The 70918-nt window shown below is 39.7% G+C and overlaps 9 protein-coding genes across 18 annotated transcripts in view; 8 read left to right on the forward strand and 1 right to left on the reverse strand.

Annotated features, from left to right (window-relative positions):
• Window positions 1-4691, reverse strand: part of LOC129770468 (fat-like cadherin-related tumor suppressor homolog) — a 576674-nt gene extending 571983 nt beyond the window's left edge. For 6 of the 10 annotated variants that reach the window (XM_055773318.1, XM_055773317.1, XM_055773316.1 and 3 more), the window contains exon 1: window positions 4225-4691. The gene's annotated coding sequence lies outside the window, so the exon portion shown is untranslated. Of the gene's footprint in view, window positions 1-3871 lie in introns of all 10 variants that reach the window. The other 4 variants (XM_055773312.1, XM_055773310.1, XM_055773311.1 and 1 more) reach the window with 4 other exon arrangements.
• A 4575-nt stretch (window positions 4692-9266) lies between these two features.
• On the forward strand, window positions 9267-10553 carry LOC129771855 (uncharacterized). The gene is made up of 2 exons (XM_055775948.1): window positions 9267-9380; window positions 9436-10553. Exons 1-2 carry the CDS (start codon window positions 9267-9269, stop codon window positions 9979-9981), a joined length of 660 nt encoding a protein of 219 aa, XP_055631923.1. The 3' UTR covers window positions 9982-10553.
• Window positions 10554-16351: 5798 nt separating this feature from the next.
• LOC129766147 (uncharacterized) lies at window positions 16352-17638 on the forward strand. Its single transcript, XM_055766612.1, has 2 exons — window positions 16352-16465; window positions 16521-17638. Exons 1-2 carry the CDS (start codon window positions 16352-16354, stop codon window positions 17064-17066), a joined length of 660 nt encoding a protein of 219 aa, XP_055622587.1. The 3' UTR covers window positions 17067-17638.
• A 5862-nt stretch (window positions 17639-23500) lies between these two features.
• Window positions 23501-24787, forward strand: LOC129771844 (uncharacterized). The gene is made up of 2 exons (XM_055775933.1): window positions 23501-23614; window positions 23670-24787. Exons 1-2 carry the CDS (start codon window positions 23501-23503, stop codon window positions 24213-24215), a joined length of 660 nt encoding a protein of 219 aa, XP_055631908.1. The 3' UTR covers window positions 24216-24787.
• A 5859-nt stretch (window positions 24788-30646) lies between these two features.
• LOC129764366 (uncharacterized) lies at window positions 30647-31489 on the forward strand. The gene is made up of 2 exons (XM_055763359.1): window positions 30647-30760; window positions 30816-31489. Exons 1-2 carry the CDS (start codon window positions 30647-30649, stop codon window positions 31359-31361), a joined length of 660 nt encoding a protein of 219 aa, XP_055619334.1. The 3' UTR covers window positions 31362-31489.
• A 6306-nt stretch (window positions 31490-37795) lies between these two features.
• Window positions 37796-38638, forward strand: LOC129764359 (uncharacterized). The gene is made up of 2 exons (XM_055763352.1): window positions 37796-37909; window positions 37965-38638. Exons 1-2 carry the CDS (start codon window positions 37796-37798, stop codon window positions 38508-38510), a joined length of 660 nt encoding a protein of 219 aa, XP_055619327.1. The 3' UTR covers window positions 38511-38638.
• Window positions 38639-44944: 6306 nt separating this feature from the next.
• On the forward strand, window positions 44945-45787 carry LOC129764345 (uncharacterized). The gene is made up of 2 exons (XM_055763327.1): window positions 44945-45058; window positions 45114-45787. The coding sequence occupies exons 1-2, from the start codon at window positions 44945-44947 to the stop codon at window positions 45657-45659; spliced, it is 660 nt and encodes a 219-aa protein (XP_055619302.1). The 3' UTR covers window positions 45660-45787.
• Window positions 45788-52092: 6305 nt separating this feature from the next.
• On the forward strand, window positions 52093-53463 carry LOC129771906 (uncharacterized). The gene is made up of 2 exons (XM_055776031.1): window positions 52093-52206; window positions 52262-53463. The coding sequence occupies exons 1-2, from the start codon at window positions 52093-52095 to the stop codon at window positions 52889-52891; spliced, it is 744 nt and encodes a 247-aa protein (XP_055632006.1). The 3' UTR covers window positions 52892-53463.
• A 15105-nt stretch (window positions 53464-68568) lies between these two features.
• Window positions 68569-69397, forward strand: LOC129767728 (uncharacterized). The gene is made up of 2 exons (XM_055768884.1): window positions 68569-68682; window positions 68738-69397. The coding sequence occupies exons 1-2, from the start codon at window positions 68569-68571 to the stop codon at window positions 69281-69283; spliced, it is 660 nt and encodes a 219-aa protein (XP_055624859.1). The 3' UTR covers window positions 69284-69397.
• The last annotated feature ends 1521 nt before the right edge of the window (window positions 69398-70918 follow it).

Raw genomic sequence — 70918 nt, forward strand, 5'->3', positions numbered from 1 at the left:
AAGAAGTGTTTGAGTGAGTGTTTGCAACTGAGCATGACTTTGATTTTTTCCTACAGATAGAGTCATAGTGTGGGAATCTATAGCTAAATCCGACGTTGGAGAACTTGAGCGCATTGATGGAATCATGAGCAAGAAGGTTTATTTGGACATTTGGACATAAAGCGAAAACTACCAGCGTCGGCACAAAAGCTAAAGTTGAGGCGCAGATATACGTTCCAACAAGACGGAGATGCGAAGCACAGTTCATAGCTGCGCTGGTTTAAGGAAAAGCGTATCAATATTTTGGAGAGGCTAGCACAGTCTCCCAACCTGAATCCCATCGAGCATCTCTGGTCAATTTTGAAAATTGACCTCCAGGAGCAAAAACCAACAAGCATCCAGCAATTGCGGCAGGTGATCTCAACTGAATGGGACAAAATCACCCCGGAAACAACTGCTAAGTTTGTTGGGTCGATGCCACGATGATGCCGAGCAGTTATTGAAGCCAAAGGGTGTCACAGGTGCTGCTAAAACTATGTGAGCCGAAGGGGTGGACATATTTTTTGCGTTACTTTTCAACTTTTTTTAACATCATGTCTCAAATGCAAGAGAATCGTTTTTTAAATTTTGAACTCGCATGGATTAGCGTTGTTTTTAGACAGACAGATAATAATAATAAACTGAACAACCATTGACCGTGTTTTAATTTTCTGGTGTTTTTTTTTGGAAGAAGTCTAATTTTTTACTGGGGGTGGATAAACTTTTATTGCATACTGTGTACGAAGACAGTTTAGTCACAATTCTGCCCGGATATAGCAATGAGATAGCTATGTTCGAAGTGGGTCTGCTTCATCGAAGGGTCAACATTCAAAGCGATATTTGGATCTTTTTCAGCACAAAATTATCCTTCTCCAATACAATGCAATGCATGACATATAACTCCACCACATCTCTTCAGAGTCAAATCGGTTTTCATCTGAGTGAGAAATGTCGCAAATGGCAACTGGCTATGTTTGGTCCCTATATTCTACGATGAGTCATCGATTGTCTTGAGAATTTTTTTTTATCGATTTGTCTTGTCTTGTCTTGTTATCGATTTGTATAAAAAAATTGCAGAATTTCACGAATCGTACCTTGTATCGCTTTTTTTACTGAATTAAGCTCACAGCGATTAGATTCATTGAAGAAGAGACTGCCGGATCTGAAGATATGTTGGAGTCAAATATAAATCATTATATCGCCATAAAAATGTTCTAAAATGCTTCAATTACACGCTGGTACCATTGCAGAGTCGAAATTAGATCATACTTCGAAACATTATGATCATCTATCATTTGCATGGCAACTTCATTATGATCATCTATCATTTGCATGGCAACTTCAACTAATTAAAAATAATAAGTGTGTTATATCTGTGATTTAACCACAAGGTAGACGTAGGACTACCGTTGGCTCGGTAATCATTTATTTGAAATTGCACCTGAATCAATTCTTAATGAATGAATGAATGAATATCTTGAAGAATTGCTGAAAGTTTTTCTTGTTACTGTGTGTGTGTGGATGAGTATAAGTGTGGAATTGTTATTAACATAAAATTCAACTCTTTCGAACTTGTTGGTGGTCCCGAAACGAACCGATGGAATTTGAGTGGCCTTGTAACTGAACTGAAGATGTTTGATACATGATTTATTTTTGTTTTTGTGAGAATAACACGAGATTTTTCATGATCATTCCATGCGCAGAATAGAAACTGAGGGCCCCATTTCACGATGAAAACGAAATAAAGTCTATACAACCTTGCATAAAGCTCATTTCGTTTTTATTGTGATGTGGAAATTTTTCATGACTGTTTCATGCGAAAGCAGAAAAGAAACTGATGCTATTGGATTGCATGACGAGAACACCAAGTCGAATGCGTAAATGAGTACGAACATTCGTTCGCTCGGACGCATTCACACGCAAACAATTTTTCATGACTGTTCCATGCCAAGGCAGAACAGAAACTGATGCGAGTAAAAGTACTCACGCCTTGCATGTGTCCGCTATGGTTTTCCAAACACTAATGCAAGCGAGCAAAAGAAATCACAGCTTGCATGTATTCGCTATGACGGTTTCTCCAGGTGCCTAGATTTTGCGTCCGTGTTCGGGAACACATTGCGATCACCGATCATCAACTATGAGCTAGGTTGTTATGATTGCAAAAGCTGGCTTTCGAAGCAATTTTAAGCTATTGAAACGATTTTTGGGCCAATAAGTGACAATCTCATAACTCGTTGACATTTTATCTTTCGGATGAAGTGATTATTATACCACCCCATTCAGTCGGTAAAGAGGTGCAAACGTTCAAAACCTTGCAGTCCAGCGTCACTCTCTCGTTTTCAAAACATTGAACTTACACCCCGGTACAGAAATGAAAGACGTAGTCCTACGTCAAAAGAAGAATCAGTGGGATTCAGCTCATGTCATAATCCATCGATTTGTATGAATTCAATCGGCCATTAATTCCATGTTTACGTCATGCCATTTTTGATCGCTTAAAACACGTGTTATAAATTTCAAGACATTTCCACTATCCACGTATCCGATTGCATATTTTTCATATTATATGTACGAGTTTTTAACTGCTCTAGAATTATATTCCAGATAGCCGTTCGAGAGAGCTGTTGCTCATCATCCAAACAACCGGAGTTCGAATCCCATCGGAAAAAAAACCCTCACTCATTTTGAATATTTATACTCCCCTCCCACTAAAATTCAATTGTATAATTCCTATTTCCTAGTTTTTTTTTTGTTTGACCGTAGTCTACACGTATGACAATAGTCGATCTAGATGCATCTATGATGCGTATATTCATCCAAACTAATTCGCAACCAATTGCCATGTATGCATATCACCTCCACTTTTGCATGTATATGGCAGTTAGGCGCATCGTAAACGTCCCAAAATATGGGATAACAAACAATATCATTTTAACACTCTCGTAACAAATGCAATTATAATCCAATGTAGTGAAATGTTGTCCAATTAGAGTTTGTTTCGTAAGTATTGCTCCTTCAGGAAGCTCTCCATAGTCTATAGTTCGGTCACTATTCCGGGTGTTCTCTCGAAAGTTGCTCCTTGAAATACCAAAAATCGTTGAAAAATGATCAATATCTCCGCGTATGACCTTCGTTGCAGTGGATGTTTCACATGGTTGGATATCACTGTTCACAAACTATATTACACATTATTCCACGGAGATCTTCATTCGATTAGGCTTAGAACTTTCTTCATTAATAAACCATCATCATTTCCACTGTTTCAATCGCTCAGAGAGCCACAAAACTAATAAAAATTTCAGCACCAATTCCCGTCCTATTTCCATAGTGTACGGCTTAGATCCTCAGACACAGTTTCTAGGATACGTTCGTATTCACTGAAGAGGCACCTCTGCAAATTAGATTGAAAAACTTTCCTCGCCTTGCCGACACTAACACAGCTTTCCAGCTCACCTGGGGCGCTTCAACCCGCTTCACATCCTTGCTCCACAATGCATTTCACTATTATCCTCGTTAGCCGGGAATTTTCTAATAAGAATTCATACCCAATTAGCTTCCACTTTGTGAAAATAGCAATGTTGACAGGACGAAAATTAGTTCCAACTTTTGCTCGATATATACGTATTTGTCGGGTATTATAAACACCATCACCAGACTCTGCCACAAACGCAAAAAGGATTATTTACTAAGTGGCAACATTTTATGCTCGAGTCCGAAGCTGAAATTAGCACTATCGCATCTCGTTCCACAGAGACGGAATTATTGAATTAAAAGTTATCCCACCAACTTCGGTCGTACATTTCAGGTTTCTCCACAAATGAGCGCACAATCCCCATGAATCAATTCTTCCTACCAAGTGAATACGGTCGGCTCCTCTCTGCACACGATGTATATAAACAGGAAATGCTCAAACCGGCAGCAAATTGCGCCAGGCTTCATCGAAGTTTGCACAGCACAATTTTGATACACACTCTACTCCTCTTTTAACTTTCATTCAGAGCGAATCGAATTCCGCCACACATTTCACTCCTTCTCGATGAACATTGCACTATTGGAGCCACTATCGAATAGGATTTCGTTCGAATCCTTTCGTGATGTGATTGGTTTGGGATGAACAAACTCGTCTTCGTGGCAACCATCTGTCCGGGACGGAATGATGGTTTAATTCACGATTTAATCAATTATTCAACTATATGTGAACATTACCCACACACACGCTGTGGTGCAGACCGCCTTCGTCTTCTTTCTTCAAGCTACACTGTGAATGCAAAACTCCATTTTTGTTTAATCTGCTGCTGCAGCGGAACGCCACCGTAGCAATAACACGGCGCGCACACACGTGAGAGGCGGTAACGACGACTACGACAAGCGGCAAGCAATGATGACGATGATGACGCGGCTGCGAAAGGCGTGATCGCAGGAGTACGCGAGGGATGTGGCGATGGCAAACGATGGAAACGCAGAAATAATAAAATACCAAGGGCCTGGTGGTGTATTAATGGCACACTGAAGCCTCGTCACTTCGCAAACACACACGCTGCCCTACACTACACTTCTTCTACACAACTGCTCTGTGGGGCCCACGACACCAACTCTTCGCGGTCCATCAATGTTTCCAACAAGTGCAGGGAAAATGTCACGGCACGAAATCACGACACTGTCAATCGGACGAAAGCACGCGGCGAACTAAACGAACAGCCGTAGCAGCATAGCATCGCACTCGCACCGAGCGCAACATTGGCGCACACGAAGAGCGACACTCAACTCGTGACCTGGGGAGTGACTGTGACTCTCAACAAAATACATACACCACTTTTCACAGTGTTCATCGTCGTTCTGGCCCGGTCCATTGAATTACACCGTCACCTGAATGAAACGGTGAAGTCATTGAGCGGAGTTCTTGGTCGCATGAATGGACATTGCGTGGGTCGACCTTTAACCTAGTTTCTGATTGTCAGATGGTAATGAGATCAACATTCGTGCTCATAGAGACAATTTCCACGAATCAATCACAATGTCATACTACATTGATTCTCCCGCAGCTCTGTCATGAATAAAGCCTTCTATACGTAAGATAACACGCGCCTGAAGAGATAACAGTTTGACGTTACCGAACATTCTCTAGAATTAATACACAAACACATGTATATACCCTATCTCAAATGTAGCGCGTGAACATAAACAAAGCGTACGAAGAGAGTGATACATCCAATGCGAGTGGTTACTGAGTGCCGCAACATTTTGCGTGAGAAGTGAGATATGAAAGATTTCCAATTGGAATATTCATTCATCCGGCGTGAGGCACCAGTTGATTGTGTGGAGTGAATGTAGGGTAAAGTGATCTATTGCAATTAAACTAGAATTTTAAAGTTGCTTGAATTGTTTTCCGTTTACCGGGTTATCGAAAAAACTTCACCAAAAATTAGTTTAATGAATATAGATTTTTTTGACGTAGGATTACGTCTTTCTAAAACATATTGGGGTACAAATTGAAAATCGAAAATCGAGCACACCATGAAAATTGTCCAATTTCAAAAGCTTATTGCTCAGTCATTTCATGATGGATTGATGATATTTTTGCGTCGATCGATTTCGGCACTTCATAACAATTTTTTATATTGGAGAAAATAATATATGTCATGAAACTAACTATCGAACAATTGAAAAATCTCAACCCCTATCTTAACGGAAATACCCACTTCTGATTGGTCGAAATTGACGACACTTCCGCCGGTCCCTAACAGAGACATCAACACCAAGCTGCCTGGGAGAAATCGGCATTGCAAATACATGAAAGTAGGGAGAACTTTTGTTCCTACCAAAATGTATTTCCTAACAGAACCAAGCTGCCTGGGGGGAATTGCAAATATATGTAAGTCGGGGGCATTTTTGTATTTCAAGTAAAGTACGTAATACGATTAATTCTAGCAAATAAAAATTTGGAACTTAGATGTTGGTTGCTTCTTGAAATTGCATATCAATGACCGATTGTGTATTGTGAAAAATTTAGCACAAGTGTAAGTGTAAAATTGTATATGGTAGCAGTTGTGTTAAAAATGACGATATATGAAACGATTTATTTCAATTTTCATAAATAAATACCAAGGTATGTTTTCGCTCTAGAATGGGTCGTTTGGTTTGAGCTGTCTGTTTTGTTGTGTTCATTTTCACTCAAGGAAAGTTTATATGGCGAGAAAAATTGGAAAAGTGAAGAAATAGTGATTTCTCATATGCTCTACATATAGTATTAGGTGTTGTTAGTCCAATTAAAATTCGCATTGTGTTGAATAAACACTCAGAAAGTAAAAATTATAAAAGAGACCTTTTCCATTCCAAATATGTTTTCTCTATATTAAAGTAATGATTTTACTGATGAGAAATCATCTCGTCTGGGATCACAGAGGGCGGTTTTCATCATATTTCGTTCCACTTCGGTGTCTTTTATCTGATACGCACCAACCAACGACTGTTCACCATCCTTCTGTCATCATCACTCGGTAAACGCTGGTGGAGTGAACAAACAATACCCAAAAATCAAACAAAACGGCCCTTTTTCAGGGCCACCAAATTATTATCAAAGAGTTTAACGATGTAATTCTTCAAACATATCCAAAATCAACAGATAGCTTAACGGAATCCTACGTCAACTATGCGGTCGTGTCTCGGACACAACCCTCCTGTGACTTTTTTACATTTCATATAATTTCATTCATTTATTTACTTATGTATTTGTTTATTTATTTATTTATTGACTAGCTGACCCGGTAAACTTCGTCCCGCCCAAAATTTGTTTTTTGTTATCGATGCCTTCAAACATTCACATTTTCTTACTATGAGTAAGTTTATGGGTCCAATCGCAGAACTGTTCATTGACTGATCTTCTATTCGACCCCGTTGAATTTACATTTTACTATAACATACCTAGTATTACTAACAAAACTCATCATTATAATATCAGATTATTTCCAGACACAATTCTCGTTCAAGATTTTTCAACCACTTGCAAATAACATGATTCTCCGTAACATGAAATAAATGTTTTGTACAGAAAATACGATAGAATAAAGACAGCCCTAAATCGGACAATTCCTTCCTCGATGACTGCTCTTATCAACACATCCGGGGATCCTTTTTTTTGGTATAGATAGAAGAAGATATAGGAGTGCGTTTCATCTCATTAAAATCCATTTCCAGTTTCGAACAAAGATCAATTTCGCTAGCGCAAACATCAAATGGACTAACATCACTTGTCACTATGTAATTGTAGAACATATGGGAATTTCATTTTCCGAATTTTCCCCTTTTCCTTCAGAGTTTTCCGAAAATTTTCAATTGTCATGTTAGGTTGGAATATTTTTGATTGATATATGTGTAATATTTTTATGGGACCCCTTCTCCAGAGAAGAAACATTTCTCATACCCAAAAACCCTCACATACCAAACTTTGCTTGATTAGTTCTCGAGTTATGCAAAAGTTTGTGTTTCGTTTGTGTGGCAGTTCTGCTGGGACAGCTGCGGAATAGAACGGAATGATTAAGAATCAAACAAGGATACAGGGACACAGTAAGGTTTAAACCTACTTATATTGGTGGGTATGACCGGGTACATAATTTCTCAGTCTCGAGACTTTCGGCCTTGCAAATCGAAAAAAATAGCTAACGTTTGGAATACTAGCAGATACTCTCCGTGGGATGAAAACAAATAATGTAACGATGTATTATAGACGACAAAAATCAGACTGTTAAATCGATCATTACCACTGGAACCTTGTCCGGATTGTATTTCTATAACACGCCAAGCGTCGACTTCGGAATACGCAAGAAAATTATTCAATTGATTCTCCGGATGAACAAGAGCTGTGAATAAAACACGTTTTAAACGTGGAAAGCATCTTTCATAGTTAAGTTATTTTACGCATCGCTTGAGCCTCTCCCTGCAAACAATAGACGGTGAAGCCACTCTGATGGCCCACTGCTAGTCGCATATCGGAAAGCACCTGCAGACTCTGCACGAGATATGCAACAGTAAATTCACACATTTTATGATGACGCCTACGATTCCTATTAACTACATAAACGACAATTTGAGAGGTATTTTGTCTTTTCAGAGCGATGACAACACAAAACACTAGCTGTGGACCACGTTCAATGATGCCGGTGCAAGCTGTTATACAATTCTTGGATTCGGTCACCTCAATCCACTCTACATTTGTAGCCTCCAAAGCGCGTATTGAAAGTAGTCGCAGGTGTCTCTGTTTGCCACACAAAATGACCAACTGCTGCTCCTCGGCTATATACCATAATTGGTATATCTGTTTTGCTTTCCTCTATTCGTGCAATTTCGTTTCAGTCCAAATCTAAACAGAACAAGCCATCCTCTGTCCCAAGCAGAATTCGATCGGGGTCCATGATGAGCGCACTCAGCGCACTCCGGATTGCCGAAAGCGAACTGTCCAACACTTCTTTGACGCGGAATATTGCGGTGTTCGGAAGGTTTTCTCGTTTCAGGATCCGATGTAACTCGCTCAATGCACCCACCCATTTAGCCTTCTCTGACTCGGTGTCGGCCAGCATAAGAGTTTGTAGCGATGGGCCGCTATCCAGTAGAGAGTTCGTTATCTGTAAGCAGAACACAGTGATTAGAACGGTGGCATTACAGAGAACTAGCAAAAACGTTGATTTGATGTTATGTATACATAAAACAAACCAAATAGTTCTTATATCACATTCTGAAAATCAGTCCGTAACACACTGCATTGCAAATCCTGCCTTTCCAGAAATTTAATGTTCTTTGATCCAGATCCAACAAGAGCCAAAAAGGCACAACCATGTTTCCATTCACAACAACAAATAAATAATTTATTTCGATTCAAATTTAAAATTACTAGGTAGAGCTTTTCCATTTCATCCATGCTGGTTGCAAGCGTAGGGGAGTCATTGTGCGCCCTTTATCTTTATGTTTGATGAAGTCCTACTTCGAAAAGCACTTTGAACAATTTTCCAATAAGGATTCACTAACAATTCCTGAGAGAAAGATTTTCTCAAGCTGTGTGAGAAATTATATCATGAAACACAACAATAAAACAAGAAACGATGTCAGAATGAAAATTGATGCAAAAGTAGGCCGGGATCCTATTTTCCGAATTTTAATTTTCAATCGAAGCAAGCATTTTGTTGATGCGACGATTTTGCTCACTGATGATTATAGTTACATGAGAGAAGCAGCTATAATCATCACCAGAAGCGAAAATGGAGCGAGGACAAGTTAAATCAAGAATTCCAACAGGATCAAGGATTCCCAGAAGATCATCGGCCAGTCAGGAGACTGGAGTTAGGCCGGGAAAACATCGTTCTTCAAACAAAGTAAGGAAAATCATTTTGAAATTGTGTGGTAACACTAATAGTATCTTTTTTCTAGGGTGTTCAGAATGCAAGCGAACAACAATCGGAAGAAAATCATAAAATATGGTTTTTGAACTACAATGACCCGAACGTTGAGAGGATTGAGGACGAAACTCCGCCGATGCTGGTACCTAGTGATATCCAGGTCTCGTATGGGGATTTCATTGATTCGAATACAGAGTGGATCGAGGATATAACTCCGCCGCAGCTCGTTCCTAGTGATATCCAGGTATGGTTTGGGAATTTAATTGATTCGAATGCAGAGTTGATCGAGGATATAACTCCGCCGCAGCTCGTTCCCAGTGACACACATCTGGAGGATGACATCGATGATGTGTGTGACTGGGAACCAGGAGATATTCCAGAGATCAATTATGCAATTTTTAAGCGGATAAAAGCTGAGAGAGATCTCTGCAAAATGAAGGCGGAGAACGAAAAACTTCAGCAGGAAAATCAGCGACTGAAGGCAAAAACAGGCGTAAGCCTAATAAGTCGATGCTGCTTCCGGTTCCTACTGTTCATGGTGGGCGAGGTGGCGGAATCGATTTTCAGCTCATTTTAAATTAATCGTATGAACTGAATGTGGTGGTGGATGTTTGTGTGTGTTATGTTTGGCTTTCTTCTTGTTGCAAGTTGTTATTTTGTTTTGTTCTGTTTTCGTTATACCATTCCATGTAGCAGATTTTACTTCAGCTTTTGTTATACGTTTAGTTGATTTTATGCGTTTGTTTTCATGTTCATATTTATGTTTTGTTTTCATGTTAGCATTTTTGTTGTTATGCTATTTGCATTGGGTTTTTCGATAGGATTTTCGTTGTTGGATTCAATATAATATTTTTACATCATTTTTTCAGTTGCCTGTTAGGATTTTGTTATTCTATTCACATATAATTTATTTATTGGACTTTTTCGTTGAAGATTTCATTGATATTCTCTTCTCTTGCATGAAATGATTTGAGTTCCTGTTCAAGCAAGTTTAAGACCGTGAACAAGCGAATCCTGAGAAGCGTAGGATCAAGCAACACGAATGATATTTAATGTAAGTATTCATTCCATTTATACCTTTTGCTAATTTTTAACAGAATTATTCCTTATAGATTGAAGACCACACCGAGGGACGTATGTACTTATGGACTTGGACAAACTTGGATGTTATATGAAATATTTCAAAATGTATTCTATGCTGCTTCAATACATGTTGAATAAAACAATTTTTACTGATTTCAAATAAAATGGTTTAAAATATACATGGACAGTGTTTTCTTCGAACATGGACAATGCAACATAGTCGAGTTCCAATTATGAATTGACGAGAAGATTTTTTTTTCTGAATTCGCTGAGAGTAGGAGTAAGTCATATTTTGTTCCCGCTGTCGAAAGGTTAGTCTCTAACATATCTTGCCGGAGCTTCGAGTTCGAGTTCGATTCCCGTTCGCCAAAGAAGTTTCTTCCGATTTGCATAGTGGTCACGCGTATTCTGAAGCTTGCCACTCAGAATACATTCAAGGCTTAATATGAGGCAAGTAGCACTTTCACGTTGAGACGGTAAAAGTTACTCTGGGAACCATATCATTCAATGTCATTTGTGTCTTTCTAATTGCCCTGAGTGTAGAGGGTAAGGAATTGATAGTAGAAAGTAAAGATTATAGAGTGGAGAGTTAGGAATAGAGAATGGGGAGCAGAGTAGCTAAGTTAAATTTTTGACCAGGAAACTGTTCGAAATACAATCTTAGCAGGCATCCATGGTACCCCAACAGAACCTGCTCATATAATCTCCGAGCGTGAGTCTTGGGCTCTAGACCATGCTTCATCGTTCTGTTGAGTTGCTTTCCTGCTCGGTAATAAAGCCTGTTCGCTGACGGATACTTAGAACAATACTACGAGCGACAACGGCATCTGGGTTTACTTCGTTGCTTCTCAATGGTTTTCAATTCAGATGACGATTGTAAATTCCATCACGACTCTTTTGCTACTTTTGAGCTTCACTGTTTCGCTCGCGGACACGTCTGAGCACAACACACATGGTAGTTTTGGTGTGAGTCAATTGTTTTACGATTGTTTTGGTTGGTAAATGACTGGGCAAAGCATATCCAACGGTATTTCGTATACCTGCAGATATAAAGTAGATCCCGTTCGTGGTCCTTTAGTTTCTTGCGCAGTAACTCCTATCCCTACCTCCCCGCGGTGCCGACTGGGGTACGAATAACCATAGTGAACACCGGGTTAACAACCCCGGTGGAATCTTGGTCGTATGCTAACAGGGAAGGGGGCCTATCTGAGCGTCTGTATAGAGGTGCGGCCAGTCGACATAGCACAAGGACGGACTTCCCTTGAAAAGCTTCGCTGTGAGGTCTTTTGTGGTTCTTTAGCTGATTAATGTTCTCCCTTAAATTCACTCATCATAGGGGGTGGAACGTTGTCTAATGAATCGGTGTAATCCTCTCCAACACCGCCTTGGCCTCCTGTCTGTGCGCTGTTCAGTTGCTCATTGTAGTGTTGTCTCCACCGTTCGATCACCTCGCGTTTGTTCGTCAAGATGCTGCATTCTTTATTCCTGCATATTTTAACCTTCTGTGATATGGCTTTCCTGCGATACTTTTAGTTTCTCCCAGCGATTCTCGAGTGTCATAAAGCTCTTCAACTCGATCCTTTTTTGTTTGTAAGGTGGCTAGACACACCACCCCCCTCTCTAAGAGGGGCTGCCATACAAATGAAACACAAATTTCTACATTAACGGGTGTTAAATAAAAAGTAAATAAATTTTTTTTCAATACCTTTCAGTAACTCAAATAAAGAGCGTAAAATTTTCTTTCTGCAAGAAAATTGCTCTTTGGGCTCCCTAGAAACTGTAAGCGTGATTGGTTTTGCTAGTTTGAATTTTGTCAAAGCAAAGATGGCGTCGAAACAGCACGTGCTCCGCGAACGCATTGTACGGTTCTATGAAACGCATTTCTAGCAAGGAGAAAAGTTCACGGTGGCACATTTTGAGGAAGAAAATGTACCTGTCAGTACGGTATATCGTATCCTGGGTTCCCTGAACGTAGAGCGGAAGGTCGGAAGTGGTCGTCCGGTGACGATAATGACGAAGCAGAGGAAGACATCGTTAAAGAAGCTGTTTGACAACAAGGACGCAACCAGCCTGCGTGACGCCGGTCGGAAATATGGCTGCTCCCACGTATTGATCCATCGGACCCTCAAGATGGAAGGAATCGTCTACAGGAAGAAGACGGGGTCGCCGGAGTACACGGAGGAGCAGATTGAGACGGTTAAATCACAATGTTGGTGGATGACCAAAAAATACCGCGGGACGTCTTTCGTTCTGGACGACGAAAGCTATTTTCCGCTGTCCAAAACGCATATTCCAGTTAATGATAATTACTACTCCAGCGACAAGTCATCCACACCGCCTGAAGTGAAACACAAGTTCAAGCACAAGTTTGAAAAAAAGGTTATGTTGTACATCGCCATTTCCGACCGGGGCATTTGAAAGCCTTGGTTTAAGCCGAGCGGTCTGGCGATCAACCAACAAATCTATCGAGAAGAGTGCCTCGATAGAATCCTGCTGCCGTTCCTAAATGAGCATCACGCGGATGGGAAGTACGTCTTCTGGCCGGACAAGGCGTCTTCCCATTACCCCAAGAAGACGCTGGCGTGTCTTGAGGAGAAAAAGATACCGTTCGTGCCGAAAGATCGTAACCCAACAAACTTTCCCCAGTGCCGCCCAATAGAGGATTTCTTTGGCTCACTCAGTGCCCTAGTGTATAAAAACAATTGGAGGGCCAAGGACACGAAGCAACTGACTACAAGAATCCGGAATTGTATCCGGGAAATGGACGCAAGTGCCGTACAACGTTCTTGTGAGAGCATCGCGAAAAAGTTGCGTCGAACAGCAGACCACGGCCCTTACTCAAACATTCACTGACATTTTTTTGAAGAAAATACATTATGTTATTAATGAAAAATACTGAAATCGATGAAGAAAAAAATATTTTTTTTTATATGTGATTGAAAAAATTCTCATTTTTTATTTAACACCCGTTACTCGAGAATTAATCTAGCAAATGAAACCAAATTAGGCATATGAAGGTTTTAGGGATGCAATAAATGATTCTATGGTGGTTAGAGGTGCCATACAAATGAAACACAAATTTCTGCATAACTCGTGAACTAATCAAGCAAATGGAGCCAAATTTGGCATGTGAAGATTTTAAGAGGCACGAAACGTTTCTATGGGGAATAGACACTCCTCACCCCTCTCTAAGGGGAGAAGATGGTAGGGGTCTGTCGTTATTCTCTCATATTTTATGTATGAAACGTTTATTCCATGTAACGGAGAAACATGTTATTTGCAAGTGGTTGAAAAATCTTGAACGAGAATTGTGTCTGAAAATAATCTGATATTGTAATGATGAGTTTTGGTAGAAGTACTAGGATTTTTTTAGTAAAAGGTACGTCAACGGGGTCGATTAGAAGATCAATCAATGAACAGTTCTGCGATTGGGCTCATGAACTTGCGCTTAGTAAGAAAACGTGAATAGTTGAAGGTATTGATAACAAAAAACAAATTTTGGATGGGACGAAGTAATACAAAATTTCCTTGACTTATTACTCACCCTAAAGATACAAGGAACGTCTTTCTCAGCTGCATGAATAACGTCACTTTCGCGAACTCCAGACACCGCAAATTCAGGATCTCTCATATCCAATACCTGTGGTAGAGAAGCAGAAAATATGACACATCATTGTTCATCTGAAAAAAGGGAAGCAAATCATCATCCCTTACCTGAGTAAGTTAAACTAGAATTTTAAAGTTGCTTGAATTGTTTTCCGTTTACCGGGTTATCGAAGAAACTTCACCAAAAATTAGTTTAATGAATATAGTTTTTTTACATTTCATTTTATTTCATTCATTTATTTATTTATGTATTTGTTTATTTATTTATTTATTGACTAGCTGACCCGGCAAACTTCGTCCCGCCCAAAATTTGTTTTTTGTTATCGATACCTTCAAACATTCACATTTTCTTACTATGAGTAAGTTTATGGGTCCAATCGCAGAACTGTTCATTGATTGATCTTCTATTCGACCCCGTTGAATTTACATTTTACTATAACATTCCTAGTATTACTAACAAAACTCATCATTATAATATCAGATTATTTTCAGACACAATTCTCGTTCAAGATTTTTCAACCACTTGCAAATGAAATGTTTCCTTCCTCGAGTTCTGCTCTTATCAACACATCCGGCGATTCTTTTTTTTTCTGTATAGATAGAAGAAAATATAGGAGTGCGTTTCATCATATTAAAATCCATTTCCAGTTTCGAATAAAGATCAATTTCACTAGCGCAAACATCAAATGGACTAACATCACTTGTCACTATGTAATTGTAGAACATATGGGAATTTCATTTTCCGAATTTTCCCCTTTTCCTTCAGAGTTTTCCGAAAATTTTCAATTGTCATGTTAGGTTGGAATATTTTTGATTGATATATGTGTAATATTTTTATGGGACCCCCTCTCCATTCCAGAGGAGGGAGGAGTGTCATACCATTATAGAAACATTTCTCATACCCAAAAACCCTCACATACCAAACTTTGCTTGATTAGTTCTCGAGTTATGCAAATGTTTGTGTTTCGTTTGTGTGGCCCACTGCTAGTCGCATATCGGAAAGCACCTGCAGACTCTGCACGAGATATGCAACAGTAAATCCACACATTTTATGATGACGCCTACGATTCCTATTAACTACATAAACGACAATTTGAGAGGTATTTTGTCTTTTCAGAGCGATGACAACACAAAACACTAGCTGTGGACCACGTTCAATGATGCCGGTGCAAGCTGTTATACAATTCTTGGATTCGGTCACCTCAATCCACTCTACATTTGTAGCCTCCAAAGCGCGTATTGAAAGTAGTCGCAGGTGTCTCTGTTTGCCACACAAAATGACCAACTGCTGCTCCTCGGCTATATACCATAATTGGTATATCTGTTTTGCTTTCCTCTATTCGTGCAATTTCGTTTCAGTCCAAATCTAAACAGAACAAGCCATCCTCTGTCCCAAGCAGAATTCGATCGGGGTCCATGATGAGCGCACTCAGCGCACTCCGGATTGCCGAAAGCGAACTGTCCAACACTTCTTTGACGCGGAATATTGCCGTGTTCGGAAGGTTTTCTCGTTTCAGGATCCGATGTAACTCGCTCAATGCACCCACCCATTTAGCCTTCTCTGACTCGGTGTCGGCCAGCATAAGAGTTTGTAGCGATGGGCCGCTATCCAGTAGAGAGTTCGTTATCTGTAAGCAGAACACAGTGATTAGAACGGTGGCATTACAGAGAACTAGCAAAAACGTTGATTTGATGTTATGTATACATAAAACAAACCAAATAGTTCTTATATCACATTCTGAAAATCAGTCCGTAACACACTGCATTACAAATCCTGCCTTTCCAGAAATTTAATGTTCTTTGATCCAGATCCAACAAGAGCCAAAAAGGCACAACCATGTTTCCATTCACAACAACAAATAAAGAATTTATTTCGATTCAAATTTAAAATTACTAGGTAGAGCTTTTCCATTTCATCCATGCTGGTTGCAAGCGAAGGGGAGTCATTGTGCGCCCTTTATCTTTATGTTTGATGAAGTCCTACTTCGAAAAGCACTTTGAACAATTTTCCAATAAGGATTCACTAACAATTCCTGAGAGAAAGATTTTCTCAAGCTGTGTGAGAAATTATATCATGAAACACAACAATAAAACAAGAAACGATGTCAGAATGAAAATTGATGCAAAAGTAGGCCGGGATCCTATTTTCCGAATTTTAATTTTCAATCGAAGCAAGCATTTTGTTGATGCGACGATTTTGCTCACTGATGATTATAGTTACATGAGAGAAGCAGCTATAATCATCACCAGAAGCGAAAATGGAGCGGGGACAAGTTAAATCAAGAATTCCAACAGGATCAAGGATTCCCAGAAGATCATCGGCCAGTCAGGAGACTGGAGTTAGGCCGGGAAAACATCGTTCTTCAAACAAAGTAAGGAAAATCATTTTGAAATTGTGTGGTAACACTAATAGTATCTTTTTTCTAGGGTGTTCAGAATGCAAGCGAACAACAATCGGAAGAAAATCATAAAATATGGTTTTTGAACTACAATGACCCGAACGTTGAGAGGATTGAGGACGAAACTCCGCCGATGCTGGTACCTAGTGATATCCAGGTCTCGTATGGGGATTTCATTGATTCGAATACAGAGTGGATCGAGGATATAACTCCGCCGCAGCTCGTTCCTAGTGATATCCAGGTATGGTTTGGGAATTTAATTGATTCGAATGCAGAGTTGATCGAGGATATAACTCCGCCGCAGCTCGTTCCCAGTGACACACATCTGGAGGATGACATCGATGATGTGTGTGACTGGGAACCAGGAGATATTCCAGAGATCAATTATGCAATTTTTAAGCGGATAAAAGCTGAGAGAGATCTCTGCAAAATGAAGGCGGAGAACGAAAAACTTCAGCAGGAAAATCAGCGACTGAAGGCAAAAACAGGCGTAAGCCTAATAAGTCGATGCTGCTTCCGGTTCCTACTGTTCATGGTGGGCGAGGTGGCGGAATCGATTTTCAGCTCATTTTAAATTAATCGTATGAACTGAATGTGGTGGTGGATGTTTGTGTGTGTTATGTTTGGCTTTCTTCTTGTTGCAAGTTGTTATTTTGTTTTGTTCTGTTTTCGTTATACCATTCCATGTAGCAGATTTTACTTCAGCTTTTGTTATACGTTTAGTTGATTTTATGCGTTTGTTTTCATGTTCATATTTATGTTTTGTTTTCATGTTAGCATTTTTGTTGTTATGCTATTTGCATTGGGTTTTTCGATAGGATTTTCGTTGTTGGATTCAATATAATATTTTTACATCATTTTTTCAGTTGCCTGTTAGGATTTTGTTATTCTATTCACATATAATTTATTTATTGGACTTTTTCGTTGAAGATTTCATTGATATTCTCTTCTCTTGCATGAAATGATTTGAGTTCCTGTTCAAGCAAGTTTAAGACCGTGAACAAGCGAATCCTGAGAAGCGTAGGATCAAGCAACACGAATGATATTTAATGTAAGTATTCATTCCATTTATACCTTTTGCTAATTTTTAACAGAATTATTCCTTATAGATTGAAGACCACACCGAGGGACGTATGTACTTATGGACTTGGACAAACTTGGATGTTATATGAAATATTTCAAAATGTATTCTATGCTGCTTCAATACATGTTGAATAAAACAATTTTTACTGATTTCAAATAAAATGGTTTAAAATATACATGGACAGTGTTTTCTTCGAACATGGACAATGCAACATAGTCGAGTTCCAATTATGAATTGACGAGAAGATTTTTTTTTCTGAATTCGCTGAGAGTAGGAGTAAGTCATATTTTGTTCCCGCTGTCGAAAGGTTAGTCTCTAACATATCTTGCCGGAGGTTCGAGTTCGAGTTCGATTCCCGTTCGCCAAAGAAGTTTCTTCCGATTTGCATAGTGGTCACGCGTATTCTGAAGCTTGCCACTCAGAATACATTCAAGGCTTAATATGAGGCAAGTAGCACTTTCACGTTGAGACGGTAAAAGTTACTCTGGGAACCATATCATTCAATGTCATTTGTGTCTTTCTAATTGCCCTGAGTGTAGAGGGTAAGGAATTGATAGTAGAAAGTAAAGATTATAGAGTGGAGAGTTAGGAATAGAGAATGGGGAGCAGAGTAGCTAAGTTAAATTTTTGACCAGGAAACTGTTCGAAATACAATCTTAGCAGGCATCCATGGTACCCCAACAGAACCTGCTCATATAATCTCCGAGCGTGAGTCTTGGGCTCTAGACCATGCTTCATCGTTCTGTTGAGTTGCTTTCCTGCTCGGTAATAAAGCCTGTTCGCTGACGGATACTTAGAACAATACTACGAGCGACAACGGCATCTGGGTTTACTTCGTTGCTTCTCAATGGTTTTCAATTCAGATGACGATTGTAAATTCCATCACGACTCTTTTGCTACTTTTGAGCTTCACTGTTTCGCTCGCGGACACGTCTGAGCACAACACACATGGTAGTTTTGGTGTGAGTCAATTGTTTTACGATTGTTTTGGTTGGTAAATGACTGGGCAAAGCATATCCAACGGTATTTCGTATACCTGCAGATATAAAGTAGATCCCGTTCGTGGTCCTTTAGTTTCTTGCGCAGTAACTCCTATCCCTACCTCCCCGCGGTGCCGACTGGGGTACGAATAACCATAGTGAACACCGGGTTAACAACCCCGGTGGAATCTTGGTCGTATGCTAACAGGGAAGGGGGCCTATCTGAGCGTCTGTATAGAGGTGCGGCCAGTCGACATAGCACAAGGACGGACTTCCCTTGAAAAGCTTCGCTGTGAGGTCTTTTGTGGTTCTTTAGCAGATTAATGTTCTCCCTTAAATTCACTCATCATAGGGGGTGGAACGTTGTCTAATGAATCGGTGTAATCCTCTCCAACACCGCCTTGGCCTCCTGTCTGTGCGCTGTTCAGTTGCTCATTGTAGTGTTGTCTCCACCGTTCGATCACCTCGCGTTTGTTCGTCAAGATGCTGCATTCTTTATTCCTGCATATTTTAACCTTCTGTGATATGGCTTTCCTGCGATACTTTTAGTTTCTCCCAGCGATTCTCGAGTGTCATAAAGCTCTTCAACTCGATCCTTTTTTGTTTGTAAGGTGGCTAGACACACCACCCCCCTCTCTAAGAGGGGCTGCCATACAAATGAAACACAAATTTCTACATTAACGGGTGTTAAATAAAAAGTAAATAAATTTTTTTTCAATACCTTTCAGTAACTCAAATAAAGAGCGTAAACTTTTCTTTCTGCAAGAAAATTGCTCTTTGGGCTCCCTAGAAACTGTAAGCGTGATTGGTTTTGCTAGTTTGAATTTTGTCAAAGCAAAGATGGCGTCGAAACAGCACGTGCTCCGCGAACGCATTGTACGGTTCTATGAAACGCATTTCTAGCAAGGAGAAAAGTTCACGGTGGCACATTTTGAGGAAGAAAATGTACCTGTCAGTACGGTATATCGTATCCTGGGTTCCCTGAACGTAGCGCGGAAGGTCGGAAGTGGTCGTCCGGTGACGATAATGACGAAGCAGAGGAAGACATCGTTAAAGAAGCTGTTTGACAACAAGGACGCAACCAGCCTGCGTGACGCCGGTCGGAAATATGGCTGCTCCCACGTATTGATCCATCGGACCCTCAAGATGGAAGGAATCGTCTACAGGAAGAAGACGGGGTCGCCGGAGTACACGGAGGAGCAGATTGAGACGGTTAAATCACAATGTTGGTGGATGACCAAAAAATACCGCGGGACGTCTTTCGTTCTGGACGACGAAAGCTATTTTCCGCTGTCCAAAACGCATATTCCAGTTAATGATAATTACTACTCCAGCGACAAGTCATCCACACCGCCTGAAGTGAAACACAAGTTCAAGCACAAGTTTGAAAAAAAGGTTATGTTGTACATCGCCATTTCCGACCGGGGCATTTGAAAGCCTTGGTTTAAGCCGAGCGGTCTGGCGATCAACCAACAAATCTATCGAGAAGAGTGCCTCGATAGAATACTGCTGCCGTTCCTAAATGAGCATCACGCGGATGGGAAGTACGTCTTCTGGCCGGACAAGGCGTCTTCCCATTACCCCAAGAAGACGCTGGCGTGTCTTGAGGAGAAAAAGATACCGTTCGTGCCGAAAGATCGTAACCCAACAAACTTTCCCCAGTGCCGCCCAATAGAGGATTTCTTTGGCTCACTCAGTGCCCTAGTGTATAAAAACAATTGGAGGGCCAAGGACACGAAGCAACTGACTACAAGAATCCGGAATTGTATCCGGGAAATGGACGCAAGTGCCGTACAACGTTCTTGTGAGAGCATCGCGAAAAAGTTGCGTCGAACAGCAGACCACGGCCCTTACTCAAACATTCACTGACATTTTTTTGAAGAAAATACATTATGTTATTAATGAAAAATACTGAAATCGATGAAGAAAAAAATATTTTTTTTATATGTGATTGAAAAAATTCTCATTTTTTATTTAACACCCGTTACTCGAGAATTAATCTAGCAAATGAAACCAAATTAGGCATATGAAGGTTTTAGGGATGCAATAAATGATTCTATGGTGGTTAGATACTCCACCCCCTCTCTAAAGGGGGGCTGCCATACAAATGAAACACAAATTTCTGCATAACTCGTGAACTAATCAAGCAAATGGAGCCAAATTTGGCATGTGAAGATTTTAAGAGGCACGAAACGTTTCTATGGGGAATAGACACTCCTCACCCCTCTCTAAGGGGAGAAGATGGTAGGGGTCTGTCGTTATTCTCTCATATTTTATGTATGAAACGTTTATTCCATGTAACGGAGAAACATGTTATTTGCAAGTGGTTGAAAAATCTTGAACGAGAATTGTGTCTGAAAATAATCTGATATTGTAATGATGAGTTTTGGTAGAAGTACTAGGATTTTTTTAGTAAAAGGTACGTCAACGGGGTCGATTAGAAGATCAATCAATGAACAGTTCTGCGATTGGGCTCATGAACTTGCGCTTAGTAAGAAAACGTGAATAGTTGAAGGTATTGATAACAAAAAACAAATTTTGGGTGGGACGAAGTAATACAAAATTTCCTTGACTTATTGCTCACCCTAAAGATACAAGGAACGTCTTTCTCAGCTGCATGAATAACGTCACTTTCGCGAACTCCAGACACCGCAAATTCAGGATCTCTCATATCCAATACCTGTGGTAGAGAAGCAGAAAATATGACACATCATTGTTCATCTGAAAAAAGGGAAGCAAATCATCATCCCTTACCTGAGTAAGTTAAACTAGAATTTTAAAGTTGCTTGAATTGTTTTCCGTTTACCGGGTTATCGAAGAAACTTCACCAAAAATTAGTTTAATGAATATAGTTTTTTTACATTTCATTTTATTTCATTCATTTATTTATTTATGTATTTGTTTATTTATTTATTTATTGACTAGCTGACCCGGCAAACTTCGTCCCGCCCAAAATTTGTTTTTTGTTATCGATACCTTCAAACATTCACATTTTCTTACTATGAGTAAGTTTATGGGTCCAATCGCAGAACTGTTCATTGATTGATCTTCTATTCGACCCCGTTGAATTTACATTTTACTATAACATTCCTAGTATTACTAACAAAACTCATCATTATAATATCAGATTATTTTCAGACACAATTCTCGTTCAAGATTTTTCAACCACTTGCAAATGAAATGTTTCTGTATGATAGAATAAAGACAGCCCTAAATCGGACAATTCCTTCCTCGAGTTCTGCTCTTATCAACACATCCGGCGATTCTTTTTTTTTTTTGTATAGATAGAAGAAAATATAGGAGTGCGTTTCATCATATTAAAATCCATTTCCAGTTTCGAATAAAGATCAATTTCACTAGCGCAAACATCAAATGGACTAACATCACTTGTCACTATGTAATTGTAGAACATATGGGAATTTCATTTTCCGAATTTTCCCCTTTTCCTTCAGAGTTTTCCGAAAATTTTCAATTGTCATGTTAGGTTGGAATATTTTTGATTGATATATGTGTAATATTTTTATGGGACCCCCTCTCCATTCCAGAGGAGGGAGGAGTGTCATACCATTATAGAAACATTTCTCATACCCAAAAACCCTCACATACCAAACTTTGCTTGATTAGTTCTCGAGTTATGCAAATGTTTGTGTTTCGTTTGTGTGGCCCACTGCTAGTCGCATATCGGAAAGCACCTGCAGACTCTGCACGAGATATGCAACAGTAAATCCACACATTTTATGATGACGCCTACGATTCCTATTAACTACATAAACGACAATTTGAGAGGTATTTTGTCTTTTCAGAGCGATGACAACACAAAACACTAGCTGTGGACCACGTTCAATGATGCCGGTGCAAGCTGTTATACAATTCTTGGATTCGGTCACCTCAATCCACTCTACATTTGTAGCCTCCAAAGCGCGTATTGAAAGTAGTCGCAGGTGTCTCTGTTTGCCACACAAAATGACCAACTGCTGCTCCTCGGCTATATACCATAATTGGTATATCTGTTTTGCTTTCCTCTATTCGTTCAATTTCGTTTCAGTCCAAATCTAAACAGAACAAGCCATCCTCTGTCCCAAGCAGAATTCGATCGGGGTCCATGATGAGCGCACTCAGCGCACTCCGGATTGCCGAAAGCGAACTGTCCAACACTTCTTTGACGCGGAATATTGCCGTGTTCGGAAGGTTTTCTCGTTTCAGGATCCGATGTAACTCGCTCAATGCACCCACCCATTTAGCCTTCTCTGACTCGGTGTCGGCCAGCATAAGAGTTTGTAGCGATGGGCCGCTATCCAGTAGAGAGTTCGTTATCTGTAAGCAGAACACAGTGATTAGAACGGTGGCATTACAGAGAACTAGCAAAAACGTTGATTTGATGTTATGTATACATAAAACAAACCAAATAGTTCTTATATCACATTCTGAAAATCAGTCCGTAACACACTGCATTGCAAATCCTGCCTTTCCAGAAATTTAATGTTCTTTGATCCAGATCCAACAAGAGCCAAAAAGGCACAACCATGTTTCCATTCACAACAACAAATAAATAATTTATTTCGATTCAAATTTAAAATTACTAGGTAGAGCTTTTCCATTTCATCCATGCTGGTTGCAAGCGTAGGGGAGTCATTGTGCGCCCTTTATCTTTATGTTTGATGAAGTCCTACTTCGAAAAGCACTTTGAACAATTTTCCAATAAGGATTCACTAACAATTCCTGAGAGAAAGATTTTCTCAAGCTGTGTGAGAAATTATATCATGAAACACAACAATAAAACAAGAAACGATGTCAGAATGAAAATTGATGCAAAAGTAGGCCGGGATCCTATTTTCCGAATTTTAATTTTCAATCGAAGCAAGCATTTTGTTGATGCGACGATTTTGCTCACTGATGATTATAGTTACATGAGAGAAGCAGCTATAATCATCACCAGAAGCGAAAATGGAGCGAGGACAAGTTAAATCAAGAATTCCAACAGGATCAAGGATTCCCAGAAGATCATCGGCCAGTCAGGAGACTGGAGTTAGGCCGGGAAAACATCGTTCTTCAAACAAAGTAAGGAAAATCATTTTGAAATTGTGTGGTAACACTAATAGTATCTTTTTTCTAGGGTGTTCAGAATGCAAGCGAACAACAATCGGAAGAAAATCATAAAATATGGTTTTTGAACTACAATGACCCGAACGTTGAGAGGATTGAGGACGAAACTCCGCCGATGCTGGTACCTAGTGATATCCAGGTCTCGTATGGGGATTTCATTGATTCGAATACAGAGTGGATCGAGGATATAACTCCGCCGCAGCTCGTTCCTAGTGATATCCAGGTATGGTTTGGGAATTTAATTGATTCGAATGCAGAGTTGATCGAGGATATAACTCCGCCGCAGCTCGTTCCCAGTGACACACATCTGGAGGATGACATCGATGATGTGTGTGACTGGGAACCAGGAGATATTCCAGAGATCAATTATGCAATTTTTAAGCGGATAAAAGCTGAGAGAGATCTCTGCAAAATGAAGGCGGAGAACGAAAAACTTCAGCAGGAAAATCAGCGACTGAAGGCAAAAACAGGCGTAAGCCTAATAAGTCGATGCTGCTTCCGGTTCCTACTGTTCATGGTGGGCGAGGTGGCGGAATCGATTTTCAGCTCATTTTAAATTAATCGTATGAACTGAATGTGGTGGTGGATGTTTGTGTGTGTTATGTTTGGCTTTCTTCTTGTTGCAAGTTGTTATTTTGTTTTGTTCTGTTTTCGTTATACCATTCCATGTAGCAGATTTTACTTCAGCTTTTGTTATACGTTTAGTTGATTTTATGCGTTTGTTTTCATGTTCATATTTATGTTTTGTTTTCATGTTAGCATTTTTGTTGTTATGCTATTTGCATTGGGTTTTTCGATAGGATTTTCGTTGTTGGATTCAATATAATATTTTTACATCATTTTTTCAGTTGCCTGTTAGGATTTTGTTATTCTATTCACATATAATTTATTTATTGGACTTTTTCGTTGAAGATTTCATTGATATTCTCTTCTCTTGCATGAAATGATTTGAGTTCCTGTTCAAGCAAGTTTAAGACCGTGAACAAGCGAATCCTGAGAAGCGTAGGATCAAGCAACACGAATGATATTTAATGTAAGTATTCATTCCATTTATACCTTTTGCTAATTTTTAACAGAATTATTCCTTATAGATTGAAGACCACACCGAGGGACGTATGTACTTATGGACTTGGACAAACTTGGATGTTATATGAAATATTTCAAAATGTATTCTATGCTGCTTCAATACATGTTGAATAAAACAATTTTTACTGATTTCAAATAAAATGGTTTAAAATATACATGGACAGTGTTTTCTTCGAACATGGACAATGCAACATAGTCGAGTTCCAATTATGAATTGACGAGAAGATTTTTTTTTCTGAATTCGCTGAGAGTAGGAGTAAGTCATATTTTGTTCCCGCTGTCGAAAGGTTAGTCTCTAACATGTCTTGCCGGAGGTTCGAGTTCGAGTTCGATTCCCGTTCGCCAAAGAAGTTTCTTCCGATTTGCATAGTGGTCACGCGTATTCTGAAGCTTGCCACTCAGAATACATTCAAGGCTTAATATGAGGCAAGTAGCACTTTCACGTTGAGACGGTAAAAGTTACTCTGGGAACCATATCATTCAATGTCATTTGTGTCTTTCTAATTGCCCTGAGTGTAGAGGGTAAGGAATTGATAGTAGAAAGTAAAGATTATAGAGTGGAGAGTTAGGAATAGAGAATGGGGAGCAGAGTAGCTAAGTTAAATTTTTGACCAGGAAACTGTTCGAAATACAATCTTAGCAGGCATCCATGGTACCCCAACAGAACCTGCTCATATAATCTCCGAGCGTGAGTCTTGGGCTCTAGACCATGCTTCATCGTTCTGTTGAGTTGCTTTCCTGCTCGGTAATAAAGCCTGTTCGCTGACGGATACTTAGAACAATACTACGAGCGACAACGGCATCCGGGTTTACTTCGTTGCTTCTCAATGGTTTTCAATTCAGATGACGATTGTAAATTCCATCACGACTCTTTTGCTACTTTTGAGCTTCACTGTTTCGCTCGCGGACACGTCTGAGCACAACACACATGGTAGTTTTGGTGTGAGTCAATTGTTTTACGATTGTTTTGGTTGGTAAATGACTGGGCAAAGCATATCCAACGGTATTTCGTATACCTGCAGATATAAAGTAGATCCCGTTCGTGGTCCTTTAGTTTCTTGCGCAGTAACTCCTATCCCTACCTCCCCGCGGTGCCGACTGGGGTACGAATAACCATAGTGAACACCGGGTTAACAACCCCGGTGGAATCTTGGTCGTATGCTAACAGGGAAGGGGGCCTATCTGAGCGTCTGTATAGAGGTGCGGCCAGTCGACATAGCACAAGGACGGACTTCCCTTGAAAAGCTTCGCTGTGAGGTCTTTTGTGGTTCTTTAGCTGATTAATGTTCTCCCTTAAATTCACTCATCATAGGGGGTGGAACGTTGTCTAATGAATCGGTGTAATCCTCTCCAACACCGCCTTGGCCTCCTGTCTGTGCGCTGTTCAGTTGCTCATTGTAGTGTTGTCTCCACCGTTCGATCACCTCGCGTTTGTTCGTCAAGATGCTGCATTCTTTATTCCTGCATATTTTAACCTTCTGTGATATGGCTTTCCTGCGATACTTTTAGTTTCTCCCAGCGATTCTCGAGTGTCATAAAGCTCTTCAACTCGATCCTTTTTTGTTTGTAAGGTGGCTAGACACACCACCCCCCTCTCTAAGAGGGGCTGCCATACAAATGAAACACAAATTTCTACATTAACGGGTGTTAAATAAAAAGTAAATAAATTTTTTTTCAATACCTTTCAGTAACTCAAATAAAGAGCGTAAACTTTTTTTTCTGCAAGAAAATTGCTCTTTGGGCTCCCTAGAAACTGTAAGCGTGATTGGTTTTGCTAGTTTGAATTTTGTCAAAGCAAAGATGGCGTCGAAACAGCACGTGCTCCGCGAACGCATTGTACGGTTCTATGAAACGCATTTCTAGCAAGGAGAAAAGTTCACGGTGGCACATTTTGAGGAAGAAAATGTACCTGTCAGTACGGTATATCGTATCCTGGGTTCCCTGAACGTAGAGCGGAAGGTCGGAAGTGGTCGTCCGGTGACGATAATGACGAAGCAGAGGAAGACATCGTTAAAGAAGCTGTTTGACAACAAGGACGCAACCAGCCTGCGTGACGCCGGTCGGAAATATGGCTGCTCCCACGTATTGATCCATCGGACCCTCAAGATGGAAGGAATCGTCTACAGGAAGAAGACGGGGTCGCCGGAGTACACGGAGGAGCAGATTGAGACGGTTAAATCACAGTGTTGGTGGATGACCAAAAAATACCGCGGGACGTCTTTCGTTCTGGACGACGAAAGCTATTTTCCGCTGTCCAAAACGCATATTCCAGTTAATGATAATTACTACTCCAGCGACAAGTCATCCACACCGCCTGAAGTGAAACACAAGTTCAAGCACAAGTTTGAAAAAAAGGTTATGTTGTACATCGCCATTTCCGACCGGGGCATTTGAAAGCCTTGGTTTAAGCCGAGCGGTCTGGCGATCAACCAACAAATCTATCGAGAAGAGTGCCTCGATAGAATACTGCTGCCGTTCCTAAATGAGCATCACGCGGATGGGAAGTACGTCTTCTGGCCGGACAAGGCGTCTTCCCATTACCCCAAGAAGACGCTGGCGTGTCTTGAGGAGAAAAAGATACCGTTCGTGCCGAAAGATCGTAACCCAACAAACTTTCCCCAGTGCCGCCCAATAGAGGATTTCTTTGGCTCACTCAGTGCCCTAGTGTATAAAAACAATTGGAGGGCCAAGGACACGAAGCAACTGACTACAAGAATCCGGAATTGTATCCGGGAAATGGACGCAAGTGCCGTACAACGTTCTTGTGAGAGCATCGCGAAAAAGTTGCGTCGAACAGCAGACCACGGCCCTTACTCAAACATTCACTGACATTTTTTTGAAGAAAATACATTATGTTATTAATGAAAAATACTGAAATCGATGAAGAAAAAAATATTTTTTTTTATATGTGATTGAAAAAATTCTCATTTTTTATTTAACACCCGTTACTCGAGAATTAATCTAGCAAATGAAACCAAATTAGGCATATGAAGGTTTTAGGGATGCAATAAATGATTCTATGGTGGTTAGATACTCCACCCCCTCTCTAAAGGGGGGCTGCCATACAAATGAAACACAAATTTCTGCATAACTCGTGAACTAATCAAGCAAATGGAGCCAAATTTGGCATGTGAAGATTTTAAGAGGCACGAAACGTTTCTATGGGGAATAGACACTCCTCACCCCTCTCTAAGGGGAGAAGATGGTAGGGGTCTGTCGTTATTCTCTCATATTTTATGTATGAAACGTTTATTCCATGTAACGGAGAAACATGTTATTTGCAAGTGGTTGAAAAATCTTGAACGAGAATTGTGTCTGAAAATAATCTGATATTGTAATGATGAGTTTTGGTAGAAGTACTAGGATTTTTTTAGTAAAAGGTACGTCAACGGGGTCGATTAGAAGATCAATCAATGAACAGTTCTGCGATTGGGCTCATGAACTTGCGCTTAGTAAGAAAACGTGAATAGTTGAAGGTATTGATAACAAAAAACAAATTTTGGGTGGGACGAAGTAATACAAAATTTCCTTGACTTATTACTCACCCTAAAGATACAAGGAACGTCTTTCTCAGCTGCATGAATAACGTCACTTTCGCGAACTCCAGACACCGCAAATTCAGGATCTCTCATATCCAATACCTGTGGTAGAGAAGCAGAAAATATGACACATCATTATTCATCTGAAAAAAGGGAAGCAAATCATCACCCCTTACCTGAGTAAGTTAAACTAGAATTTTAAAGTTGCTTGAATTGTTTTCCGTTTACCGGGTTATCGAAGAAACTTCACCAAAAATTAGTTTAATGAATATAGTTTTTTTACATTTCATTTTATTTCATTCATTTATTTACTTATGTATTTGTTTATTTATTTATTTATTGACTAGCTGACCCGGCAAACTTCGTCCCGCCCAAAATTTGTTTTTTGTTATCGATACCTTCAAACATTCACATTTTCTTACTATGAGTAAGTTTATGGGTCCAATCGCAGAACTGTTCATTGATTGATCTTCTATTCGACCCCGTTGAATTTACATTTTACTATAACATTCCTAGTATTACTAACAAAACTCATCATTATAATATCAGATTATTTTCAGACACAATTCTCGTTCAAGATTTTTCAACCACTTGCAAATGAAATGTTTCTGTATGATAGAATAAAGACAGCCCTAAATCGGACAATTCCTCGAGTTCTGCTCTTATCAACACATCCGGCGATTCTTTTTTTTTTTTGCATAGATAGAAGAAAATATAGGAGTGCGTTTCATCATATTAAAATCCATTTCCAGTTTCGAATAAAGATCAATTTCACTAGCGCAAACATCAAATGGACTAACATCACTTGTCACTATGTAATTGTAGAACATATGGGAATTTCATTTTCCGAATTTTCCCCTTTTCCTTCAGAGTTTTCCGAAAATTTTCAATTGTCATGTTAGGTTGGAATATTTTTGATTGATATATGTGTAATATTTTTATGGGACCCCCTCTCCATTCCAGAGGAGGGAGGAGTGTCATACCATTATAGAAACATTTCTCATACCCAAAAACCCTCACATACCAAACTTTGCTTGATTAGTTCTCGAGTTATGCAAATGTTTGTGTTTCGTTTGTGTGGCCCACTGCTAGTCGCATATCGGAAAGCACCTGCAGACTCTGCACGAGATATGCAACAGTAAATCCACACATTTTATGATGACGCCTACGATTCCTATTAACTACATAAACGACAATTTGAGAGGTATTTTGTCTTTTCAGAGCGATGACAACACAAAACACTAGCTGTGGACCACGTTCAATGATGCCGGTGCAAGCTGTTATACAATTCTTGGATTCGGTCACCTCAATCCACTCTACATTTGTAGCCTCCAAAGCGCGTATTGAAAGTAGTCGCAGGTGTCTCTGTTTGCCACACAAAATGACCAACTGCTGCTCCTCGGCTATATACCATAATTGGTATATCTGTTTTGCTTTCCTCTATTCGTGCAATTTCGTTTCAGTCCAAATCTAAACAGAACAAGCCATCCTCTGTCCCAAGCAGAATTCGATCGGGGTCCATGATGAGCGCACTCAGCGCACTCCGGATTGCCGAAAGGGAACTGTCCAACACTTCTTTGACGCGGAATATTGCCGTGTTCGGAAGGTTTTCTCGTTTCAGGATCCGATGTAACTCGCTCAATGCACCCACCCATTTAGCCTTCTCTGACTCGGTGTCGGCCAGCATAAGAGTTTGTAGCGATGGGCCGCTATCCAGTAGAGAGTTCGTTATCTGTAAGCAGAACACAGTGATTAGAACGGTGGCATTACAGAGAACTAGCAAAAACGTTGATTTGATGTTATGTATACATAAAACAAACCAAATAGTTCTTATATCACATTCTGAAAATCAGTCCGTAACACACTGCATTACAAATCCTGCCTTTCCAGAAATTTAATGTTCTGTGATCCAGATCCAACAAGAGCCAAAAAGGCACAACCATGTTTCCATTCACAACAACAAATAAAGAATTTATTTCGATTCAAATTTAAAATTACTAGGTAGAGCTTTTCCATTTCATCCATGCTGGTTGCAAGCGTAGGGGAGTCATTGTGCGCCCTTTATCTTTATGTTTGATGAAGTCCTACTTCGAAAAGCACTTTGAACAATTTTCCAATAAGGATTCACTAACAATTCCTGAGAGAAAGATTTTCTCAAGCTGTGTGAGAAATTATATCATGAAACACAACAATAAAACAAGAAACGATGTCAGAATGAAAATTGATGCAAAAGTAGGCCGGGATCCTATTTTCCGAATTTTAATTTTCAATCGAAGCAAGCATTTTGTTGATGCGACGATTTTGCTCACTGATGATTATAGTTACATGAGAGAAGCAGCTATAATCATCACCAGAAGCGAAAATGGAGCGAGGACAAGTTAAATCAAGAATTCCAACAGGATCAAGGATTCCCAGAAGATCATCGGCCAGTCAGGAGACTGGAGTTAGGCCGGGAAAACATCGTTCTTCAAACAAAGTAAGGAAAATCATTTTGAAATTGTGTGGTAACACTAATAGTATCTTTTTTCTAGGGTGTTCAGAATGCAAGCGAACAACAATCGGAAGAAAATCATAAAATATGGTTTTTGAACTACAATGACCCGAACGTTGAGAGGATTGAGGACGAAACTCCGCCGATGCTGGTACCTAGTGATATCCAGGTCTCGTATGGGGATTTCATTGATTCGAATACAGAGTGGATCGAGGATATAACTCCGCCGCAGCTCGTTCCTAGTGATATCCAGGTATGGTTTGGGAATTTAATTGATTCGAATGCAGAGTTGATCGAGGATATAACTCCGCCGCAGCTCGTTCCCAGTGACACACATCTGGAGGATGACATCGATGATGTGTGTGACTGGGAACCAGGAGATATTCCAGAGATCAATTATGCAATTTTTAAGCGGATAAAAGCTGAGAGAGATCTCTGCAAAATGAAGGCGGAGAACGAAAAACTTCAGCAGGAAAATCAGCGACTGAAGGCAAAAACAGGCGTAAGCCTAATAAGTCGATGCTGCTTCCGGTTCCTACTGTTCATGGTGGGCGAGGTGGCGGAATCGATTTTCAGCTCATTTTAAATTAATCGTATGAACTGAATGTGGTGGTGGATGTTTGTGTGTGTTATGTTTGGCTTTCTTCTTGTTGCAAGTTGTTATTTTGTTTTGTTCTGTTTTCGTTATACCATTCCATGTAGCAGATTTTACTTCAGCTTTTGTTATACGTTTAGTTGATTTTATGCGTTTGTTTTCATGTTCATATTTATGTTTTGTTTTCATGTTAGCATTTTTGTTGTTATGCTATTTGCATTGGGTTTTTCGATAGGATTTTCGTTGTTGGATTCAATATAATATTTTTACATCATTTTTTCAGTTGCCTGTTAGGATTTTTTTATTCTATTCACATATAATTTATTTATTGGACTTTTTCGTTGAAGATTTCATTGATATTCTCTTCTCTTGCATGAAATGATTTGAGTTCCTGTTCAAGCAAGTTCAAGACCGTGAACAAGCGAATCCTGAGAAGCGTAGGATCAAGCAACACGAATGATATTTAATGTAAGTATTCATTCCATTTATACCTTTTGCTAATTTTTAACAGAATTATTCCTTATAGATTGAAGACCACACCGAGGGACGTATGTACTTATGGACTTGGACAAACTTGGATGTTATATGAAATATTTCAAAATGTATTCTATGCTGCTTCAATACATGTTGAATAAAACAATTTTTACTGATTTCAAATAAAATGGTTTAAAATATACATGGACAGTGTTTTCTTCGAACATGGACAATGCAACATAGTCGAGTTCCAATTATGAATTGACGAGAAGATTTTTTTTTCTGAATTCGCTGAGAGTAGGAGTAAGTCATATTTTGTTCCCGCTGTCGAAAGGTTAGTCTCTAACATATCTTGCCGGAGGTTCGAGTTCGAGTTCGATTCCCGTTCGCCAAAGAAGTTTCTTCCGATTTGCATAGTGGTCACGCGTATTCTGAAGCTTGCCACTCAGAATACATTCAAGGCTTAATATGAGGCAAGTAGCACTTTCACGTTGAGACGGTAAAAGTTACTCTGGGAACCATATCATTCAATGTCATTTGTGTCTTTCTAATTGCCCTGAGTGTAGAGGGTAAGGAATTGATAGTAGAAAGTAAAGATTATAGAGTGGAGAGTTAGGAATAGAGAATGGGGAGCAGAGTAGCTAAGTTAAATTTTTGACCAGGAAACTGTTCGAAATACAATCTTAGCAGGCATCCATGGTACCCCAACAGAACCTGCTCATATAATCTCCGAGCGTGAGTCTTGGGCTCTAGACCATGCTTCATCGTTCTGTTGAGTTGCTTTCCTGCTCGGTAATAAAGCCTGTTCGCTGACGGATACTTAGAACAATACTACGAGCGACAACGGCATCCGGGTTTACTTCGTTGCTTCTCAATGGTTTTCAATTCAGATGACGATTGTAAATTCCATCACGACTCTTTTGCTACTTTTGAGCTTCACTGTTTCGCTCGCGGACACGTCTGAGCACAACACACATGGTAGTTTTGGTGTGAGTCAATTGTTTTACGATTGTTTTGGTTGGTAAATGACTGGGCAAAGCATATCCAACGGTATTTCGTATACCTGCAGATATAAAGTAGATCCCGTTCGTGGTCCTTTAGTTTCTTGCGCAGTAACTCCTATCCCTACCTCCCCGCGGTGCCGACTGGGGTACGAATAACCATAGTGAACACCGGGTTAACAACCCCGGTGGAATCTTGGTCGTATGCTAACAGGGAAGGGGGCCTATCTGAGCGTCTGTATAGAGGTGCGGCCAGTCGACATAGCACAAGGACGGACTTCCCTTGAAAAGCTTCGCTGTGAGGTCTTTTGTGGTTCTTTAGCAGATTAATGTTCTCCCTTAAATTCACTCATCATAGGGGGTGGAACGTTGTCTAATGAATCGGTGTAATCCTCTCCAACACCGCCTTGGCCTCCTGTCTGTGCGCTGTTCAGTTGCTCATTGTAGTGTTGTCTCCACCGTTCGATCACCTCGCGTTTGTTCGTCAAGATGCTGCATTCTTTATTCCTGCATATTTTAACCTTCTGTGATATGGCTTTCCTGCGATACTTTTAGTTTCTCCCAGCGATTCTCGAGTGTCATAAAGCTCTTCAACTCGATCCTTTTTTGTTTGTAAGGTGGCTAGACACACCACCCCCCTCTCTAAGAGGGGCTGCCATACAAATGAAACACAAATTTCTACATTAACGGGTGTTAAATAAAAAGTAAATAAATTTTTTTTCAATACCTTTCAGTAACTCAAATAAAGAGCGTAAACTTTTCTTTCTGCAAGAAAATTGCTCTTTGGGCTCCCTAGAAACTGTAAGCGTGATTGGTTTTGCTAGTTTGAATTTTGTCAAAGCAAAGATGGCGTCGAAACAGCACGTGCTCCGCGAACGCATTGTACGGTTCTATGAAACGCATTTCTAGCAAGGAGAAAAGTTCACGGTGGCACATTTTGAGGAAGAAAATGTACCTGTCAGTACGGTATATCGTATCCTGGGTTCCCTGAACGTAGAGCGGAAGGTCGGAAGTGGTCGTCCGGTGACGATAATGACGAAGCAGAGGAAGACATCGTTAAAGAAGCTGTTTGACAACAAGGACGCAACCAGCCTGCGTGACGCCGGTCGGAAATATGGCTGCTCCCACGTATTGATCCATCGGACCCTCAAGATGGAAGGAATCGTCTACAGGAAGAAGACGGGGTCGCCGGAGTACACGGAGGAGCAGATTGAGACGGTTAAATCACAGTGTTGGTGGATGACCAAAAAATACCGCGGGACGTCTTTCGTTCTGGACGACGAAAGCTATTTTCCGCTGTCCAAAACGCATATTCCAGTTAATGATAATTACTACTCCAGCGACAAGTCATCCACACCGCCTGAAGTGAAACACAAGTTCAAGCACAAGTTTGAAAAAAAGGTTATGTTGTACATCGCCATTTCCGACCGGGGCATTTGAAAGCCTTGGTTTAAGCCGAGCGGTCTGGCGATCAACCAACAAATCTATCGAGAAGAGTGCCTCGATAGAATACTGCTGCCGTTCCTAAATGAGCATCACGCGGATGGGAAGTACGTCTTCTGGCCGGACAAGGCGTCTTCCCATTACCCCAAGAAGACGCTGGCGTGTCTTGAGGAGAAAAAGATACCGTTCGTGCCGAAAGATCGTAACCCAACAAACTTTCCCCAGTGCCGCCCAATAGAGGATTTCTTTGGCTCACTCAGTGCCCTAGTGTATAAAAACAATTGGAGGGCCAAGGACACGAAGCAACTGACTACAAGAATCCGGAATTGTATCCGGGAAATGGACGCAAGTGCCGTACAACGTTCTTGTGAGAGCATCGCGAAAAAGTTGCGTCGAACAGCAGACCACGGCCCTTACTCAAACATTCACTGACATTTTTTTGAAGAAAATACATTATGTTATTAATGAAAAATACTGAAATCGATGAAGAAAAAAATATTTTTTTTATATGTGATTGAAAAAATTCTCATTTTTTATTTAACACCCGTTACTCGAGAATTAATCTAGCAAATGAAACCAAATTAGGCATATGAAGGTTTTAGGGATGCAATAAATGATTCTATGGTGGTTAGATACTCCACCCCCTCTCTAAAGGGGGGCTGCCATACAAATGAAACACAAATTTCTGCATAACTCGTGAACTAATCAAGCAAATGGAGCCAAATTTGGCATGTGAAGATTTTAAGAGGCACGAAACGTTTCTATGGGGAATAGACACTCCTCACCCCTCTCTAAGGGGAGAAGATGGTAGGGGTCTGTCGTTATTCTCTCATATTTTATGTATGAAACGTTTATTCCATGTAACGGAGAAACATGTTATTTGCAAGTGGTTGAAAAATCTTGAACGAGAATTGTGTCTGAAAATAATCTGATATTGTAATGATGAGTTTTGGTAGAAGTACTAGGATTTTTTTAGTAAAAGGTACGTCAACGGGGTCGATTAGAAGATCAATCAATGAACAGTTCTGCGATTGGGCTCATGAACTTGCGCTTAGTAAGAAAACGTGAATAGTTGAAGGTATTGATAACAAAAAACAAATTTTGGGTGGGACGAAGTAATACAAAATTTCCTTGACTTATTACTCACCCTAAAGATACAAGGAACGTCTTTCTCAGCTGCATGAATAACGTCACTTTCGCGAACTCCAGACACCGCAAATTCAGGATCTCTCATATCCAATACCTGTGGTAGAGAAGCAGAAAATATGACACATCATTGTTCATCTGAAAAAAGGGAAGCAAATCATCATCCCTTACCTGAGTAAGTTAAACTAGAATTTTAAAGTTGCTTGAATTGTTTTCCGTTTACCGGGTTATCGAAGAAACTTCACCAAAAATTAGTTTAATGAATATAGTTTTTTTTACATTTCATTTTATTTCATTCATTTATTAACTTATGTATTTGTTTATTTATTTATTTATTGACTAGCTGACCCGGCAAACTTCGTCCCGCCCAAAATTTGTTTTTTGTTATCGATACCTTCAAACATTCACATTTTCTTACTATGAGTAAGTTTATGGGTCCAATCGCAGAACTGTTCATTGATTGATCTTCTATTCGACCCCGTTGAATTTACATTTTACTATAACATTCCTAGTATTACTAACAAAACTCATCATTATAATATCAGATTATTTTCAGACACAATTCTCGTTCAAGATTTTTCAACCACTTGCAAATGAAATGTTTCTGTATGATAGAATAAAGACAGCCCTAAATCGGACAATTCCTTCCTCGAGTTCTGCTCTTATCAACACATCCGGCGATTCTTTTTTTTTTTGTATAGATAGAAGAAAATATAGGAGTGCGTTTCATCATATTAAAATCCATTTCCAGTTTCGAATAAAGATCAATTTCACTAGCGCAAACATCAAATGGACTAACATCACTTGTCACTATGTAATTGTAGAACATATGGGAATTTCATTTTCCGAATTTTCCCCTTTTCCTTCAGAGTTTTCCGAAAATTTTCAATTGTCATGTTAGGTTGGAATATTTTTGATTGATATATGTGTAATATTTTTATGGGACCCCCTCTCCATTCCAGAGGAGGAAGGAGTGTCATACCATTATAGAAACATTTCTCATACCCAAAAACCCTCACATACCAAACTTTGCTTGATTAGTTCTCGAGTTATGCAAATGTTTGTGTTTCGTTTGTGTGGCCCACTGCTAGTCGCATATCGGAAAGCACCTGCAGACTCTGCACGAGATATGCAACAGTAAATCCACACATTTTATGATGACGCCTACGATTCCTATTAACTACATAAACGACAATTTGAGAGGTATTTTGTCTTTTCAGAGCGATGACAACACAAAACACTAGCTGTGGACCACGTTCAATGATGCCGGTGCAAGCTGTTATACAATTCTTGGATTCGGTCACCTCAATCCACTCTACATTTGTAGCCTCCAAAGCGCGTATTGAAAGTAGTCGCAGGTGTCTCTGTTTGCCACACAAAATGACCAACTGCTGCTCCTCGGCTATATACCATAATTGGTATATCTGTTTTGCTTTCCTCTATTCGTGCAATTTCGTTTCAGTCCAAATCTAAACAGAACAAGCCATCCTCTGTCCCAAGCAGAATTCGATCGGGGTCCATGATGAGCGCACTCAGCGCACTCCGGATTGCCGAAAGGGAACTGTCCAACACTTCTTTGACGCGGAATATTGCCGTGTTCGGAAGGTTTTCTCGTTTCAGGATCCGATGTAACTCGCTCAATGCACCCACCCATTTAGCCTTCTCTGACTCGGTGTCGGCCAGCATAAGAGTTTGTAGCGATGGGCCGCTATCCAGTAGAGAGTTCGTTATCTGTAAGCAGAACACAGTGATTAGAACGGTGGCATTACAGAGAACTAGCAAAAACGTTGATTTGATGTTATGTATACATAAAACAAACCAAATAGTTCTTATATCACATTCTGAAAATCAGTCCGTAACACACTGCATTGCAAATCCTGCCTTTCCAGAAATTTAATGTTCTTTGATCCAGATCCAACAAGAGCCAAAAAGGCACAACCATGTTTCCATTCACAACAACAAATAAATAATTTATTTCGATTCAAATTTAAAATTACTAGGTAGAGCTTTTCCATTTCATCCATGCTGGTTGCAAGCGTAGGGGAGTCATTGTGCGCCCTTTATCTTTATGTTTGATGAAGTCCTACTTCGAAAAGCACTTTGAACAATTTTCCAATAAGGATTCACTAACAATTCCTGAGAGAAAGATTTTCTCAAGCTGTGTGAGAAATTATATCATGAAACACAACAATAAAACAAGAAACGATGTCAGAATGAAAATTGATGCAAAAGTAGGCCGGGATCCTATTTTCCGAATTTTAATTTTCAATCGAAGCAAGCATTTTGTTGATGCGACGATTTTGCTCACTGATGATTATAGTTACATGAGAGAAGCAGCTATAATCATCACCAGAAGCGAAAATGGAGCGAGGACAAGTTAAATCAAGAATTCCAACAGGATCAAGGATTCCCAGAAGATCATCGGCCAGTCAGGAGACTGGAGTTAGGCCGGGAAAACATCGTTCTTCAAACAAAGTAAGGAAAATCATTTTGAAATTGTGTGGTAACACTAATAGTATCTTTTTTCTAGGGTGTTCAGAATGCAAGCGAACAACAATCGGAAGAAAATCATAAAATATGGTTTTTGAACTACAATGACCCGAACGTTGAGAGGATTGAGGACGAAACTCCGCCGATGCTGGTACCTAGTGATATCCAGGTCTCGTATGGGGATTTCATTGATTCGAATACAGAGTGGATCGAGGATATAACTCCGCCGCAGCTCGTTCCTAGTGATATCCAGGTATGGTTTGGGAATTTAATTGATTCGAATGCAGAGTTGATCGAGGATATAACTCCGCCGCAGCTCGTTCCCAGTGACACACATCTGGAGGATGACATCGATGATGTGTGTGACTGGGAACCAGGAGATATTCCAGAGATCAATTATGCAATTTTTAAGCGGATAAAAGCTGAGAGAGATCTCTGCAAAATGAAGGCGGAGAACGAAAAACTTCAGCAGGAAAATCAGCGACTGAAGGCAAAAACAGGCGTAAGCCTAATAAGTCGATGCTGCTTCCGGTTCCTACTGTTCATGGTGGGCGAGGTGGCGGAATCGATTTTCAGCTCATTTTAAATTAATCGTATGAACTGAATGTGGTGGTGGATGTTTGTGTGTGTTATGTTTGGCTTTCTTCTTGTTGCAAGTTGTTATTTTGTTTTGTTCTGTTTTCGTTATACCATTCCATGTAGCAGATTTTACTTCAGCTTTTGTTATACGTTTAGTTGATTTTATGCGTTTGTTTTCATGTTCATATTTATGTTTTGTTTTCATGTTAGCATTTTTGTTGTTATGCTATTTGCATTGGGTTTTTCGATAGGATTTTCGTTGTTGGATTCAATATAATATTTTTACATCATTTTTTCAGTTGCCTGTTAGGATTTTTTTATTCTATTCACATATAATTTATTTATTGGACTTTTTCGTTGAAGATTTCATTGATATTCTCTTCTCTTGCATGAAATGATTTGAGTTCCTGTTCAAGCAAGTTCAAGACCGTGAACAAGCGAATCCTGAGAAGCGTAGGATCAAGCAACACGAATGATATTTAATGTAAGTATTCATTCCATTTATACCTTTTGCTAATTTTTAACAGAATTATTCCTTATAGATTGAAGACCACACCGAGGGACGTATGTACTTATGGACTTGGACAAACTTGGATGTTATATGAAATATTTCAAAATGTATTCTATGCTGCTTCAATACATGTTGAATAAAACAATTTTTACTGATTTCAAATAAAATGGTTTAAAATATACATGGACAGTGTTTTCTTCGAACATGGACAATGCAACATAGTCGAGTTCCAATTATGAATTGACGAGAAGATTTTTTTTTCTGAATTCGCTGAGAGTAGGAGTAAGTCATATTTTGTTCCCGCTGTCGAAAGGTTAGTCTCTAACATATCTTGCCGGAGGTTCGAGTTCGAGTTCGATTCCCGTTCGCCAAAGAAGTTTCTTCCGATTTGCATAGTGGTCACGCGTATTCTGAAGCTTGCCACTCAGAATACATTCAAGGCTTAATATGAGGCAAGTAGCACTTTCACGTTGAGACGGTAAAAGTTACTCTGGGAACCATATCATTCAATGTCATTTGTGTCTTTCTAATTGCCCTGAGTGTAGAGGGTAAGGAATTGATAGTAGAAAGTAAAGATTATAGAGTGGAGAGTTAGGAATAGAGAATGGGGAGCAGAGTAGCTAAGTTAAATTTTTGACCAGGAAACTGTTCGAAATACAATCTTAGCAGGCATCCATGGTACCCCAACAGAACCTGCTCATATAATCTCCGAGCGTGAGTCTTGGGCTCTAGACCATGCTTCATCGTTCTGTTGAGTTGCTTTCCTGCTCGGTAATAAAGCCTGTTCGCTGACGGATACTTAGAACAATACTACGAGCGACAACGGCATCCGGGTTTACTTCGTTGCTTCTCAATGGTTTTCAATTCAGATGACGATTGTAAATTCCATCACGACTCTTTTGCTACTTTCGAGCTTCACTGTTTCGCTCGCGGACACGTCTGAGCACAACACACATGGTAGTTTTGGTGTGAGTCAATTGTTTTACGATTGTTTTGGTTGGTAAATGACTGGGCAAAGCATATCCAACGGTATTTCGTATACCTGCAGATATAAAGTAGATCCCGTTCGTGGTCCTTTAGTTTCTTGCGCAGTAACTCCTATCCCTACCTCCCCGCGGTGCCGACTGGGGTACGAATAACCATAGTGAACACCGGGTTAACAACCCCGGTGGAATCTTGGTCGTATGCTAACAGGGAAGGGGGCCTATCTGAGCGTCTGTATAGAGGTGCGGCCAGTCGACATAGCACAAGGACGGACTTCCCTTGAAAAGCTTCGCTGTGAGGTCTTTTGTGGTTCTTTAGCAGATTAATGTTCTCCCTTAAATTCACTCATCATAGGGGGTGGAACGTTGTCTAATGAATCGGTGTAATCCTCTCCAACACCGCCTTGGCCTCCTGTCTGTGCGCTGTTCAGTTGCTCATTGTAGTGTTGTCTCCACCGTTCGATCACCTCGCGTTTGTTCGTCAAGATGCTGCATTCTTTATTCCTGCATATTTTAACCTTCTGTGATATGGCTTTCCTGCGATACTTTTAGTTTCTCCCAGCGATTCTCGAGTGTCATAAAGCTCTTCAACTCGATCCTTTTTTGTTTGTAAGGTGGCTAGACACACCACCCCCCTCTCTAAGAGGGGCTGCCATACAAATGAAACACAAATTTCTACATTAACGGGTGTTAAATAAAAAGTAAATAAATTTTTTTTCAATACCTTTCAGTAACTCAAATAAAGAGCGTAAACTTTTCTTTCTGCAAGAAAATTGCTCTTTGGGCTCCCTAGAAACTGTAAGCGTGATTGGTTTTGCTAGTTTGAATTTTGTCAAAGCAAAGATGGCGTCGAAACAGCACGTGCTCCGCGAACGCATTGTACGGTTCTATGAAACGCATTTCTAGCAAGGAGAAAAGTTCACGGTGGCACATTTTGAGGAAGAAAATGTACCTGTCAGTACGGTATATCGTATCCTGGGTTCCCTGAACGTAGAGCGGAAGGTCGGAAGTGGTCGTCCGGTGACGATAATGACGAAGCAGAGGAAGACATCGTTAAAGAAGCTGTTTGACAACAAGGACGCAACCAGCCTGCGTGACGCCGGTCGGAAATATGGCTGCTCCCACGTATTGATCCATCGGACCCTCAAGATGGAAGGAATCGTCTACAGGAAGAAGACGGGGTCGCCGGAGTACACGGAGGAGCAGATTGAGACGGTTAAATCACAGTGTTGGTGGATGACCAAAAAATACCGCGGGACGTCTTTCGTTCTGGACGACGAAAGCTATTTTCCGCTGTCCAAAACGCATATTCCAGTTAATGATAATTACTACTCCAGCGACAAGTCATCCACACCGCCTGGAGTGAAACACAAGTTCAAGCACAAGTTTGAAAAAAAGGTTATGTTGTACATCGCCATTTCCGACCGGGGCATTTGAAAGCCTTGGTTTAAGCCGAGCGGTCTGGCGATCAACCAACAAATCTATCGAGAAGAGTGCCTCGATAGAATACTGCTGCCGTTCCTAAATGAGCATCACGCGGATGGGAAGTACGTCTTCTGGCCGGACAAGGCGTCTTCCCATTACCCCAAGAAGACGCTGGCGTGTCTTGAGGAGAAAAAGATACCGTTCGTGCCGAAAGATCGTAACCCAACAAACTTTCCCCAGTGCCGCCCAATAGAGGATTTCTTTGGCTCACTCAGTGCCCTAGTGTATAAAAACAATTGGAGGGCCAAGGACACGAAGCAACTGACTACAAGAATCCGGAATTGTATCCGGGAAATGGACGCAAGTGCCGTACAACGTTCTTGTGAGAGCATCGCGAAAAAGTTGCGTCGAACAGCAGACCACGGCCCTTACTCAAACATTCACTGACATTTTTTTGAAGAAAATACATTATGTTATTAATGAAAAATACTGAAATCGATGAAGAAAAAAATATTTTTTTTATATGTGATTGAAAAAATTCTCATTTTTTATTTAACACCCGTTACTCGAGAATTAATCTAGCAAATGAAACCAAATTAGGCATATGAAGGTTTTAGGGATGCAATAAATGATTCTATGGTGGTTAGATACTCCACCCCCTCTCTAAAGGGGGGCTGCCATACAAATGAAACACAAATTTCTGCATAACTCGTGAACTAATCAAGCAAATGGAGCCAAATTTGGCATGTGAAGATTTTAAGAGGCACGAAACGTTTCTATGGGGAATAGACACTCCTCACCCCTCTCTAAGGGGAGAAGATGGTAGGGGTCTGTCGTTATTCTCTCATATTTTATGTATGAAACGTTTATTCCATGTAACGGAGAAACATGTTATTTGCAAGTGGTTGAAAAATCTTGAACGAGAATTGTGTCTGAAAATAATCTGATATTGTAATGATGAGTTTTGGTAGAAGTACTAGGATTTTTTTAGTAAAAGGTACGTCAACGGGGTCGATTAGAAGATCAATCAATGAACAGTTCTGCGATTGGGCTCATGAACTTGCGCTTAGTAAGAAAACGTGAATAGTTGAAGGTATTGATAACAAAAAACAAATTTTGGGTGGGACGAAGTAATACAAAATTTCCTTGACTTATTACTCACCCTAAAGATACAAGGAACGTCTTTCTCAGCTGCATGAATAACGTCACTTTCGCGAACTCCAGACACTGCAAATTCAGGATCTCTCATATCCAATACCTGTGGTAGAGAAGCAGAAAATATGACACATCATTATTCATCTGAAAAAAGGGAAGCAAATCATCATCCCTTACCTGAGTAAGTTAAACTAGAATTTTAAAGTTGCTTGAATTGTTTTCCGTTTACCGGGTTATCGAAGAAACTTCACCAAAAATTAGTTTAATGAATATAGTTTTTTTATATTTCATTTTATTTCATTCATTTATTTACTTATGTATTTGTTTATTTATTTATTTATTGACTAGCTGACCCGGCAAACTTCGTCCCGCCCAAAATTTGTTTTTTGTTATCGATACCTTCAAACATTCACATTTTCTTACTATGAGTAAGTTTATGGGTCCAATCGCAGAACTGTTCATTGATTGATCTTCTATTCGACCCCGTTGAATTTACATTTTAGTATAACATTCCTAGTATTACTAACAAAACTCATCATTATAATATCAGATTATTTTCAGACACAATTCTCGTTCAAGATTTTTCAACCACTTGCAAATGAAATGTTTCTGTATGATAGAATAAAGACAGCCCTAAATCGGACAATTCCTTCCTCGAGTTCTGCTCTTATCAACACATCCGGCGATTCTTTTTTTTTTTTGTATAGATAGAAGAAAATATAGGAGTGCGTTTCATCATATTAAAATCCATTTCCAGTTTCGAATAAAGATCAATTTCACTAGCGCAAACATCAAATGGACTAACATCACTTGTCACTATGTAATTGTAGAACATATGGGAATTTCATTTTCCGAATTTTCCCCTTTTCCTTCAGAGTTTTCCGAAAATTTTCAATTGTCATGTTAGGTTGGAATATTTTTGATTGATATATGTGTAATATTTTTATGGGACCCCCTCTCCATTCCAGAGGAGGGAGGAGTGTCATACCATTATAGAAACATTTCTCATACCCAAAAACCCTCACATACCAAACTTTGCTTGATTAGTTCTCGAGTTATGCAAATGTTTGTGTTTCGTTTGTGTGGCCCACTGCTAGTCGCATATCGGAAAGCACCTGCAGACTCTTCACGAGATATGCAACAGTAAATCCACACATTTTATGATGACGCCTACGATTCCTATTAACTACATAAACGACAATTTGAGAGGTATTTTGTCTTTTCAGAGCGATGACAACACAAAACACTAGCTGTGGACCACGTTCAATGATGCCGGTGCAAGCTGTTATACAATTCTTGGATTCGGTCACCTCAATCCACTCTACATTTGTAGCCTCCAAAGCGCGTATTGAAAGTAGTCGCAGGTGTCTCTGTTTGCCACACAAAATGACCAACTGCTGCTCCTCGGCTATATACCATAATTGGTATATCTGTTTTGCTTTCCTCTATTCGTGCAATTTCGTTTCAGTCCAAATCTAAACAGAACAAGCCATCCTCTGTCCCAAGCAGAATTCGATCGGGGTCCATGATGAGCGCACTCAGCGCACTCCGGATTGCCGAAAGCGAACTGTCCAACACTTCTTTGACGCGGAATATTGCCGTGTTCGGAAGGTTTTCTCGTTTCAGGATCCGATGTAACTCGCTCAATGCACCCACCCATTTAGCCTTCTCTGACTCGGTGTCGGCCAGCATAAGAGTTTGTAGCGATGGGCCGCTATCCAGTAGAGAGTTCGTTATCTGTAAGCAGAACACAGTGATTAGAACGGTGGCATTACAGAGAACTAGCAAAAACGTTGATTTGATGTTATGTATACATAAAACAAACCAAATAGTTCTTATATCACATTCTGAAAATCAGTCCGTAACACACTGCATTACAAATCCTGCCTTTCCAGAAATTTAATGTTCTGTGATCCAGATCCAACAAGAGCCAAAAAGGCACAACCATGTTTCCATTCACAACAACAAATAAAGAATTTATTTCGATTCAAATTTAAAATTACTAGGTAGAGCTTTTCCATTTCATCCATGCTGGTTGCAAGCGTAGGGGAGTCATTGTGCGCCCTTTATCTTTATGTTTGATGAAGTCCTACTTCGAAAAGCACTTTGAACAATTTTCCAATAAGGATTCACTAACAATTCCTGAGAGAAAGATTTTCTCAAGCTGTGTGAGAAATTATATCATGAAACACAACAATAAAACAAGAAACGATGTCAGAATGAAAATTGATGCAAAAGTAGGCCGGGATCCTATTTTCCGAATTTTAATTTTCAATCGAAGCAAGCATTTTGTTGATGCGACGATTTTGCTCACTGATGATTATAGTTACATGAGAGAAGCAGCTATAATCATCACCAGAAGCGAAAATGGAGCGAGGACAAGTTAAATCAAGAATTCCAACAGGATCAAGGATTCCCAGAAGATCATCGGCCAGTCAGGAGACTGGAGTTAGGCCGGGAAAACATCGTTCTTCAAACAAAGTAAGGAAAATCATTTTGAAATTGTGTGGTAACACTAATAGTATCTTTTTTCTAGGGTGTTCAGAATGCAAGCGAACAACAATCGGAAGAAAATCATAAAATATGGTTTTTGAACTACAATGACCCGAACGTTGAGAGGATTGAGGACGAAACTCCGCCGATGCTGGTACCTAGTGATATCCAGGTCTCGTATGGGGATTTCATTGATTCGAATACAGAGTGGATCGAGGATATAACTCCGCCGCAGCTCGTTCCTAGTGATATCCAGGTATGGTTTGGGAATTTAATTGATTCGAATGCAGAGTTGATCGAGGATATAACTCCGCCGCAGCTCGTTCCCAGTGACACACATCTGGAGGATGACATCGATGATGTGTGTGACTGGGAACCAGGAGATATTCCAGAGATCAATTATGCAATTTTTAAGCGGATAAAAGCTGAGAGAGATCTCTGCAAAATGAAGGCGGAGAACGAAAAACTTCAGCAGGAAAATCAGCGACTGAAGGCAAAAACAGGCGTAAGCCTAATAAGTCGATGCTGCTTCCGGTTCCTACTGTTCATGGTGGGCGAGGTGGCGGAATCGATTTTCAGCTCATTTTAAATTAATCGTATGAACTGAATGTGGTGGTGGATGTTTGTGTGTGTTATGTTTGGCTTTCTTCTTGTTGCAAGTTGTTATTTTGTTTTGTTCTGTTTTCGTTATACCATTCCATGTAGCAGATTTTACTTCAGCTTTTGTTATACGTTTAGTTGATTTTATGCGTTTGTTTTCATGTTCATATTTATGTTTTGTTTTCATGTTAGCATTTTTGTTGTTATGCTATTTGCATTGGGTTTTTCGATAGGATTTTCGTTGTTGGATTCAATATAATATTTTTACATCATTTTTTCAGTTGCCTGTTAGGATTTTTTTATTCTATTCACATATAATTTATTTATTGGACTTTTTCGTTGAAGATTTCATTGATATTCTCTTCTCTTGCATGAAATGATTTGAGTTCCTGTTCAAGCAAGTTCAAGACCGTGAACAAGCGAATCCTGAGAAGCGTAGGATCAAGCAACACGAATGATATTTAATGTAAGTATTCATTCCATTTATACCTTTTGCTAATTTTTAACAGAATTATTCCTTATAGATTGAAGACCACACCGAGGGACGTATGTACTTATGGACTTGGACAAACTTGGATGTTATATGAAATATTTCAAAATGTATTCTATGCTGCTTCAATACATGTTGAATAAAACAATTTTTACTGATTTCAAATAAAATGGTTTAAAATATACATGGACAGTGTTTTCTTCGAACATGGACAATGCAACATAGTCGAGTTCCAATTATGAATTGACGAGAAGATTTTTTTTTCTGAATTCGCTGAGAGTAGGAGTAAGTCATATTTTGTTCCCGCTGTCGAAAGGTTAGTCTCTAACATATCTTGCCGGAGGTTCGAGTTCGAGTTCGATTCCCGTTCGCCAAAGAAGTTTCTTCCGATTTGCATAGTGGTCACGCGTATTCTGAAGCTTGCCACTCAGAATACATTCAAGGCTTAATATGAGGCAAGTAGCACTTTCACGTTGAGACGGTAAAAGTTACTCTGGGAACCATATCATTCAATGTCATTTGTGTCTTTCTAATTGCCCTGAGTGTAGAGGGTAAGGAATTGATAGTAGAAAGTAAAGATTATAGAGTGGAGAGTTAGGAATAGAGAATGGGGAGCAGAGTAGCTAAGTTAAATTTTTGACCAGGAAACTGTTCGAAATACAATCTTAGCAGGCATCCATGGTACCCCAACAGAACCTGCTCATATAATCTCCGAGCGTGAGTCTTGGGCTCTAGACCATGCTTCATCGTTCTGTTGAGTTGCTTTCCTGCTCGGTAATAAAGCCTGTTCGCTGACGGATACTTAGAACAATACTACGAGCGACAACGGCATCTGGGTTTACTTCGTTGCTTCTCAATGGTTTTCAATTCAGATGACGATTGTAAATTCCATCACGACTCTTTTGCTACTTTTGAGCTTCACTGTTTCGCTCGCGGACACGTCTGAGCACAACACACATGGTAGTTTTGGTGTGAGTCAATTGTTTTACGATTGTTTTGGTTGGTAAATGACTGGGCAAAGCATATCCAACGGTATTTCGTATACCTGCAGATATAAAGTAGATCCCGTTCGTGGTCCTTTAGTTTCTTGCGCAGTAACTCCTATCCCTACCTCCCCGCGGTGCCGACTGGGGTACGAATAACCATAGTGAACACCGGGTTAACAACCCCGGTGGAATCTTGGTCGTATGCTAACAGGGAAGGGGGCCTATCTGAGCGTCTGTATAGAGGTGCGGCCAGTCGACATAGCACAAGGACGGACTTCCCTTGAAAAGCTTCGCTGTGAGGTCTTTTGTGGTTCTTTAGCAGATTAATGTTCTCCCTTAAATTCACTCATCATAGGGGGTGGAACGTTGTCTAATGAATCGGTGTAATCCTCTCCAACACCGCCTTGGCCTCCTGTCTGTGCGCTGTTCAGTTGCTCATTGTAGTGTTGTCTCCACCGTTCGATCACCTCGCGTTTGTTCGTCAAGATGCTGCATTCTTTATTCCTGCATATTTTAACCTTCTGTGATATGGCTTTCCTGCGATACTTTTAGTTTCTCCCAGCGATTCTCGAGTGTCATAAAGCTCTTCAACTCGATCCTTTTTTGTTTGTAAGGTGGCTAGACACACCACCCCCCTCTCTAAGAGGGGCTGCCATACAAATGAAACACAAATTTCTACATTAACGGGTGTTAAATAAAAAGTAAATAAATTTTTTTTCAATACCTTTCAGTAACTCAAATAAAGAGCGTAAACTTTTCTTTCTGCAAGAAAATTGCTCTTTGGGCTCCCTAGAAACTGTAAGCGTGATTGGTTTTGCTAGTTTGAATTTTGTCAAAGCAAAGATGGCGTCGAAACAGCACGTGCTCCGCGAACGCATTGTACGGTTCTATGAAACGCATTTCTATCAAGGAGAAAAGTTCACGGTGGCACATTTTGAGGAAGAAAATGTACCTGTCAGTACGGTATATCGTATCCTGGGTTCCCTGAACGTAGAGCGGAAGGTCGGAAGTGGTCGTCCGGTGACGATAATGACGAAGCAGAGGAAGACATCGTTAAAGAAGCTGTTTGACAACAAGGACGCAACCAGCCTGCGTGACGCCGGTCGGAAATATGGCTGCTCCCACGTATTGATCCATCGGACCCTCAAGATGGAAGGAATCGTCTACAGGAAGAAGACGGGGTCGCCGGAGTACACGGAGGAGCAGATTGAGACGGTTAAATCACAGTGTTGGTGGATGACCAAAAAATACCGCGGGACGTCTTTCGTTCTGGACGACGAAAGCTATTTTCCGCTGTCCAAAACGCATATTCCAGTTAATGATAATTACTACTCCAGCGACAAGTCATCCACACCGCCTGAAGTGAAACACAAGTTCAAGCACAAGTTTGAAAAAAAGGTTATGTTGTACATCGCCATTTCCGACCGGGGCATTTGAAAGCCTTGGTTTAAGCCGAGCGGTCTGGCGATCAACCAACAAATCTATCGAGAAGAGTGCCTCGATAGAATACTGCTGCCGTTCCTAAATGAGCATCACGCGGATGGGAAGTACGTCTTCTGGCCGGACAAGGCGTCTTCCCATTACCCCAAGAAGACGCTGGCGTGTCTTGAGGAGAAAAAGATACCGTTCGTGCCGAAAGATCGTAACCCAACAAACTTTCCCCAGTGCCGCCCAATAGAGGATTTCTTTGGCTCACTCAGTGCCCTAGTGTATAAAAACAATTGGAGGGCCAAGGACATGAAGCAACTGACTACAAGAATCCGGAATTGTATCCGGGAAATGGACGCAAGTGCCGTACAACGTTCTTGTGAGAGCATCGCGAAAAAGTTGCGTCGAACAGCAGACCACGGCCCTTACTCAAACATTCACTGACATTTTTTTGAAGAAAATACATTATGTTATTAATGAAAAATACTGAAATCGATGAAGAAAAAAATATTTTTTTTTATATGTGATTGAAAAAATTCTCATTTTTTATTTAACACCCGTTACTCGAGAATTAATCTAGCAAATGAAACCAAATTAGGCATATGAAGGTTTTAGGGATGCAATAAATGATTCTATGGTGGTTAGATACTCCACCCCCTCTCTAAAGGGGGGCTGCCATACAAATGAAACACAAATTTCTGCATAACTCGTGAACTAATCAAGCAAATGGAGCCAAATTTGGCATGTGAAGATTTTAAGAGGCACGAAACGTTTCTATGGGGAATAGACACTCCTCACCCCTCTCTAAGGGGAGAAGATGGTAGGGGTCTGTCGTTATTCTCTCATATTTTATGTATGAAACGTTTATTCCATGTAACGGAGAAACATGTTATTTGCAAGTGGTTGAAAAATCTTGAACGAGAATTGTGTCTGAAAATAATCTGATATTGTAATGATGAGTTTTGGTAGAAGTACTAGGATTTTTTTAGTAAAAGGTACGTCAACGGGGTCGATTAGAAGATCAATCAATGAACAGTTCTGCGATTGGGCTCATGAACTTGCGCTTAGTAAGAAAACGTGAATAGTTGAAGGTATTGATAACAAAAAACAAATTTTGGGTGGGACGAAGTAATACAAAATTTCCTTGACTTATTACTCACCCTAAAGATACAAGGAACGTCTTTCTCAGCTGCATGAATAACGTCACTTTCGCGAACTCCAGACACCGCAAATTCAGGATCTCTCATATCCAATACCTGTGGTAGAGAAGCAGAAAATATGACACATCATTATTCATCTGAAAAAAGGGAAGCAAATCATCATCCCTTACCTGAGTAAGTTAAACTAGAATTTTAAAGTTGCTTGAATTGTTTTCCGTTTACCGGGTTATCGAAGAAACTTCACCAAAAATTAGTTTAATGAATATAGTTTTTTTACATTTCATTTTATTTCATTCATTTATTTACTTATGTATTTGTTTATTTATTTATTTATTGACTAGCTGACCCGGCAAACTTCGTCCCGCCCAAAATTTGTTTTTTGTTATCGATACCTTCAAACATTCACATTTTCTTACTATGAGTAAGTTTATGGGTCCAATCGCAGAACTGTTCATTGATTGATCTTCTATTCGACCCCGTTGAATTTACATTTTACTATAACATTCCTAGTATTACTAACAAAACTCATCATTATAATATCAGATTATTTTCAGACACAATTCTCGTTCAAGATTTTTCAACCACTTGCAAATGAAATGTTTCTGTATGATAGCATAAAGACAGCCCTAAATCGGACAATTCCTTCCTCGAGTTCTGCTCTTATCAACACATCCGGCGATTCTTTTTTTTTTGTATAGATAGAAGAAAATATAGGAGTGCGTTTCATCATATTAAAATCCATTTCCAGTTTCGAATAAAGATCAATTTCACTAGCGCAAACATCAAATGGACTAACATCACTTGTCACTATGTAATTGTAGAACATATGGGAATTTCATTTTCCGAATTTTCCCCTTTTCCTTCAGAGTTTTCCGAAAATTTTCAATTGTCATGTTAGGTTGGAATATTTTTGATTGATATATGTGTAATATTTTTATGGGACCCCCTCTCCATTCCAGAGGAGGGAGGAGTGTCATACCATTATAGAAACATTTCTCATACCCAAAAACCCTCACATACCAAACTTTGCTTGATTAGTTCTCGAGTTATGCAAATGTTTGTGTTTCGTTTGTGTGGCCCACTGCTAGTCGCATATCGGAAAGCACCTGCAGACTCTGCACGAGATATGCAACAGTAAATCCACACATTTTATGATGACGCCTACGATTCCTATTAACTACATAAACGACAATTTGAGAGGTATTTTGTCTTTTCAGAGCGATGACAACACAAAACACTAGCTGTGGACCACGTTCAATGATGCCGGTGCAAGCTGTTATACAATTCTTGGATTCGGTCACCTCAATCCACTCTACATTTGTAGCCTCCAAAGCGCGTATTGAAAGTAGTCGCAGGTGTCTCTGTTTGCCACACAAAATGACCAACTGCTGCTCCTCGGCTATATACCATAATTGGTATATCTGTTTTGCTTTCCTCTATTCGTGCAATTTCGTTTCAGTCCAAATCTAAACAGAACAAGCCATCCTCTGTCCCAAGCAGAATTCGATCGGGGTCCATGATGAGCGCACTCAGCGCACTCCGGATTGCCGAAAGCGAACTGTCCAACACTTCTTTGACGCGGAATATTGCCGTGTTCGGAAGGTTTTCTCGTTTCAGGATCCGATGTAACTCGCTCAATGCACCCACCCATTTAGCCTTCTCTGACTCGGTGTCGGCCAGCATAAGAGTTTGTAGCGATGGGCCGCTATCCAGTAGAGAGTTCGTTATCTGTAAGCAGAACACAGTGATTAGAACGGTGGCATTACAGAGAACTAGCAAAAACGTTGATTTGATGTTATGTATACATAAAACAAACCAAATAGTTCTTATATCACATTCTGAAAATCAGTCCGTAACACACTGCATTGCAAATCCTGCCTTTCCAGAAATTTAATGTTCTTTGATCCAGATCCAACAAGAGCCAAAAAGGCACAACCATGTTTCCATTCACAACAACAAATAAAGAATTTATTTCGATTCAAATTTAAAATTACTAGGTAGAGCTTTTCCATTTCATCCAAGCTGGTTGCAAGCGTAGGGGAGTCATTGTGCGCCCTTTATCTTTATGTTTGATGAAGTCCTACTTCGAAAAGCACTTTGAACAATTTTCCAATAAGGATTCACTAACAATTCCTGAGAGAAAGATTTTCTCAAGCTGTGTGAGAAATTATATCATGAAACACAACAATAAAACAAGAAACGATGTCAGAATGAAAATTGATGCAAAAGTAGGCCGGGATCCTATTTTCCGAATTTTAATTTTCAATCGAAGCAAGCATTTTGTTGATGCGACGATTTTGCTCACTGATGATTATAGTTACATGAGAGAAGCAGCTATAATCATCACCAGAAGCGAAAATGGAGCGAGGACAAGTTAAATCAAGAATTCCAACAGGATCAAGGATTCCCAGAAGATCATCGGCCAGTCAGGAGACTGGAGTTAGGCCGGGAAAACATCGTTCTTCAAACAAAGTAAGGAAAATCATTTTGAAATTGTGTGGTAACACTAATAGTATCTTTTTTCTAGGGTGTTCAGAATGCAAGCGAACAACAATCGGAAGAAAATCATAAAATATGGTTTTTGAACTACAATGACCCGAACGTTGAGAGGATTGAGGACGAAACTCCGCCGATGCTGGTACCTAGTGATATCCAGGTCTCGTATGGGGATTTCATTGATTCGAATACAGAGTGGATCGAGGATATAACTCCGCCGCAGCTCGTTCCTAGTGATATCCAGGTATGGTTTGGGAATTTAATTGATTCGAATGCAGAGTTGATCGAGGATATAACTCCGCCGCAGCTCGTTCCTAGTGATATCCAGGTATGGTTTGGGAATTTAATTGATTCGAATGCAGAGTTGATCGAGGATATAACTCCGCCGCAGCTCGTTCCCAGTGACACACATCTGGAGGATGACATCGATGATGTGTGTGACTGGGAACCAGGAGATATTCCAGAGATCAATTATGCAATTTTTAAGCGGATAAAAGCTGAGAGAGATCTCTGCAAAATGAAGGCGGAGAACGAAAAACTTCAGCAGGAAAATCAGCGACTGAAGGCAAAAACAGGCGTAAGCCTAATAAGTCGATGCTGCTTCCGGTTCCTACTGTTCATGGTGGGCGAGGTGGCGGAATCGATTTTCAGCTCATTTTAAATTAATCGTATGAACTGAATGTGGTGGTGGATGTTTGTGTGTGTTATGTTTGGCTTTCTTCTTGTTGCAAGTTGTTATTTTGTTTTGTTCTGTTTTCGTTATACCATTCCATGTAGCAGATTTTACTTCAGCTTTTGTTATACGTTTAGTTGATTTTATGCGTTTGTTTTCATGTTCATATTTATGTTTTGTTTTCATGTTAGCATTTTTGTTGTTATGCTATTTGCATTGGGTTTTTCGATAGGATTTTCGTTGTTGGATTCAATATAATATTTTTACATCATTTTTTCAGTTGCCTGTTAGGATTTTGTTATTCTATTCACATATAATTTATTTATTGGACTTTTTCGTTGAAGATTTCATTGATATTCTCTTCTCTTGCATGAAATGATTTGAGTTCCTGTTCAAGCAAGTTTAAGACCGTGAACAAGCGAATCCTGAGAAGCGTAGGATCAAGCAACACGAATGATATTTAATGTAAGTATTCATTCCATTTATACCTTTTGCTAATTTTTAACAGAATTATTCCTTATAGATTGAAGACCACACCGAGGGACGTATGTACTTATGGACTTGGACAAACTTGGATGTTATATGAAATATTTCAAAATGTATTCTATGCTGCTTCAATACATGTTGAATAAAACAATTTTTACTGATTTCAAATAAAATGGTTTAAAAAATACATGGACAGTGTTTTCTTCGAACATGGACAATGCAACATAGTCGAGTTCCAATTATGAATTGACGAGAAGATTTTTTTTTTCTGAATTCGCTGAGAGTAGGAGTAAGTCATATTTTGTTCCCGCTGTCGAAAGGTTAGTCTCTAACATATCTTGCCGGAGGTTCGAGTTCGAGTTCGATTCCCGTTCGCCAAAGAAGTTTCTTCCGATTTGCATAGTGGTCACGCGTATTCTGAAGCTTGCCACTCAGAATACATTCAAGGCTTAATATGAGGCAAGTAGCACTTTCACGTTGAGACGGTAAAAGTTACTCTGGGAACCATATCATTCAATGTCATTTGTGTCTTTCTAATTGCCCTGAGTGTAGAGGGTAAGGAATTGATAGTAGAAAGTAAAGATTATAGAGTGGAGAGTTAGGAATAGAGAATGGGGAGCAGAGTAGCTAAGTTAAATTTTTGACCAGGAAACTGTTCGAAATACAATCTTAGCAGGCATCCATGGTACCCCAACAGAACCTGCTCATATAATCTCCGAGCGTGAGTCTTGGGCTCTAGACCATGCTTCATCGTTCTGTTGAGTTGCTTTCCTGCTCGGTAATAAAGCCTGTTCGCTGACGGATACTTAGAACAATACTACGAGCGACAACGGCATCCGGGTTTACTTCGTTGCTTCTCAATGGTTTTCAATTCAGATGACGATTGTAAATTCCATCACGACTCTTTTGCTACTTTTGAGCTTCACTGTTTCGCTCGCGGACACGTCTGAGCACAACACACATGGTAGTTTTGGTGTGAGTCAATTGTTTTACGATTGTTTTGGTTGGTAAATGACTGGGCAAAGCATATCCAACGGTATTTCGTATACCTGCAGATATAAAGTAGATCCCGTTCGTGGTCCTTTAGTTTCTTGCGCAGTAACTCCTATCCCTACCTCCCCGCGGTGCCGACTGGGGTACGAATAACCATAGTGAACACCGGGTTAACAACCCCGGTGGAATCTTGGTCGTATGCTAACAGGGAAGGGGGCCTATCTGAGCGTCTGTATAGAGGTGCGGCCAGTCGACATAGCACAAGGACGGACTTCCCTTGAAAAGCTTCGCTGTGAGGTCTTTTGTGGTTCTTTAGCTGATTAATGTTCTCCCTTAAATTCACTCATCATAGGGGGTGGAACGTTGTCTAATGAATCGGTGTAATCCTCTCCAACACCGCCTTGGCCTCCTGTCTGTGCGCTGTTCAGTTGCTCATTGTAGTGTCGTCTGTTCGTCAAGATGCTGCATTCTTTATTCCTGCATATTTTAACCTTCTGAGATATGGCTTTCCTGCGATACTTTTAGTTTCTCCCAGCGATTCTCGAGTGTCATAAAGCTCTTCAACTCGATCCTTTTTTGTTTGTAAGGTGGCTAGACACACCACCCCCCTCTCTAACAGGGGCTGCCATACAAATGAAACACAAATTTCTACATTAACGGGTGTTAAATAAAAAGTAAATAAATTTTTTTTCAATACCTTTCAGTAACTCAAATAAAGAGCGTAAAATTTTCTTTCTGCAAGAAAATTGCTCTTTGGGCTCCCTAGAAACTGTAAGCGTGATTGGTTTTGCTAGTTTGAATTTTGTCAAAGCAAAGATGGCGTCGAAACAGCACGTGCTCCGCGAACGCATTGTACGGTTCTATGAAACGCATTTCTAGCAAGGAGAAAAGTTCACGGTGGCACATTTTGAGGAAGAAAATGTACCTGTCAGTACGGTATATCGTATCCTGGGTTCCCTGAACGTAGAGCGGAAGGTCGGAAGTGGTCGTCCGGTGACGATAATGACGAAGCAGAGGAAGACATCGTTAAAGAAGCTGTTTGACAACAAGGACGCAACCAGCCTGCGTGACGCCGGTCGGAAATATGGCTGCTCCAACGTATTGATCCATCGGACCCTCAAGATGGAAGGAATCGTCTACAGGAAGAAGACGGGGTCGCCGGAGTACACGGAGGAGCAGATTGAGACGGTTAAATCACAGTGTTGGTGGATGACCAAAAAATACCGCGGGACGTCTTTCGTTCTGGACGACGAAAGCTATTTTCCGCTGTCCAAAACGCATATTCCAGTTAATGATAATTACTACTCCAGCGACAAGTCATCCACACCGCCTGAAGTGAAACACAAGTTCAAGCACAAGTTTGAAAAAAGGTTATGTTGTACATCGCCATTTCCGACCGGGGCATTTGAAAGCCTTGGTTTAAGCCGAGCGGTCTGGCGATCAACCAACAAATCTATCGAGAAGAGTGCCTCGATAGAATACTGCTGCCGTTCCTAAATGAGCATCACGCGGATGGGAAGTACGTCTTCTGGCCGGACAAGGCGTCTTCCCATTACCCCAAGAAGACGCTGGCGTGTCTTGAGGAGAAAAAGATACCGTTCGTGCCGAAAGATCGTAACCCAACAAACTTTCCCCAGTGCCGCCCAATAGAGGATTTCTTTGGCTCACTCAGTGCCCTAGTGTATAAAAACAATTGGAGGGCCAAGGACACGAAGCAACTGACTACAAGAATCCGGAATTGTATCCGGGAAATGGACGCAAGTGCCGTACAACGTTCTTGTGAGAGCATCGCGAAAAAGTTGCGTCGAACAGCAGACCACGGCACTTACTCAAACATTCACTGACATTTTTTTGAAGAAAATACATTATGTTATTAATGAAAAATACTGAAATCGATGAAGAAAAAAATATTTTTTTTATATGTGATTGAAAAAATTCTCATTTTTTATTTAACACCCGTTACTCGAGAATTAATCTAGCAAATGAAACCAAATTAGGCATATGAAGGTTTTAGGGATGCAATAAATGATTCTATGGTGGTTAGATACTCCACCCCCTCTCTAAAGGGGGGCTGCCATACAAATGAAACACAAATTTCTGCATAACTCGTGAACTAATCAAGCAAATGGAGCCAAATTTGGCATGTGAAGATTTTAAGAGGCACGAAACGTTTCTATGGGGAATAGACACTCCTCACCCCTCTCTAAGGGGAGAAGATGGTAGGGGTCTGTCGTTATTCTCTCATATTTTATGTATGAAACGTTTATTCCATGTAACGGAGAAACATGTTATTTGCAAGTGGTTGAAAAATTTTGAACGAGAATTGTGTCTGAAAATAATCTGATATTGTAATGATGAGTTTTGGTAGAAGTACTAGGATTTTTTTAGTAAAAGGTACGTCAACGGGGTCGATTAGAAGATCAATCAATGAACAGTTCTGCGATTGGGCTCATGAACTTGCGCTTAGTAAGAAAACGTGAATAGTTGAAGGTATTGATAACAAAAAACAAATTTTGGGTGGGACGAAGTAATACAAAATTTCCTTGACTTATTACTCACCCTAAAGATACAAGGAACGTCTTTCTCAGCTGCATGAATAACGTCACTTTCGCGAACTCCAGTCACCGCAAATTCAGGATCTCTCATATCCAATACCTGTGGTAGAGAAGCAGAAAATATGACACATCATTATTCATCTGAAAAAAGGGAAGCAAATCATCATCCCTTACCTGAGTAAGTTAAACTAGAATTTTAAAGTTGCTTGAATTGTTTTCCGTTTACCGGGTTATCGAAGAAACTTCACCAAAAATTAGTTTAATGAATATAGTTTTTTTTACATTTCATTTTATTTCATTCATTTATTAACTTATGTATTTGTTTATTTATTTATTTATTGACTAGCTGACCCGGCAAACTTCGTCCCGCCCAAAATTTGTTTTTTGTTATCGATACCTTCAAACATTCACATTTTCTTACTATGAGTAAGTTTATGGGTCCAATCGCAGAACTGTTCATTGATTGATCTTCTATTCGACCCCGTTGAATTTACATTTTACTATAACATTCCTAGTATTACTAACAAAACTCATCATTATAATATCAGATTATTTTCAGACACAATTCTCGTTCAAGATTTTTCAACCACTTGCAAATGAAATGTTTCTGTATGATAGAATAAAGACAGCCCTAAATCGGACAATTCCTTCCTCGAGTTCTGCTCTTATCAACACATCCGGCGATTCTTTTTTTTTTGTATAGATAGAAGAAAATATAGGAGTGCGTTTCATCATATTAAAATCCATTTCCAGTTTCGAATAAAGATCAATTTCACTAGCGCAAACATCAAATGGACTAACATCACTTGTCACTATGTAATTGTAGAACATATGGGAATTTCATTTTCCGAATTTTCCCCTTTTCCTTCAGAGTTTTCCGAAAATTTTCAATTGTCATGTTAGGTTGGAATATTTTTGATTGATATATGTGTAATATTTTTATGGGACCCCCTCTCCATTCCAGAGGAGGGAGGAGTGTCATACCATTATAGAAACATTTCTCATACCCAAAAACCCTCACATACCAAACTTTGCTTGATTAGTTCTCGAGTTATGCAAAAGTTTGTGTTTCGTTTGTGTGGCCCACTGCTAGTCGCATATCGGAAAGCACCTGCAGACTCTGCACGAGATATGCAACAGTAAATCCACACATTTTATGATGACGCCTACGATTCCTATTAACTACATAAACGACAATTTGAGAGGTATTTTGTCTTTTCAGAGCGATGACAACACAAAACACTAGCTGTGGACCACGTTCAATGATGCCGGTGCAAGCTGTTATACAATTCTTGGATTCGGTCACCTCAATCCACTCTACATTTGTAGCCTCCAAAGCGCGTATTGAAAGTAGTCGCAGGTGTCTCTGTTTGCCACACAAAATGACCAACTGCTGCTCCTCGGCTATATACCATAATTGGTATATCTGTTTTGCTTTCCTCTATTCGTGCAATTTCGTTTCAGTCCAAATCTAAACAGAACAAGCCATCCTCTGTCCCAAGCAGAATTCGATCGGGGTCCATGATGAGCGCACTCAGCGCACTCCGGATTGCCGAAAGCGAACTGTCCAACACTTCTTTGACGCGGAATATTGCCGTGTTCGGAAGGTTTTCTCGTTTCAGGATCCGATGTAACTCGCTCAATGCACCCACCCATTTAGCCTTCTCTGACTCGGTGTCGGCCAGCATAAGAGTTTGTAGCGATGGGCCGCTATCCAGTAGAGAGTTCGTTATCTGTAAGCAGAACACAGTGATTAGAACGGTGGCATTACAGAGAACTAGCAAAAACGTTGATTTGATGTTATGTATACATAAAACAAACCAAATAGTTCTTATATCACATTCTGAAAATCAGTCCGTAACACACTGCATTACAAATCCTGCCTTTCCAGAAATTTAATGTTCTTTGATCCAGATCCAACAAGAGCCAAAAAGGCACAACCATGTTTCCATTCACAACAACAAATAAATAATTTATTTCGATTCAAATTTAAAATTACTAGGTAGAGCTTTTCCATTTCATCCAAGCTGGTTGCAAGCGTAGGGGAGTCATTGTGCGCCCTTTATCTTTATGTTTGATGAAGTCCTACTTCGAAAAGCACTTTGAACAATTTTCCAATAAGGATTCACTAACAATTCCTGAGAGAAAGATTTTCTCAAGCTGTGTGAGAAATTATATCATGAAACACAACAATAAAACAAGAAACGATGTCAGAATGAAAATTGATGCAAAAGTAGGCCGGGATCCTATTTTCCGAATTTTAATTTTCAATCGAAGCAAGCATTTTGTTGATGCGACGATTTTGCTCACTGATGATTATAGTTACATAAGAGAAGCAGCTATAATCATCACCAGAAGCGAAAATGGAGCGAGGACAAGTTAAATCAAGAATTCCAACAGGATCAAGGATTCCCAGAAGATCATCGGCCAGTCAGGAGACTGGAGTTAGGCCGGGAAAACATCGTTCTTCAAACAAAGTAAGGAAAATCATTTTGAAATTGTGTGGTAACACTAATAGTATCTTTTTTCTAGGGTGTTCAGAATGCAAGCGAACAACAATCGGAAGAAAATCATAAAATATGGTTTTTGAACTACAATGACCCGAACGTTGAGAGGATTGAGGACGAAACTCCGCCGATGCTGGTACCTAGTGATATCCAGGTCTCGTATGGGGATTTCATTGATTCGAATACAGAGTGGATCGAGGATATAACTCCGCCGCAGCTCGTTCCTAGTGATATCCAGGTATGGTTTGGGAATTTAATTGATTCGAATGCAGAGTTGATCGAGGATATAACTCCGCCGCAGCTCGTTCCCAGTGACACACATCTGGAGGATGACATCGATGATGTGTGTGACTGGGAACCAGGAGATATTCCAGAGATCAATTATGCAATTTTTAAGCGGATAAAAGCTGAGAGAGATCTCTGCAAAATGAAGGCGGAGAACGAAAAACTTCAGCAGGAAAATCAGCGACTGAAGGCAAAAACAGGCGTAAGCCTAATAAGTCGATGCTGCTTCCGGTTCCTACTGTTCATGGTGGGCGAGGTGGCGGAATCGATTTTCAGCTCATTTTCAATTAATCGTATGAACTGAATGTGGTGGTGGATGTTTGTGTGTGTTATGTTTGGCTTTCTTCTTGTTGCAAGTTGTTATTTTGTTTTGTTCTGTTTTCGTTATACCATTCCATGTAGCAGATTTTACTTCAGCTTTTGTTATACGTTTAGTTGATTTTATGCGTTTGTTTTCATGTTCATATTTATGTTTTGTTTTCATGTTAGCATTTTTGTTGTTATGCTATTTGCATTGGGTTTTTCGATAGGATTTTCGTTGTTGGATTCAATATAATATTTTTACATCATTTTTTCAGTTGCCTGTTAGGATTTTGTTATTCTATTCACATATAATTTATTTATTGGACTTTTTCGTTGAAGATTTCATTGATATTCTCTTCTCTTGCATGAAATGATTTGAGTTCCTGTTCAAGCAAGTTTAAGACCGTGAACAAGCGAATCCTGAGAAGCGTAGGATCAAGCAACACGAATGATATTTAATGTAAGTATTCATTCCATTTATACCTTTTGCTAATTTTTAACAGAATTATTCCTTATAGATTGAAGACCACACCGAGGGACGTATGTACTTATGGACTTGGACAAACTTGGATGTTATATGAAATATTTCAAAATGTATTCTATGCTGCTTCAATACATGTTGAATAAAACAATTTTTACTGATTTCAAATAAAATGGTTTAAAATATACATGGACAGTGTTTTCTTCGAACATGGACAATGCAACATAGTCGAGTTCCAATTATGAATTGACGAGAAGATTTTTTTTTCTGAATTCGCTGAGAGTAGGAGTAAGTCATATTTTGTTCCCGCTGTCGAAAGGTTAGTCTCTAACATATCTTGCCGGAGGTTCGAGTTCGAGTTCGATTCCCGTTCGCCAAAGAAGTTTCTTCCGATTTGCATAGTGGTCACGCGTATTCTGAAGCTTGCCACTCAGAATACATTCAAGGCTTAATATGAGGCAAGTAGCACTTTCACGTTGAGACGGTAAAAGTTACTCTGGGAACCATATCATTCAATGTCATTTGTGTCTTTCTAATTGCCCTGAGTGTAGAGGGTAAGGAATTGATAGTAGAAAGTAAAGATTATAGAGTGGAGAGTTAGGAATAGAGAATGGGGAGCAGAGTAGCTAAGTCAAATTTTTGACCAGGAAACTGTTCGAAATACAATCTTAGCAGGCATCCATGGTACCCCAACAGAACCTGCTCATATAATCTCCGAGCGTGAGTCTTGGGCTCTAGACCATGCTTCATCGTTCTGTTGAGTTGCTTTCCTGCTCGGTAATAAAGCCTGTTCGCTGACGGATACTTAGAACAATACTACGAGCGACAACGGCATCTGGGTTTACTTCGTTGCTTCTCAATGGTTTTCAATTCAGATGACGATTGTAAATTCCATCACGACTCTTTTGCTACTTTTGAGCTTCACTGTTTCGCTCGCGGACACGTCTGAGCACAACACACATGGTAGTTTTGGTGTGAGTCAATTGTTTTACGATTGTTTTGGTTGGTAAATGACTGGGCAAAGCATATCCAACGGTATTTCGTATACCTGCAGATATAAAGTAGATCCCGTTCGTGGTCCTTTAGTTTCTTGCGCAGTAACTCCTATCCCTACCTCCCCGCGGTGCCGACTGGGGTACGAATAACCATAGTGAACACCGGGTTAACAACCCCGGTGGAATCTTGGTCGTATGCTAACAGGGAAGGGGGCCTATCTGAGCGTCTGTATAGAGGTGCGGCCAGTCGACATAGCACAAGGACGGACTTCCCTTGAAAAGCTTCGCTGTGAGGTCTTTTGTGGTTCTTTAGCAGATTAATGTTCTCCCTTAAATTCACTCATCATAGGGGGTGGAACGTTGTCTAATGAATCGGTGTAATCCTCTCCAACACCGCCTTGGCCTCCTGTCTGTGCGCTGTTCAGTTGCTCATTGTAGTGTTGTCTCCACCGTTCGATCACCTCGCGTTTGTTCGTCAAGATGCTGCATTCTTTATTCCTGCATATTTTAACCTTCTGTGATATGGCTTTCCTGCGATACTTTTAGTTTCTCCCAGCGATTCTCGAGTGTCATAAAGCTCTTCAACTCGATCCTTTTTTGTTTGTAATGTGGCTAGACACACCACCCCCCTCTCTAAGAGGGGCTGCCATACAAATGAAACACAAATTTCTACATTAACGGGTGTTAAATAAAAAGTAAATAATTTTTTTTTCAATACCTTTCAGTAACTCAAATAAAGAGCGTAAAATTTTCTTTCTGCAAGAAAATTGCTCTTTGGGCTCCCTAGAAACTGTAAGCGTGATTGGTTTTGCTAGTTTGAATTTTGTCAAAGCAAAGATGGCGTCGAAACAGCACGTGCTCCGCGAACGCATTGTACGGTTCTATGAAACGCATTTCTAGCAAGGAGAAAAGTTCACGGTGGCACATTTTGAGGAAGAAAATGTACCTGTCAGTACGGTATATCGTATCCTGGGTTCCCTGAACGTAGAGCGGAAGGTCGGAAGTGGTCGTCCGGTGACGATAATGACGAAGCAGAGGAAGACATCGTTAAAGAAGCTGTTTGACAACAAGGACGCAACCAGCCTGCGTGACGCCGGTCGGAAATATGGCTGCTCCCACGTATTGATCCATCGGACCCTCAAGATGGAAGGAATCGTCTACAGGAAGAAGACGGGGTCGCCGGAGTACACGGAGGAGCAGATTGAGACGGTTAAATCACAGTGTTGGTGGATGACCAAAAAATACCACGGGACGTCTTTCGTTCTGGACGACGAAAGCTATTTTCCGCTGTCCAAAACGCATATTCCAGTTAATGATAATTACTACTCCAGCGACAAGTCATCCACACCGCCTGAAGTGAAACACAAGTTCAAGCACAAGTTTGAAAAAAAGGTTATGTTGTACATCGCCATTTCCGACCGGGGCATTTGAAAGCCTTGGTTTAAGCCGAGCGGTCTGGCGATCAACCAACAAATCTATCGAGAAGAGTGCCTCGATAGAATACTGCTGCCGTTCCTGAAACACAAATTTCTGCATAACTCGTGAACTAATCAAGCAAATGGAGCCAAATTTGGCATGTGAAGATTTTAAGAGGCACGAAACGTTTCTATGGGGAATAGACACTCCTCACCCCTCTCTAAGGGGAGAAGATGGTAGGGGTCTGTCGTTATTCTCTCATATTTTATGTATGAAACGTTTATTCCATGTAACGGAGAAACATGTTATTTGCAAGTGGTTGAAAAATCTTGAACGAGAATTGTGTCTGAAAATAATCTGATATTGTAATGATGAGTTTTGGTAGAAGTACTAGGATTTTTTTAGTAAAAGGTACGTCAACGGGGTCGATTAGAAGATCAATCAATGAACAGTTCTGCGATTGGGCTCATGAACTTGCGCTTAGTAAGAAAACGTGAATAGTTGAAGGTATTGATAACAAAAAACAAATTTTGGGTGGGACGAAGTAATACAAAATTTCCTTGACTTATTACTCACCCTAAAGATACAAGGAACGTCTTTCTCAGCTGCATGAATAACGTCACTTTCGCGAACTCCAGACACCGCAAATTCAGGATCTCTCATATCCAATACCTGTGGTAGAGAAGCAGAAAATATGACACATCATTATTCATCTGAAAAAAGGGAAGCAAATCATCATCCCTTACCTGAGTAAGTTAAAACTAGAATTTTAAAGTTGCTTGAATTGTTTTCCGTTTACCGGGTTATCGAAGAAACTTCACCAAAAATTAGTTTAATGAATATAGTTTTTTTTACATTTCATTTTATTTCATTCATTTATTTACTTATGTATTTGTTTATTTATTTATTTATTGACTAGCTGACCCGGCAAACTTCGTCCCGCCCAAAATTTGTTTTTTGTTATCGATACCTTCAAACATTCACATTTTCTTACTATGAGTAAGTTTATGGGTCCAATCGCAGAACTGTTCATTGATTGATCTTCTATTCGACCCCGTTGAATTTACATTTTACTATAACATTCCTAGTATTACTAACAAAACTCATCATTATAATATCAGATTATTTTCAGACACAATTCTCGTTCAAGATTTTTCAACCACTTGCAAATGAAATGTTTCTGTATGATAGAATAAAGACAGCCCTAAATCGGACAATTCCTTCCTCGAGTTCTGCTCTTATCAACACATCCGGCGATTCTTTTTTTTTTGTATAGATAGAAGAAAATATAGGAGTGCGTTTCATCATATTAAAATCCATTTCCAGTTTCGAATAAAGATCAATTTCACTAGCGCAAACATCAAATGGACTAACATCACTTGTCACTATGTAATTGTAGAACATATGGGAATTTCATTTTCCGAATTTTCCCCTTTTCCTTCAGAGTTTTCCGAAAATTTTCAATTGTCATGTTAGGTTGGAATATTTTTGATTGATATATGTGTAATATTTTTATGGGACCCCCTCTCCATTCCAGAGGAGGGAGGAGTGTCATACCATTATAGAAACATTTCTCATACCCAAAAACCCTCACATACCAAACTTTGCTTGATTAGTTCTCGAGTTATGCAAAAGTTTGTGTTTCGTTTGTGTGGCCCACTGCTAGTCGCATATCGGAAAGCACCTGCAGACTCTGCACGAGATATGCAACAGTAAATCCACACATTTTATGATGACGCCTACGATTCCTATTAACTACATAAACGACAATTTGAGAGGTATTTTGTCTTTTCAGAGCGATGACAACACAAAACACTAGCTGTGGACCACGTTCAATGATGCCGGTGCAAGCTGTTATACAATTCTTGGATTCGGTCACCTCAATCCACTCTACATTTGTAGCCTCCAAAGCGCGTATTGAAAGTAGTCGCAGGTGTCTCTGTTTGCCACACAAAATGACCAACTGCTGCTCCTCGGCTATATACCATAATTGGTATATCTGTTTTGCTTTCCTCTATTCGTGCAATTTCGTTTCAGTCCAAATCTAAACAGAACAAGCCATTGTCTTATATTTGCTTTATACTTTTATTCAAAAAGGGTTTTATTCATTTCTCGTCACTCCACGCGTGCATCCGCGTCGAGTGTCATACAAGAACTGTCTTAATGCTAGTTACATGTGTCTTAAGCTAACTTAGCCAACAGTTTGTGGAGAGTTTCATTGGGAGGAGCCAAGTCGATTTCAAAGGGGAATAGCCAATCAATCGAATGCAGTGTTCGATGTGAATGGTGTCAAGAAATAAAATTGCTTACTGCGCTCATAAGCGCGCATATCGATTTCATGGGAAATCGTAAAGTGTCACGACGACTTTGTGTACGGTCGCGTATTTAATCAGAATAGAACTGGGTTTGTTTTGGTTTCTGGTTTATTGCCTTTAGCTGCGCGCGACATGATGTAAGGCGGCTCGCACACCGCAGCAATAAGCAACTAGCAAACTGCAGTACACAATATGCAACAGGAAACATATTTTGTTGTTCTTCGCATACCAGAGCAATAAAAACCCCTGACATTATGCAAACAATCGCCTTAATGTACGAAACTTGTCAAAATATGAGCGATAAGTTGCTATTCAACCGACACGCCGTGTTGCTAGCGACATGTGTTGCTCTGTAAAGGCGACAGCGATATCGTATTGCGTCGGTGTGCGAGATCAACAAAGATTAAATGGAAAAATCCATTGGTGATAATATTGCTTATTGCATGTTGACAGTTGCTAGTTGCTCATTGCTCCGGTGTGCGAGCCGCCTAAGGGTGCATTCATATCGCCCGCGCATGTTGGCATGGACGAATGTGGGAGAAAAACAATTAACGAAATAATGCAGTTGCGCTTGAGGAATGTTTCGTGGGAATCGTAAATTGAAGTGACCACGCATGAGTCATTTATTTTGAAACAATCAACTGCTTATGAGGAGAAGGATAATTTGTATATTGGGAGTTTTAAGATGGACTTTGGAACGGGGTTTGAAATCATACTACACCATCCCTCTTTAAGAGAATGATGTAATGCAATGGAATCATTCTTAGTATTCAGATTATGGATTAATTATTCCTTGGCTTCTCTCAATGTTACAAATATTTTATAGACTTTTTATAGGTTTCTAAACTTTTATTTTCCAAAGCTGTTGGTATATTGTAAACAATGGTATGTGGTTTTGTATAATATTGGTAATTTGATATATTTCTAAAGATTTCTATAAATAATTGTAATATAATTGGTTTTTGCGAATGAAGTAACTTCTCTAAAAATGAATGTTGTTTGATTTTATATTTTTATCAATCTGTTTTTGTGTACTGTCTGTGTATGTTCTGTTTTGGGGTTCTGAATCCTGCAGTTTGTATCTAGTATTTCTTGAACTATATATGGTCCGTCATAGAATGGATCAAGTTTTCTTCTGTTTTCTATTTTTAGATAAACTTTGTCGTTTACTGTTAAATGAATTGGATTAATGACATTTTCTGAGTTTTTTGCTCTTTGAATTTTCTGCTCAATTAATTTGGTTCTTGCTATTTCATTAGATCGTTGTAATTTAAATTTTAGTTCTTTACTATATTGTTCAAAATTATATATTGGTTCAGTTCCTTTTTCAAATAATTCTTGTGGTAATTTAGCTTTAGTTCCAAAAATTAATTCATGAGGGGTAAATTCATGGTGTGAATGTGGGGTTGTGTTATAATTGAAAGCATAGAATTTTAACCATTCATCCCAATCCGATTGATGTTCGTTAACGAAAGATCTCAGGTATTCATTTAAACATCTGTGATTTCTCTCCAAAGAACCAATCGTCTGAGGGTGATAGGCTGTACTAAATTTTTGTTCAATTTTAAGCATTTCACAGATCTGTTCAAAGACTTCGTTATTATACTCAGTTCCTTGATCAGAACGTAAAGTTAAAAATGTTCCGTAAGTTAAAATAAAATTGTCTACTAATGCTTTAGCAATTACGTTTGCTTCTTTAGTAGGTACTGGAATTAATACGACATATTTCGTTAAATCGCATTGAATACTAACTACATATCTATTGTTGTTGTTACTTTTTGGTAATGGTCCAACTGTATCTATTGAAATACTTTCGAATGGGTGATTTGGTGTTGTAGTAACTACTTGTTTTTCTTTTGTATGCTTTATGACTTTGTTTCGTTTGCATAATTCACAGGCCTTGATGAATTCTGCAATCGATCTTTTCATATTGCTCCAATTATACACTTCTCTAATTTGAAGGTACAACTTATGTTGACCAATGTGACCTCCTGTAGGGGTGTTATGGTAATCATTCAATACTTTTTGGATGTCTTTTATTTTTGTTAAAAACATTGGTGGATTGTAAATAATAATTTCTATTGAATACACTTGAGTATTCGCTAATATTTTAAAGTTTTCAATTGATATCATTTTAAATATTTCGTCTTTTGTCGACAGCGCTAATTTCTTTTGGTTCATTTTAATCATTGTTCCTTCTATTTTCAGAAGTGCAGATTCTAATGTCTGACTTCCATGTAAAATTTGTTGATGCACTTGGGCAATAATTTTATTGTTTTTCTTTAAATAAAATATCATTCCATATTTGTCGACGCGTGTTTCGAGTTTAATTAATTTCTTCGTTTCTGATGGATTATTTGTCATGTACGTAGAGAAGTGATCAGTTTCTCGTGGTACAGAAATTTGATTATCAGATGTTTTCATATTTGAATTATTTTTCGAATTACGAGTCATCGCTCTGTCCCAAGCAGAATTCGATCGGGGTCCATGATGAGCGCACTCAGCGCACTCCGGATTGCCGAAAGCGAACTGTCCAACACTTCTTTGACGCGGAATATTGCCGTGTTCGGAAGGTTTTCTCGTTTCAGGATCCGATGTAACTCGCTCAATGCACCCACCCATTTAGCCTTCTCTGACTCGGTGTCGGCCAGCATAAGAGTTTGTAGCGATGGGCCGCTATCCAGTAGAGAGTTCGTTATCTGTAAGCAGAACACAGTGATTAGAAAGGTGGCATTACAGAGAACTAGCAAAAACGTTGATTTGATGTTATGTATACATAAAACAAACCAAATAGTTCTTATATCACATTCTGAAAATCAGTCCGTAACACACTGCATTACAAATCCTGCCTTTCCAGAAATTTAATGTTCTTTGATCCAGATCCAACAAGAGCCAAAAAGGCACAACCATGTTTCCATTCACAACAACAAATAAAGAATTTATTTCGATTCAAATTTAAAATTACTAGGTAGAGCTTTTCCATTTCATCCATGCTGGTTGCAAGCGTAGGGGAGTCATTGTGCGCCCTTTATCTTTATGTTTGATGAAGTCCTACTTCGAAAAGCACTTTGAACAATTTTCCAATAAGGATTCACTAACAATTCCTGAGAGAAAGATTTTCTCAAGCTGTGTGAGAAATTATATCATGAAACACAACAATAAAACAAGAAACGATGTCAGAATGAAAATTGATGCAAAAGTAGGCCGGGATCCTATTTTCCGAATTTTAATTTTCAATCGAAGCAAGCATTTTGTTGATGCGACGATTTTGCTCACTGATGATTATAGTTACATGAGAGAAGCAGCTATAATCATCACCAGAAGCGAAAATGGAGCGAGGACAAGTTAAATCAAGAATTCCAACAGGATCAAGGATTCCCAGAAGATCATCGGCCAGTCAGGAGACTGGAGTTAGGCCGGGAAAACATCGTTCTTCAAACAAAGTAAGGAAAATCATTTTGAAATTGTGTGGTAACACTAATAGTATCTTTTTTCTAGGGTGTTCAGAATGCAAGCGAACAACAATCGGAAGAAAATCATAAAATATGGTTTTTGAACTACAATGACCCGAACGTTGAGAGGATTGAGGACGAAACTCCGCCGATGCTGGTACCTAGTGATATCCAGGTCTCGTATGGGGATTTCATTGATTCGAATACAGAGTGGATCGAGGATATAACTCCGCCGCAGCTCGTTCCTAGTGATATCCAGGTATGGTTTGGGAATTTAATTGATTCGAATGCAGAGTTGATCGAGGATATAACTCCGCCGCAGCTCGTTCCCAGTGACACACATCTGGAGGATGACATCGATGATGTGTGTGACTGGGAACCAGGAGATATTCCAGAGATCAATTATGCAATTTTTAAGCGGATAAAAGCTGAGAGAGATCTCTGCAAAATGAAGGCGGAGAACGAAAAACTTCAGCAGGAAAATCAGCGACTGAAGGCAAAAACAGGCGTAAGCCTAATAAGTCGATGCTGCTTCCGGTTCCTACTGTTCATGGTGGGCGAGGTGGCGGAATCGATTTTCAGCTCATTTTAAATTAATCGTATGAACTGAATGTGGTGGTGGATGTTTGTGTGTGTTATGTTTGGCTTTCTTCTTGTTGCAAGTTGTTATTTTGTTTTGTTCTGTTTTCGTTATACCATTCCATGTAGCAGATTTTACTTCAGCTTTTGTTATACATTTAGTTGATTTTATGCGTTTGTTTTCATGTTCATATTTATGTTTTGTTTTCATGTTAGCATTTTTGTTGTTATGCTATTTGCATTGGGTTTTTCGATAGGATTTTCGTTGTTGGATTCAATATAATATTTTTACATCATTTTTTCAGTTGCCTGTTAGGTTTTTGTTATTCTATTCACATATAATTTATTTATTGAACTTTTTCGTTGAAGATTTCATTGATATTCTCTTCTCTTGCATGAAATGATTTGAGTTCCTGTTCAAGCAAGTTTAAGACCGTGAACAAGCGAATCCTGAGAAGCGTAGGATCAAGCAACACGAATGATATTTAATGTAAGTATTCATTCCATTTATACCTTTTGCTAATTTTTAACAGAATTATTCCTTATAGATTGAAGACCACACCGAGGGACGTATGTACTTATGGACTTGGACAAACTTGGATGTTATATGAAATATTTCAAAATGTATTCTATGCTGCTTCAATACATGTTGAATAAAACAATTTTTACTGATTTCAAATAAAATGGTTTAAAATATACATGGACAGTGTTTTCTTCGAACATGGACAATGCAACATAGTCGAGTTCCAATTATGAATTGACGAGAAGATTTTTTTTTCTGAATTCGCTGAGAGTAGGAGTAAGTCATATTTTGTTCCCGCTGTCGAAAGGTTAGTCTCTAACATATCTTGCCGGAGGTTCGAGTTCGAGTTCGATTCCCGTTCGCCAAAGAAGTTTCTTCCGATTTGCATAGTGGTCACGCGTATTCTGAAGCTTGCCACTCAGAATACATTCAAGGCTTAATATGAGGCAAGTAGCACTTTCACGTTGAGACGGTAAAAGTTACTCTGGGAACCATATCATTCAATGTCATTTGTGTCTTTCTAATTGCCCTGAGTGTAGAGGGTAAGGAATTGATAGTAGAAAGTAAAGATTATAGAGTGGAGAGTTAGGAATAGAGAATGGGGAGCAGAGTAGCTAAGTTAAATTTTTGACCAGGAAACTGTTCGAAATACAATCTTAGCAGGCATCCATGGTACCCCAACAGAACCTGCTCATATAATCTCCGAGCGTGAGTCTTGGGCTCTAGACCATGCTTCATCGTTCTGTTGAGTTGCTTTCCTGCTCGGTAATAAAGCCTGTTCGCTGACGGATACTTAGAACAATACTACGAGCGACAACGGCATCCGGGTTTACTTCGTTGCTTCTCAATGGTTTTCAATTCAGATGACGATTGTAAATTCCATCACGACTCTTTTGCTACTTTTGAGCTTCACTGTTTCGCTCGTGGACACGTCTGAGCACAACACACATGGTAGTTTTGGTGTGAGTCAATTGTTTTACGATTGTTTTGGTTGGTAAATGACTGGGCAAAGCATATCCAACGGTATTTCGTATACCTGCAGATATAAAGTAGATCCCGTTCGTGGTCCTTTAGTTTCTTGCGCAGTAACTCCTATCCCTACCTCCCCGCGGTGCCGACTGGGGT

This window comes from Toxorhynchites rutilus, chromosome 2, assembly GCF_029784135.1.
Source record: "Toxorhynchites rutilus septentrionalis strain SRP chromosome 2, ASM2978413v1, whole genome shotgun sequence".
Taxonomy (NCBI): domain Eukaryota; kingdom Metazoa; phylum Arthropoda; class Insecta; order Diptera; family Culicidae; genus Toxorhynchites; species Toxorhynchites rutilus.

Bases quoted from the DNA above. Each gene is read 5' to 3' on its own strand.
- LOC129767728 (XM_055768884.1), top strand. From the start codon at position 68,569: ATGGAGCGAGGACAAGTTAAATCAAGAATTCCAACAGGATCAAGGATT. The intron at 68,683-68,737 runs GTAAGGAAAATC...TCTTTTTTCTAG, and splicing joins AACATCGTTCTTCAAACAAA to GGTGTTCAGAATGCAAGCGA.
- LOC129771906 (XM_055776031.1), top strand. From the start codon at position 52,093: ATGGAGCGAGGACAAGTTAAATCAAGAATTCCAACAGGATCAAGGATT. The intron at 52,207-52,261 runs GTAAGGAAAATC...TCTTTTTTCTAG, and splicing joins AACATCGTTCTTCAAACAAA to GGTGTTCAGAATGCAAGCGA.
- LOC129766147 (XM_055766612.1), top strand. From the start codon at position 16,352: ATGGAGCGGGGACAAGTTAAATCAAGAATTCCAACAGGATCAAGGATT. The intron at 16,466-16,520 runs GTAAGGAAAATC...TCTTTTTTCTAG, and splicing joins AACATCGTTCTTCAAACAAA to GGTGTTCAGAATGCAAGCGA.
- LOC129764359 (XM_055763352.1), top strand. From the start codon at position 37,796: ATGGAGCGAGGACAAGTTAAATCAAGAATTCCAACAGGATCAAGGATT. The intron at 37,910-37,964 runs GTAAGGAAAATC...TCTTTTTTCTAG, and splicing joins AACATCGTTCTTCAAACAAA to GGTGTTCAGAATGCAAGCGA.
- LOC129764345 (XM_055763327.1), top strand. From the start codon at position 44,945: ATGGAGCGAGGACAAGTTAAATCAAGAATTCCAACAGGATCAAGGATT. The intron at 45,059-45,113 runs GTAAGGAAAATC...TCTTTTTTCTAG, and splicing joins AACATCGTTCTTCAAACAAA to GGTGTTCAGAATGCAAGCGA.
- LOC129764366 (XM_055763359.1), top strand. From the start codon at position 30,647: ATGGAGCGAGGACAAGTTAAATCAAGAATTCCAACAGGATCAAGGATT. The intron at 30,761-30,815 runs GTAAGGAAAATC...TCTTTTTTCTAG, and splicing joins AACATCGTTCTTCAAACAAA to GGTGTTCAGAATGCAAGCGA.
- LOC129771844 (XM_055775933.1), top strand. From the start codon at position 23,501: ATGGAGCGAGGACAAGTTAAATCAAGAATTCCAACAGGATCAAGGATT. The intron at 23,615-23,669 runs GTAAGGAAAATC...TCTTTTTTCTAG, and splicing joins AACATCGTTCTTCAAACAAA to GGTGTTCAGAATGCAAGCGA.
- LOC129771855 (XM_055775948.1), top strand. From the start codon at position 9,267: ATGGAGCGAGGACAAGTTAAATCAAGAATTCCAACAGGATCAAGGATT. The intron at 9,381-9,435 runs GTAAGGAAAATC...TCTTTTTTCTAG, and splicing joins AACATCGTTCTTCAAACAAA to GGTGTTCAGAATGCAAGCGA.